The sequence below is a fragment of the Staurois parvus genome, unplaced genomic scaffold (genome assembly GCF_062004578.1).
Source record: "Staurois parvus isolate SC_StPar_1 unplaced genomic scaffold, SC_StPar_1.0 ptg000874l, whole genome shotgun sequence".
Classification (NCBI taxonomy): Eukaryota; Metazoa; Chordata; class Amphibia; order Anura; family Ranidae; genus Staurois; species Staurois parvus.
The window spans coordinates 756704-828591 of record NW_028318670.1 but is presented as its reverse complement, the minus strand read 5'-3'; the positions used below and the strand labels follow the sequence as shown (position 1 = coordinate 828591).

General features: G+C 46.7%; 3 protein-coding genes and 1 pseudogene across 4 annotated transcripts; all 4 read left to right on the top strand.

Annotated features, from left to right (window-relative positions):
• The first annotated feature begins 1171 nt into the window (after positions 1 to 1171).
• LOC149443140 (uncharacterized) lies at positions 1172 to 10461 on the top strand. Its single transcript, XM_089655883.1, has 6 exons — positions 1172 to 1244; positions 2999 to 3171; positions 3288 to 3487; positions 3568 to 3771; positions 3888 to 4029; positions 4974 to 10461. Exons 2-6 carry the CDS (start codon positions 3138 to 3140, stop codon positions 5882 to 5884), a joined length of 1491 nt encoding a protein of 496 aa, XP_089512009.1. The 5' UTR covers positions 1172 to 1244; positions 2999 to 3137; the 3' UTR covers positions 5885 to 10461.
• Positions 10462 to 12751: 2290 nt separating this feature from the next.
• On the top strand, positions 12752 to 47696 carry LOC149443139 (uncharacterized). The gene is given in 15 exon segments (XM_089655801.1): positions 12752 to 12841; positions 18641 to 18813; positions 18930 to 19231; positions 19312 to 19518; positions 19642 to 19780; positions 20695 to 22178; positions 33107 to 33523; positions 35639 to 35848; positions 36227 to 36313; positions 36714 to 36881; positions 36968 to 37091; positions 37208 to 37407; positions 37531 to 37672; positions 41882 to 42660; positions 42662 to 47696. Coding segments are annotated over 14 exon segments (4701 nt in total). The 5' UTR covers positions 12752 to 12841; positions 18641 to 18779; the 3' UTR covers positions 43070 to 47696.
• Positions 47697 to 51796: 4100 nt separating this feature from the next.
• On the top strand, positions 51797 to 52778 carry LOC149443138 (uncharacterized). Its single transcript, XM_089655897.1, has 3 exons — positions 51797 to 51850; positions 51994 to 52098; positions 52215 to 52778. Exons 2-3 carry the CDS (start codon positions 52014 to 52016, stop codon positions 52742 to 52744), a joined length of 615 nt encoding a protein of 204 aa, XP_089512023.1. The 5' UTR covers positions 51797 to 51850; positions 51994 to 52013; the 3' UTR covers positions 52745 to 52778.
• Positions 52779 to 52783: 5 nt separating this feature from the next.
• LOC149443137 (uncharacterized) lies at positions 52784 to 54886 on the top strand (annotated as a pseudogene). Its single transcript, XR_016306698.1, has 2 exons — positions 52784 to 52946; positions 53132 to 54886. The product of XR_016306698.1 is annotated as an uncharacterized LOC149443137 (transcript).
• The last annotated feature ends 17002 nt before the right edge of the window (positions 54887 to 71888 follow it).

The following is a 71888-nucleotide window of genomic DNA, read 5'->3' as shown; positions in this document are numbered from 1 at the left end:
CATGTGACGTGGCCTACCACTTGGTGGCTGAGTTGCTGTTGTTCCCATTTGCTTCCACTTTGTTATAATCCCACTAACAGTTGAGTGTGGAATATTTAGTAGCCAGGAAATGTCACAGATGGACTTATTGCACAGGTGGCCACCTATCACGGGACCATGCTTGGAGTCACTGAGCTTCTGAGAGTGACCCATTCTTTCACCAATGTTGGTAGAAGCAGTCTGGATGCTTAGGGGCATGATTGTATGCACCTGTGTCCATGGAGGGGATTGGAACACCTGAATCACATGATATGGAGGGGATTGGAACACCTAAATCACATGATTGGGAGAGGATTGGAACACCTGAATCACATGATTGGGAGGGGATTGGAGCACCTGAATCACATGATATGGGGGGGGATTGGAACACCTGAATCATATGAGTGGGAGGGCGGGGCAATACTTTTGGTAATATAGCGTATGTCTGAACCCAGAGTGTCAGAGGTGTCAGGAGGCTTGCAAGGTTGGGGCAACCATTGGGGACAAGCATTATCAAGTGGCCCCTGTGGGGGTAATGCTACAGTAATAGAGGAGTATTTTGCTGGAGTGCAGTTGTCCATTCAAGTTTTTTTTTCATGCCTCAGTGATGAGCTGGACTTGCATCGGTTGCATGTGCAGGATAATGTGGACCAACCTAGAACGGCATATATTTGTGGTTTATGGTCTCTAGTTTATTATTTATCTCCTGATTCTCCAATCAGCCTTCACTTTCTTCTACTGTCTACACAGAAGCAGTGTATGCGGATCGGTGTAACCTCGGTAAAACCTTGGGAGTCGTACCCAGAACCCCTCGCTCTGAGAATTCCCTGTAATGTTGCTTCAGGCATTGGATCCTGCAGGCGGCGCTCACATTGGCACTTGGTGCAAGGTGTTCATAATGTTATACCAGCTAATTATAAGGACTAACAAGACAGTACATATATATACCTGAAGTAGAGGAGATCCAAAAACCTCTCTCCATTTATTTCACATACAGTCCATACACACCCAGCACAAGGCCGGGGTCACACTACCAGACGGTTCCCGGGGCTGCAGTTCCCCTGAGCTCCACAAGGTGGGGATCTCACTTCTACCCAGACAGGAAGTCTCTATGGAAGACAGAAAGTCATGTCAGGTACAGACAGGAAGTGATGTAAACTGCAGACAAGAAGTTCCATGTGGCACGAAGAAGAGAGGAGACATTGCTGGAAGTGACAGCAGAGGAGGTCATATCTTATTTTCTATTTACACCCAGTAACCCCCCGTCATGTCCGTCCTCTTCCTCCACTGTCATGTCAGTCCTCTTCCTCCATTATCATGTCTGTCCTCTTCCTCCATCGCCACGCCCTTCCTCCACCGTCGCGTCCGTCCTTTTCCCCCACCGTCGCGCCCGCCCTCTTTCCCCACCATCGCGTCCGTCCTCTTCCCCCACCGCCGCGTCCGTCCTCTTCCCCCACCGCCGCGTCCGTCCTCTTCCCCCACCGCCGCGCCCGTCCTCTTCCCCCACCGCCACGTCCGTCCTCTTCCCCCACCGCCACGTCCGTCCTCTTCCCCCACCGCCACGTCCGTCCTCTTCCCCCACCGCCACGTCCCTTCTCTCCCCACCGCCACGTCCGTCCTCTTCCCCCACCGTCACACCAGTCCTCTTCCCCCACCGTCGCGCCCGTCCTCTTCCCCCACCGTCGCGCCCGTCCTCTTCCTCCATTGTCACGTTCATCCTCTTCCTCCATAGTCACTGTGATGTCTTTTATCTCCAGCAGATGATGATACACACATATATAGTGTGGGAACCCAGATTAACCCCTTCAGGGGCAGAACATTCCCCCACTTCTGGGGTCGGAACATTCTCCTCATTGTGGAGATGTCACCTTTCCCACCAATCACCTTCTCTCCTCCTCAGTCTATACTGACCCATTATATGACTTGTATTAGTGGCGGGGGATGGGGGGGTTGGAATATAAATTGATGATTATTGTATCTGGTGTATAAAGCTGGCCATACATGGTTCAGTTTTATTGTTCAACCAGCAGGCCGAACAAATGAAACCAATTCTCCCATCCACACGGTTGAGATGGATTGGGGAATCCTTCCGCTGTGCTATTTTATTGGAACATTGGAGGGACTCCTGTGCCTCAGAATACACAGATCACTGATGGAGCCATTGATGGAGTGGCTTTTATCCAACAGTGACCACATAGGGATCACAATTCGGCTGATTCCTGCCACACCCGCTATATTGTGATGTATCTATGGACACATGAAGTGTCTTCCTTCCCGACCCTCACACCCTTCATTGTTTAGTCCTGCTGAGATCATCTCCCATTGCTCCTCCCAATGTACCTCCAACCAGAGTCAGAGAATCCTATGACATCACACTGACCTCACAGCTCCACCTTCTAATGTCCCTCCAACCAGAGTCAGAGAATCCTATGACATCACTCTGATCTCACAGCTCCTCCTTCTAATGTCCCTCCAACCAGAGTCCAAGAATCCAATGACATCACACTGACCTCACAGCCCCTCCCCCCAATGTCCTTCTAACCAGAGTCAGAGAATCCTATGACATCACACTGACCTCACAGCTCCTCCTTCCAATGTCCATCCAACCGGAGTCCGAGAATCCTATGATATCACAGTGACCTCACAGCTCCTCCTACCAATATCTCTCCAACCAGAGTCAGAATCCTATGACATCACACTGACCTTACAGTTCCTCCTCCCAATGTCCCTCCAATCAGCTTTTTTCTTCTGATGCCCTTGGAATGTTGGTGGATCCTTGCCGTCCTCCCTAGCAAGGCAGGACTTGTGTTGTATGTAAGGAAGCCAGAATTGCCTACAACCATGTAATCTATGGATTGGGGGGTCCTGTGGGGGTAAATTATACCTCAGCCTGAAGTGGGGCTTTTACTAAACGGATACCTGACTGGGGAGGTGAGGAGGATTCTGGGAATTTCATTAGAATGTAATATTTGTTTTTCAGACTAGAATTTTCCTCCTGTGAAGTCTGGAGATCGTATGACATCACATTGCCTCCACCTCCCTCCCTGATAGAAGAGAGAAAGAAGAAGATTCTAGAGTGGGAGTATTTAGAAGGACACAAGGACCTTTACAAGGACGTCATGATGGACAATCAGCTGCCCCTCACATCACCGGGTAAGAGGAGACTTTATTGGAAAGGAGAGAGCAGTACGGAGGCTCCACCTAGATCCCCCATCATCTGATAAACACATAGAAACAATGGATTCAGTCAGTGTGTGTGTTTCCTACAGATGGATCCAGTCATGGGAACCCACCAGAGAGATGTCCCCGTCCTCTGTATTCCCGGGATTCCACACAGGAAGGTCACACTATCCTTCACCATCATCAGGTAGATGGATCCAGTCATGGGAACCCACCAGAGAGATGTCCCCGTCCTCTGTATTCCCGGAATTCCACACAGGAAGATCACACCATCCCTCACCATCATCAGGTAGATGAGGAACAATCATTGATAGCTAAAATGTATAGACAAGAATGTTTTTTACATTGAATATCTTTTTGAATGTTTAGAGTGGAATCCTCGGGGATGATAATATTGTTAAAGAAGAGTATAAAGAGGAGGATGAGGAGTATGGAGTGATGGAGGAGCTTTCAGAAGGACACAAGGATATGATGGAGCCACCTAATACCAGGAACCCACCAGAGAGATGTACCCGTCCTCTGTATTCCCGGGATTCCACACATGAAGGTCACACCATCCCTCACTATTACAAGGTTGGTGGGACGGAGAATCTAGAACATGGACTCATGGAGACAGATTTTCTATGTGATGTCACAATAATAAATCTTCTATCTTACAGATGATATTTTCTCTCCTTCTCTTGATGTAGAGTGGAGATCCAATCGATATAGAATTTGAGGTAAAATCAGAAGAAGAAGAGGCGTATGTGAGGGATGATCAGCAGTCTATGAAGGAGGATGGAATAACAGGGACATTTATAGAGGAGGAGACTCCTACAGAGATCAGCACAGGTGGGTCATGAACACTAAATCCATTCCTCCACCCATACTGCTCACTGATTGGTCCAGAGTAGGGCAGGGGCGGAGTGATATCAGCCTGTAATACCCTGGTCACTTTCCTGAGCTGTACATTACATACTCCTGACCCCTGCACTATATACTCCATGTTGTACATTACATACCCCTGACCCCTGCACTATATACTACATGGTGTACATTACATACTCCTGACCCCTGCACTATATACTCCGTGTTGTACATTCCATACCCCTTCACTATATACTCCGTGCTGTACATTACATACTCCTGACCCCTGCTCTATATACTCTGTGTTGTACATTCCATAGTCCTGACCCCTGCACTATATACTCTATGTTGTACATTACATACTCCTGACCCCCGCAATATATACTCTTTTGTACATTACATACTCCTGATCCCTACACTATATACTCCATGTTGTACATTACATACCCCTGACCCCTGCACCATATACTCTATGTTGTACATTACATACCCCTGACCCCTGCACTATATACTCCATGTTGTACATTCCATACTCCTGACTTCTGCTCTCCCCCCACTGCTATATATACACATAATATGTCTTCTCCTCTGTTCCCCCCATTTCCTACCAACTGGACATTTTATATCGGATGATGTGATTGGAGCACAGACTGTTACATGGTGATAATAATGTGATCATATCCTCCAACCAGAAAGTTATAATGAGGGAGGAGCCAATACACCAATGATGGTGGTCTTCAGGATGGGGGAGGAGCCAATACACCAATGATGGTGGTCTTCAGGGTCAGGATGGGGGAGGAGCCAATACCCCAATGATGGTCATCTTTAGGATGAGTCTAGTCTTCCTCTTGGTCCCCCTCCCCCCATCCTCAATCTCTGACCTCTGGTGGGGCTCCTGTCTATTAATCCTCTTTGTCTTTGTATTTTAGTCCATGGCCGGGAGATGAGGAAAACCTCCGAGGATTGTCTCACTTTGTCTCCAGACTGGAAAGTAGAAGATGAGGACATCACACAGTATAGTCCAGGAGAAAACCCAGCTCCCTCCAATGTCCATCTGGCACCACCCAGTGTAGATGGACCATCGGATTCCTCGTCTCCTGAGGAACCTCAGACTGTGCGGGACCGGGCCGGCCTTCCAATAGACAAGAGGTTCTCCTGCACTGAGTGCGGGAAGAGGTTCCATTATAAATCCCGTCTTAATGTACATAAAATAACTCACACGGAGGAGAAGCCACATTCTTGTCCTGAGTGCGGGAAATGTTTCCATTTTGAAAACAAACTTAATGAGCATAAAAGAACTCACACAGGTGAAAGGCCATATGCCTGTCCTGAGTGTGGGAAACGTTTTTCACAGAAGTCCATTCTTTCCACACATCAGAGATCCCACACAGGAGTGAAGCCGTATCCCTGTGCTGAGTGCGGGAAATATTTTTTACTAAAGTCTCAACTTGTTAATCATCAGAGATTGCACACTGGTGAGAAGCCGTATTCCTGTCTTGAGTGCAGGAAATGTTTTTCAGATATGTCCAGTCTTTACAGACATAAGAGATTGCACACAGGGGAGAAACCGTATTCTTGTTCTGAGTGCGTAAAATGTTTTTCAGATATTTCTAGTCTTTACAAACATCATAAACTGCACACAGAGGAGAAGCCGTACTCTTGTCTTGAGTGTGGGAAATCTTTTTCACAGAAATCCAATCTTTACAGACATCAGAGATCTCACACGGGGGAGAAGCCATATTGCTGTCCTGAGTGCGGGAAATGTTTTTCACTGAAGTCCCATCTTTCCAGACATCAGAGATCACATATGAGGGAGAAGCCACTTCCCTGTCCGAAGTGAGGGAAATGTTCCTCACTGTCTTCCTGGGGTCCCACACAACCCTGGAGGTGTATTAGTGCCTTGAGTGCGGGAGATGTCTTCTAGATGAATGTTGCTGGACAACCCAGCTCTCATGTGGGGAAGAAGCACCCCGTGATACACACCTCAGATATACTCCACGACTGATCTTCATCATGGAAGAAACAGTTCATAATGAGGTCAGAGGTCACCAAAGACGTGGATGATGTGTGGCACCGGGTTGGGCATTGATGGGAGGAGAAGAATAAAAATTGCATCCTCACCTGTCATTGGCTGGAAGATTTCCCAAACTCTTAGAGTTTGAAATGTGGCCGGCCGTGACGAATTTTGGTAGTATTTTATACGATGATTCCATATAATGCACTATTCTTCCTGATTGAGGTATTTTAGGAAAAATGCTGCCCTATGGCCAGTAGATGGAGCTGGTGATCATAGGAAATCGCTGTCATTATTAAAATGGGGCCAGAATTTGTCACGGCTGGGTGAATACTTCTCTATGGTGCAGCTGATTATTTATAAATCGAACTCTTACTTTCCTTGGTCAGGCATGGTCTCCTACAAATCACTGAGCTCATCTTCATACACCTTCAGTACCGCAGACATTGAAGGAAAAACATTAATTGAACCAATAGTAAACAACCAACCAATGATCTAAAATGGAAAATCCCGCCTTTGGCTGTGCTCCTCCCCCTGGTGCAGTTCATTAGATCGAAACGTTTCAGTATTCTTAGTTGTGAGCTCCTGGGCAGTCTGAGGTGCAACCTGGGGGCGTCGGATAGACCAAAACATGACGTCCCAGAGGGGTTCTATTGGATTTAGGTCAGGGGAGCATGGGGGCCATTCAATGGTATCAATTCCTTCATCCTCCAGGAACTGCTGGCATACTCTCACCACATGAGGCTGGGCATTGTCCTGCACCAGGAGTAACCCAAGACCCACCGCGCTCGGAGGAACCCAGGACCCACCGCACCAGGAGGAACCCAGGACCCACCGCACTAGGAGGAACCTAGGACCCACCACACCAGGAGGAACCCGGGACCCCCTGCACCAGGAGGAACCCGGGACCCACCGCACCAGGAGGAACCCAGGACCCACCACACCAGGAGGAACCCAGGAACCCCTGCACCTGGAGGAACCCAGGATCCACTGCACTGGTGTAGGGTCTGACAATGGGTCCAAGGATTTCATCCCCATACCTAAAGGCAGTCAGGGTGCCATTGTCTAGCCTGTAGATGTCTGTACGTCCCTCCATGGATATGCCTCCCCAGACCATCACTGACCCACCACCAAAACTGTCATGCTGAACCATATTACAGGCAGCAGAATGTTCTCCACGGCTTCTCCAGACCCTTTCACGTCTGTCACGTGCTCAGGGGGAACCTGCTCTCATCTGTGAAAAGCACAGGGCGCCAGTGGTGGACCTGCCAATTCTGGGGTTCAATGGCAAATGCCAATCCAGCTCTATGGTGCCGGGCAGTGAGCACAGGGCCCACTAGAGGACGTCGGGCCCTAAGGCCACCCTCATGAAGTCTGTTTCTGATTGGTCAGAGACATTCACACCAGTGGCCTGCTGGAGGTTATTTTGTAGGGCTCTGGCAGTGCTCATCCTGTTCCTCCTTGTACAAAGGAACAGATACCGGTCCTGCTGATGGGTTAAGGACCTTCTAAGGCCCTGTCCAGCTCTCCTTGAGGAACTGCCTGTCTCCTGGAATCTCCTCCATGCTCTTGTCTCCTGGAATCTCCTTCATGCTCTTGAGACTGTACTGGGAGACACAGCAAACCTTCTGGAAATGACATGTATTGATGTGCCATCCTGGAGGAGTTGGACTGCCTGTGTAACCTCTGTAGGGTCCAGGTATGGCCTCATGCTACCAGTAGTGACACCGACCCTGGCCAAATGCAAAACGAGTGAAAAACAGTCAGAAAAGATGAGTAGGGAAAAAATGTCACCTGTAAAACCATTCCTGTTTTGGGGGTCGTCTCATTGTTGCCCATCTAGTGCACCTGCTGGTAATTTCAATAACAACAAAGCAGCTGAAACTGATGAACAACCCCCTCTGCTACTTACCTGACCAGATCCATATCCCGGGAGTGTCATGGACTCGATTCCAGACTTGGATTACAAAGTCGTCCTTTCATGTTTGGAGCCGTGCATCTTTGTATTATAATGTAGCCAGGAGCCGGCTTTGTCATTCTACAATCCAAAGACATCTACAGATGAGACTATGATTCATCCCTTTCCCCCTAGTGCCCAGTACTGGGACCACTACATCACTTCCTGTTAGAGTGAACTCCATTCTTCTGACAGCACAGGATCATGGGACTTGCAGTCCTATAGCCATTCTCTGGAGACGAACAAACAGTCTAGACCAGGGGTGTCAAACTGGCGGCTTTCCAGCTGTTGCCAAACTACAGGTCCCATCATGCCTCTGCCTTTGGAACACATCCTGCAATGCCTCATGGGACTTGTAGTTTGGCAACAGCTGGAGGCCCACCAGTTTGACACCCGTGGGCTAGAGCCTCAGCAAGGACTGTGTTCCATGGGGGGCTGTGCTATCTATAGGATTGATGAGCAGGCAAATGCCCAACCTCTTTCGGTCATCACTCTACTGCATGCAGACTCCTTTAGACTCTGTTCACACTTGAGCATTTTTCAGCTCGCAGTACAAGTAAATTCCCATTAATTCCAACGGCCCCTGCTCGCACTTCTGTCGCCTGTGGCGAAACGTCTGTCACTCAAAAAAGTGCTTGCCCTGCTTTTCAGGTGGGTCTCAGCGTTTTGTCCCTATAGACTTGAATAGAAAATGCCTGAACAGTGGCAGTCAGCATTTTTTTCAATCGTATTTTCAGGTCAAAGAGCAGCTATTTTTGTTGGCCACAGCAAAAACACATGAATAAAAAACGCCAGAAAAAAAGTCTATAATATCTGAAAATTTACTCAAAAAAACACCTGAAAAATGCTCAGCTCAGTGTGAATGTAGCCTTAAACCTCAGTAGCAGATCTTTGCTTTGAGCAGTACCACGGCTATCAATTACATTGAATTGCCAGTATTCATCAATGTTTATGGGCCCCACCATTGCTAGCAGAAGACAACAGATACCACCATATCAGGAACTTTAGACTATTGTAACTCCCTCCTCATTGGCCGACCTCATCGCAGGCTATCCCCTCTTCAGTCTATCATGAATGTTGCTGCCAGACTCTTCCACCTTACTAACCGTTCCGTATCTGCCACCCCTCTCTGCCAATCCCTCCACTGGCCTCCATTCAGTGTCCTCCACCCCTCTTTGCCAATCCCTCCACTGGCCTCCGCTCAGTGTCCTCCACCCCTCTCTGCCAATCCCTTTACTGGCCTCCATTCAGTGTCCTCCACCCCTCTCTGCCAATCCTTCCACTGGCCTCCATTCAGTGTTCTCCACCCCTCTCTACCAATCCCTCCAATGGCTTCCATTCATCATCCTCCACCCCTCTCTGCCAATCCCTCCACTGGCTTCCATTCAGTGTCCTCCACCCCTCTCTGCTAATCCCTCCACTGGCTTCCATTCATTGTCCTCCACCCCTCTCTGCCAATCCCTCCACTGGCCTCCATTCAGTGTCCTCCACCCTTCTCTGCCAATACCTCCACTGGCTTCCCGTTGCCCAACGGATAAAATTCAAAACATTAACAATAACATATAAAGCCATTTATAACTCCGCCCCAAATTACATCACCAATCTTGTCTCCAAATATCACCCAAACCGTACTCTCCGCTCCTTGCAGGACCTCCTGCTCTCTAGCTCCCTTGTCTCCTCCCATGCTTGTCTCCAGGACTTCTCCAGAGCTTCCCCCATCCTCTCTACCCCAATTTATCAGACTATCGCCTACTCTGCTTACATTTAGGCAATCTCTGAAAACATCTCTCTTCAGTGAAGCCTATCCTGCCCTCAGCTATTAATGGAATCTTCTTTTCCTCCTACTAGTCCATCCCCCACAGTTACTACCTTTTGTACCACTAGCCCCTCCCTCTTAGATTGTAAGCTCCTAGGAGCAGGGCCCTCCTAACCCTCTTTAATTGTTGCTGTATTGTCTCCTGTTCTTATGTAAAGCGCTGAGCAAACTGTTGATGCCATAAATCCTATATAATAATAATGTTTATGGGCCCCACCATTGCTAGCAGAAGACAACGGATACCAACATATCAGGAACTTAAGACGTCACAGGACTCAAGTTGCCATATTTAGTTAAAGGAATCTCTTCTCTTTTAAGGCCATTGCCATTGAGATCAGAGTGCTTATATCTAATCATTCCAGAGTATACCTTTTATATAATGCTCTGCATCCCCCATTACAGTGAGTTGGAAAGTCAACAAACCTTTTCTGCCGCCTCTCACTGCTGGTGCTGCAATTAAATGGTTGAAGCTTACTATTCATGACTGTATAATCTGTTAAACATTGCTAATTGATTATTTCTACTTTACCAGTGTTCTGCTTTCTGTTAATCGGGGTTGTATATCCTGAATCCATTGTTTCTGTGGTCTACTCTTCTGCACAAGTCTAATATAGAGGTGTCACTAAAGAATTATGTCTCTCGCATTATTATTCTATACTGTTGAAATACACTATATTGCCCAAAGTATTGGGCCGCTGGCCTTTCCACGCACATGACCTTTAATGACCTCCCAGTCTTAGTCCGTAGGGTTCAATATTGAGTTGGCCCCGCCCTTTGCAGCTATAACAGCTTCAACTCTTCTGGGAAGGCCGTCCACAAGGTTTAGGAGGGTGTCTATGGGAAGGTTGGACCATTCTTCCAGAAGCACATTTTGTCAGGTCAGGCACTGATGATGGGGAGGAGGCCTGGCTCACAGTCTCCGCTCTAATTCATCCCAACGGTGTTCTATGGGGTTGAGGTCAGGACTCTGTGCAGGCCAGTCAAGTTCCTCCACCTTAAACTGGCTCCTCCATGTCTTTATGGACCTTGCTTTGTGCACTGGTGGGCAGTCATATTGGAAAAGGAAGGGGCCATCCCCAAACTCTTCCCACAAAGTTGGGAGCATGAAATTGTCCAAAATGTCTCCTTAAGAGTTCCCTTCACTGGAACTAGGGGGCCAAGCCCAACCCCTGAAAAACACCCCCACACCATAATCCCCCCTCCACCAAACTTTACACTTGGTACAGTGCAGTCAGGCAAGTACCGTTCTGCAAACCACCAAATCCAGACACGTCCATGGGATTGCCAGACAGAGAAGCATGATTGGTCACTCCAGAGAACACGTTTCCTCTGCTCTAGAGTCCAGTGTTGGCGTGCTTTACACCACAGCTTGCAACGCTTTGCATTGCACTTGGTGATGGAAGGCTTGGATGCAGCTGCTCGGCCATGGAAAACCATTCCATGAAGCTCTCTACACACTGTTGTTGGGCTCATCAGAAGCCACACCAAGTTTGGAGGTCTTTAGTTATTGGCTCTGCAGATAGTTGGCGACTTCTGCACACTGTGCGCTTCAGCATGCGCTGACCCCGCACTATCATGTAACGTCGCCTACCACTTGGTGGCTGAGTTGCTGTTGTTCCCAGTTGCTTCTACTTTGTTATAATCCCTCTAAAAGTTGAGCATGGAACATTTAGTAGCCAGGAAATGTCACGGATGGACTTATTGCACAGGTGGCCACCTATCACGTGACCACGCTTGGAGTCACTGAGCTGAGAGCGACCCATTCTTTCACCAATGTTTGTAGAAGCAGTCTGCATGCCTAGGGGTGTGATTGTATACACCTGTGTCCATGGAGGGGATTGGATCACCTGAACCACATGATATGGAGGGGATTGGAACACCTGAATCACATGATAAGGAGGGGATTGGAACACATTAATCACATGATATGGAGGGGATTGGAACACATTAATCACATGATATGGAGGGAATTGGAACACCTGAAACACATGATTGGGAGGGCGGGGCAATACTTTTGGCAATATAGCATGATTGGGAGGGGGCGGGGACATCTGAATCACATGATTGGAGGGGATTGGAACACCTGAATCACATGATTAGGAGGGGATTGGAACACCTGAATCACATAATTGGAGGGGACTGGAACACCTGAATCACATGATATGGAGGGGATTGGAACACTGGAATCACATGATATGGAGGGGATTGGAACACCTGAATCACATGATTGGGAGGGCGGGGCAATACTTCTGGCAATATAGCATATGTCTGAACCCAGAGTGTTGGGAGGCTTGCAAGGTTGGGGCAACCATTGGGGACAAGCATTATCAAGTGGCCCCTGTGGGGGTAGTGCTATAGTAATAGAGTATTTTGCTGGAGTGCAGTTGTCCATTCAAGTTTTTTTTTTCATGCCTCAGTGATGAGCTGGACTTGCATCGATTGCATGTGCAGGATAATGTGGACCAACCTAGAACGGCATATATTTGTGGTTTATGGTCTCTAGTTTATTATTTATCTCCTGATTCTCCAATCAGCCTTCACTTTCTTCTACTGTCTACACAGAAGCAGTGTATGCGGATCGGTGTAACCTCGGTAAAACCTTGGGAGTCGTACCCAGAACCCCTCGCTCTGAGAATTCCCTGTAATGTTGCTTCAGGCATTGGATCCTGCAGGCGGCGCTCACATTGGCACTTGGTGCAAGGTGTTCATAATGTTATACCAGCTAATTATAAGGACTAACAAGATAGTACATATACCTGAAGTAGAGGAGATCCAAAACCACATACAGTCCATACACACCCAGCACAAGGCCGGGGTCACACTACAAGACGGTTCTCGGGGCTGCAGTTCCTCTGAGCTCCACAAGGTGGGGATCTCACTTCTACCCAGACAGGAAGTCTCTATGCAAGACAGGAAGTGATGTCAGGGACAGAAAGCGATGTAGGCTGCAGACAGTAAGTTCCATGTGGCACAAACGAGAGAGATATTGCTGGAAGTGACAGCAGAGGAGGTAATATCTTATTTTCTATTTACACCCAATAACCCCCCCCCCGTCATGTCCGTCCTCTTCCTCCATCATCACATCTGTCCTCTTCCTCCACCGTCATGTCCGTCCTCTTCCTCTATCGTCACATCTGTCCTCTTCCTTCACCGTCATGTCTGTCCTCTTCCTCTATCGTCACATCTGTCCTCTTCCTTCACCGTCATGCCCGTCCTCTTCCTCCACCGACACGCCCGTCCTCTTCCTCCACCGACACGCCCGTCCTCTTCCTCCACCGTCACGCCCGTCCTCTTCCTCCACCGTCACGCCCGTCCTCTTCCTCCACCGTCACGCCCGTCCTCTTCCTCCACCGTCACGCCCGTCCTCTTCCTCCACCGTCACGCCCGTCCTCTTCCTCCACCGTCACGCCCGTCCTCTTCCTCCACCATCACGCCCGTCCTCTTTCCCCGCCGTCTTGTCTGTCCTCTTCCCCCACCGCCACGTCCGTCCTCTTCCCCCACCGCCACGTCCGTCCTTTTTCCCCAAACGCCACGTCCGTCCTCTTCCGCCACGTCCGTCCTCTTCCGCCACGTCCGTCCTCTTCCGCCACGTCCGTCCTCTTCCGCCACGTCCGTCCTCTTCCGCCACGTCCGTCCTCTTCCGCCACGTCCGTCCTCTTCCCCCACCGTCACGTCCGTCCTCTTCCCCCACCGTCACGTCCGTCCTCTTCCCCCACCGTCACGTCCGTCCTCTTCCCCCACCGTCACGTCCGTCCTCTTCCCCCACCGTCACGCCAGTCCTCTCCCTCCATCCTTATGCCCGTCCTCTCCCTCCATCCTTATGCCCGTCCTCTCCCTCCACCGTCACGCCCGTCCTCTCCCTCCATCCTCACTCCCGTCCTCTCCCTCCACCGTCGCGTCCGTTCTCTTCCCCCACCGTCGCGTCCGACCTCTTCCCCCACCGTCGCGTCCGTCCTCTTCCCCCACCGTCGCGTCCGTCCTTTTCCCCACCGTCGCGTCGGTCCTCTTCCCCCACCGTCGCGTCGGTCCTCTTCCCCCACCGTCGCGTCGGTCCTCTTCCCCCACCGTCGCGTCGGTCCTCTTCCCCCACCGTCGCGTCGGTCCTCTTCCCCCACCGTCGCGTCGGTCCTCTTCCCCCACCGTCGCCTCCGTCCTCTTCCTCCACCGTCACATCCGTCCTCTTCCTCCACCGTCACATCCGTCCTCTTCCTCCATATTCACTGTGACGTCTTTTATCTCCAGCAGATGATGATACACACATATATAGTGTGGGAACACAGATTAACCCCTTCAGGGGCAGAACATTCTCCTCATTGTGGAGATGTCACCTTTCCCACCAATCACCTTCTCACCTCCTCAGTCTATACTGACCCATTATATGACTTATATTAGTGGCGGGGGATTGTGGGGTATTTAGGGGGGTTGGGGGGTATTTAGGGGGAATGGGGGGTATTTAGGATTGATGGGTGGAATTATTTAGGGGGGATGGGAATATAAATTGATGATTATTGTATCTGGTGTATAAAGCTGGCCATACATGGTTCAGTTTTATTGTTCAACCAGCAGGCCGAACAAATGAAACCAATTCCCCCATCCACACGGTTGAGATGGATTGGGGAATCCTTCCGCTGTGCTATTTTATTGGAACATTGGAGGGACTCCTGTGCCTCAGAATACACAGATCACTGATGGAGCCATTGATGGAGTAGCTTTTATCCAACAGGGACCACATAGGGATCACAATTCGGCTGATCCCTGCCACACCCGCTATATTGTGATGTATCTATGGACACATGAAGTGTCTTCCTTCCCGACCCTCACACCCTTCATTGTTTAGTCCTGCTGAGATCATCTCCCATTGCTCCTCCCAATGTACCTCCAACCAGAGTCAGAGAATCCTATGACATCAGACTGACCTCACAGCTCCACCTTCTAATGTCCCTCCAACCAGAGTCAGAGAATCCTATGACATCACACTGACCTCACAGCTCCTCCTCCTAATGTCCCTCCAACCAGAGTCAGAGAATCCTATGAGATCACACTGACCTCACAGCTGCTCCTTCTAAAGTCCCTCCAACCAGTGTCAGAGAATCCTATGACATCACACTGACCTCACAGCTCCTCCTCCCAATGTCCCTCCATCAAGAGTCAGAGAAATCTTTGACATCACACTGCCCTCACAGCTCCTCCTCCCAATGTCCCTCCATCCAGAGTCAGCGAATCCTATGACATCACACTGACCTCACAGCTCCTCCTCCCAATGTCCTCCAACAAGAGTCAGAGAATCCAATGACATCACACTGACTTCACAGCTCCTCCTTCTAATGTCCCTCCAACCAGAGTCAGAATCCTGTGACATCCCACTGACCTCACAGCTCCTCCTCCTAATGTCCCTCCAACCAGAGTCAGAGAATCCTATGAGATCACACTGACCTCACAGCTGCTCCTTCTAATGTCCCTCCAACCAGAGTCAGAGAATCCTATGACATCACACTGACCTCACAGCTCCTCCTCCCAATGTCCCTCCATCAAGAGTCAGAGAAATCTTTGACATCACACTGCCCTCACAGCTCCTCCTCCCAATGTCCCTCCATCCAGAGTCAGCGAATCCTATGACATCACACTGACCTCACAGCTCCTCCTCCCAATGTCCTCCAACAAGAGTCAGAGAATCCAATGACATCACACTGACTTCACAGCTCCACCTTCTAATGTCCCTCCAACCAGAGTCAGAGAATCCTATGACATCACACTGACTTCACAGCTCCTCCTCCTAATGTCCCTCCAACCAGAGTCAGAGAATCCTATGAGATCACACTGACCTCACAGCTGCTCCTTCTAATGTCCCTCCAACCAGAGTCAGAGAATCCTATGACATCACACTGACCTCACAGCTCCTCCTCCCAATGTCCCTCCATCAAGAGTCAGAGAAATCTTTGACATCACACTGCCCTCACAGCTCCTCCTCCCAATGTCCCTCCATCCAGAGTCAGCGAATCCTATGACATCACACTGACCTCACAGCTCCTCCTCCCAATGTCCTCCAACAAGAGTCAGAGAATCCAATGACATCACACTGACTTCACAGCTCCTCCTTCTAATGTCCCTCCAACCAGAGTCAGAATCCTATGACATCACACTGACTTCACAGCTCCTCCTCCCAATGTCCCTCTAACCCAGTGGTTCTCAACCTTTCTAATGTCGCGACCCCTTAATACAGTTCCTCATGTTGTGGTGACATCCAACCATAAAATTATTTTCGTTGCTACTTCATAACTGTAATTTTGCAGTGGGAGGAATAGTGCCACATCATTGGTGTCAGTGGAAGGAGTAGTGCCCCATCACTGATGTCAGTGGGATGAATAGTGCCCCATCGTTGGTGTCAGTGGGAGGAATAGTGCCCCATCGTTGGTGTCAGTGGGAGGAATAGTGCCCCATCGTTGGTGTCAGTGGGAGGAATAGTGCCCCATCATTGGTGTCAGTGGGAGGAATAGTGCCCCATCGTTGGTGTCAGTGGGAGGAATAGTGCCCCATCGTTGGTGTCAGTGGGGGGAATAGTGCCCCATCGTTGGTGTCAGTGGGGGGAATAGTGCCCCATCGTTGGTGTCAGTGGGGGGAATAGTGCCCCATCGTTGGTGTCAGTGGGGGGAATAGTGCCCCATCGTTGGTGTCAGTGGGAGGAATAGTGCCCCATCGTTGGTGTCAGTGGGGGGAATAGTGCCCCATCGTTGGTGTCAGTGGGGGGAATAGTGCCCCATCGTTGGTGTCAGTGGGGGGAATAGTGCCCCATCGTTGGTGTCAGTGGGGGGAATAGTGCCCCATCGTTGGTGTCAGTGGGGGGAATAGTGCCCCATCGTTGGTGTCAGTGGGGGGAATAGTGCCCCATCGTTGGTGTCAGTGGGGGGAATAGTGCCCCATCGTTGGTGTCAGTGGGGGGAATAGTGCCCCATCGTTGGTGTCAGTGGGGGGAATAGTGCCCCATCGTTGGTGTCAGTGGGGGGAATAGTGCCCCATCATTGGTGTCAGTGGGGGGAATAGTGCCCCATCATTGGTGTCAGTGGGGGGAATAGTGCCCCATCATTGGTGTCAGTGGGAGGAATAGTGCCCCATCATTGGTGTCAGTGGGAGGAATAGTGCCCCATCATTGATGTCAGTGTGGTGGAGGGGGAAATAGTGCCCCATCTTTGGGGTCAGGGGGGGGAATAGTGCCCCATCGTTGGTGTCGGTGGGGGGAGGAATAGTGCCCCATTCTTGGTGTCAGTGGGGGGAGGAATAGTGCCCCATCGTTGGTGTCTGTGGGGGGGAGGAATAGTGCCCCATCGTTGGTGTCAGTGGGGGGGAGGAATAGTGCCCCATCGTTGGTGTCAGTGGGGGGGAGGAATAGTGCCCCATCGTTGGTGTCAGTGGGAGAAATAGTGCCCCATTGTTGGTATTAGTCACACAAATGATGGGGCACTATTCCTCCCACTGACACCAATGATACTTACCTTGCTGACCCCTGCTCCAGCCTGGGCTCGCTCTCTCACTTACCTGTCAGCTGTCTTCCTTCTCTGGCCGCTCTCCTCTTCACTTACTCCGGCAGTTCCCTCGATCTTCTTAGATCTACGCGCGCTGCCGCTCGGCTCCTCCTCTCCAAGCTCCACCTCCTCGCCGGTGATTGGCCGCCTGTGTGCCTCTCCTGAGCTACAGTTCCGGTGGCCAATCAGCGGCGAGGAGGCGGAGTTGTTGAGGGATCCCGGAGGTGTGGCCAGGTGACAGGGCAGCGTGTCATCCCGCCCACACATCGACTGAGTCAGAGGAGCGGTGTCTCGGTTCCTAAGACCATCGGAAATATGTGTTTTCCGATGGTCTTAGGCGACCCCTGGGAAATGGTCGTTCGACCCCCAAAGGGGTCGCGACCCCCAGGTTGAAAACCGCTGCTCTAACCGGAGTCAGAGAATCCTATGACATCACACTGACCTCACAGCTCCTCCCCCCAATGTCCCTCCAACCGGAGTCAGAGAATCCTATGACATCACACTGACCTCACAGCTCCTCCCCCCAATGTCCCTCCAACCGGAGTCAGAGAATCCTATGACATCACACTGACCTCACAGCTCCTCCTCCCAATGTCCCTCCAACCGGAGTCAGAGAATCCTATGACATCACACTGACCTCACAGCTCCTCCTCCCAATGTCCCTCCAACCAGAGTCAGAGAATCCTATGACATCAGGGGCGGACTGACAACTCATGGGGCCCCTGGGCAATAGGGGATCATGGGGCCCCTGTGTCCTTGCCCAAACTCAAAAAAGCCTATGAAAAAGGTACCAAGGGCATCTCATGGGGCCCCCTACTGACCCCGGGCCTTCGGGCAGCGCCCGAGTTTCCTAATGGTCAGTCCGCCCCTGTATGATATCACACTGGCCTCACAACTCCTCCTCCCAATGTCACTCTAACCGGAGTCCGAGAATCCTATGACATCACACTGACCTCACAGCTCCTCCTCCCAATGTCCTCCAACTGGAGTCAGGATCCTATGACATCACACTGACCTTACAGCTCCTCCTCCCAATGTCCCTCCAATCAGCTTTTTTCTTCTGATGCCCTTGGAATGTTGGTGGATCCTTGCCGTCCTCCCTAGCAAGGCAGGACTTGTGTTGTAAGTAAGAAAGCCAGAATTGCCTACAACCATGTAATCTATGGATTGGGGGGTCCTGTGGGGGTAAATTATACCTCAGCCTGAAGTGGGGCTTTTACTAAACGGATACCTGACTGGGGAGGTGAGGAGGATTCTGGGAATTTCATTAGAATGTAATATTTGTTTTTCAGACTAGAATTTTCCTCCTGTGAAGTCTGGAGATCGTATGACATCACATTGCCTCCACCTCCCTCCCTGATAGAAGAGAGAAAGAAGAAGATTCTAGAGTGGGAGTATTTAGAAGGACACAAGGACCTCTACAAGGACGTCATGATGGACAATCAGCCGCCCCTCACATCACCGGGTAAGAGGAGACTTTATTGGAAAGGAGAGATCAGTACGGAGGATCCACCTAGATCCCCCATCATCTGATAAACACATAGAAAGAATGGATTTAGTCAGTGTGTGTGTTTCCTACAGATGGATCCAGTCATGGGAACCCACCAGAGAGATGTCCCCATCCTCTGTATTCCCGGGATTCCACACAGGAAGGTCACACCATCCCTCACCATCATCAGGTAGGTGGATCCAGTCATGAGAACCCACCAAAGAGATGTCCCCGTCCTCTGTATTCCCGGGATTCCACACAGAAAGATCACACCATCCCTCAGCATCATCAGGTAGATGGATCCAGTCATTGGAACCCACCAGAGAGATGTCCCCGTCCTCTGTATTCCCGGGATTCTACACAGGAAGGTCACACCAGCCCTCACCATCATCAGGTAGATGAGGAACAATCACTGATGGCTAAAATGTATAGACAAGAATGTTTGTTATATTGAATATATTTTTGAATGTTTAGAGTGGAATCCTCGGGGATGATAATATTGTTGTTAAAGAAGAGTATAAAGAGGAGGATGAGGAGTATGGAGTGATGGAGGAGTTTTCAGAAGGACACAAGGATATGATGGAGCCACCTAATACCAGGAACCCACCAGAGAGATGTCCCCGTCCCCTGTATTCCTGGGATTCCACACAGGAAAGTCACACCATCCCTCACTATTACAAGGTTGGTGGGATGGAGAATCTAGAACATGGACTCATGGAGACGATGTGCGGATTTTCTATTTAATGTCACAATAATAAATCTTCTATCTTACAGATGATATTTTCTCTCCTTCTCTTGATGTAGAGTGGAGATCCAATCGATATAGAATTTGAGGTGAAATCAGAAGAAGAGGCGTATGTGAGGGATGATCAGCAGTCTATGGAGGAGGATGGAATAACGGGGACATTTATAGAGGAGGACACTCCTACAGAGATCAGCACAGGTGGGTCATGAACACTAAATCCATTCCTCCACCCATACTGCTCACTGATTGGTTCAGGGTGGGGTGGGGTGATATCAGCCTGTAATACCCTGGTCACTTACCTGAGCTGTACATGACATACTCCTGACCCCTGCACTATATACGCCATGTTGTATATTACATACTCCTGACCCCTGCACTATATACTCCATGTTGTATATTACATACTCCTGACCCCTGCACTATATACTCCATGTTGTACATTACATACTCCTGACCCCTGCACTATATACTCCATGTTGTACATTACATACTCCTGACCCCTGCACTATATACTCTGTTTTACATTATATACTCCTGACCCCTGCACTATATACTCTGTTTTACATTACATTTTCCTGACCCCTGCACTGTATACTTTATGTTGTACATTCCATAGTCCTGACTTTTGCTCTCCCTCGTCTCCCACTGCTATATATACACATAATATGTCTTCTCCTCTGTTTCCCCCATTTCCTACCAGCTGGACATTTTATATCGGATGATGTGATTGGAGCACAGACTGTTACATGGTGATAATAATGTGATCACATCCTCCAACCAGAAAGTAATAATGAGGGAGGAGCCAATACCCCAATGATGGTGGTCTTCAGGGTCAGGATGGGGGAGGAGTCAATACCCCAATGATGGTGGTCTTCAGGGTCAGGATGGGGGAGGAGTCAATACTCCAATGATGGTGGTCTTCAGGGTCAGGATGGGGGTGGAGCCAATACCCCAATGATGGTGGTCTTCAGGATGGGGGAGGAGCCGATACCCCAATGATGGTGGTCTTCAGGATGAGTCCAGTCTTCCTCTTGGTCCCCCTCCCCCCATCCTCACTCTCTGACCTCTGGTGGGGCTCCTGTCTATTAATCCTCTTTGTCTTTGTATTTTAGTCCATGGCCGGGAGATGAGGAAAACCTCCGAGGATTGTCTCACTTTGTCTCCAGACTGGAAAGTAGAAGATGAGGACATCACACAGTATAGTCCAAGAGAAAATCCGACTCCCTCCAATGTCCATCCGGCACCACCCAGTGTAGATGGACCATCAGATTCCTCGTATCCTGAGGAACCTCAGGCTGTGCGGGACCGGGCCGACCTTCACACAGGGAAGAGCTTCACCTGTACTGAGTGTGGGAAATGTTTCCGTTACAAATCCGGTCTTAATGACCATAAAAGATCTCACACTGGGGAGAAGCCATATTCCTGCCCTGAGTGCGGGAAATGTTTCCGTTTTAAATACAAACTTAATATGCATAATAGATCTCACACTGGTGAGAAGCCACACTCCTGTCCTGAGTGCGGGAAATGTTTTTCACAGAAGTCCCATCTTTACAGACATCAGAGATCTCACACCGGTGAGAATCCATATTTCTGTCCTGAGTGCGGGAAATGTTTTTCACATAAGTGTCATCTTTACAGACATCAGAGATCACACACGGGGGAGAAGCCATATTCCTGTCTTGAATGTGGAAAATGTTTTTCACGAAAGTTTATTCTTCACAGACATCAGAGATCACACACAGGTGAAAAGCCATATTCCTGTCCTGAGTGCGGGAAATGTTTTGTACAAAAATCAGAACTTGTTGCACATCAGAGATTGCACACGGGGGAGAAGCCATTTTCCTGTCTTGAGTGCGGAAAATGTTTTTCAGGGAAGTCCAATCTTTATAAACACCAGAGATTACACACAGGAGAGAAGCCGTATTCCTGTTCTGTTTGCGGGAAATGTTTTGTAACAAAATCAGAACTTGTCATACATCATAGGTCTCACACTGGGGAAAGGCCGTATGGTTGTCCTGAGTGCGGGAAATGTTTTTCAGATAAGTACAGTCTTTCCAAACATCAGAGACTGCACACAGGTGATAAGCCATATTCCTGTTCTGAGTGCGGGAAATGTTTTTCATTGACGTCCGCTTTTTACAGACACAAGAGATCTCACAGGGGAGAGAAACCTCATTCCTGTCCGGAGTGCGGGAAATGTTTTTCACAGAAGTCCAACCTTTATAAACATCAGAGATCTCACACGGGAGAGAAGCCGTATTCCTGTCCTGAGTGCGGGAAATGTTTTGCACAGAAGTCACATCTTTCCAGACATCAGATATCTCACACGGGGGAGCAGCCGTATTCCTGTCCAGAGTGTGGGAAATGTTTTACACAGAAGTCCAGTCTTTACATACATCAGAGATCACACAGGGGGGAGAAGCCTTATTGCTGTCCTGAGTGCGGGAAATGTTTTTCACTGATGTCCCAACTTTCCGGACATCAGAGATCTCACACGGGGGAGAAGCCACATTCCTGTCCTGAGTGAGGGAAATGTTCCTCACTGATGTCTTGTCTTCCTGTACATCAGGGGTCCCACACAACCCTGGAGGTGTATTAGTGCCTTGAGTGCGGGAAATGTCTTCTGTTGCTGTGAATGTTGCTGGACATCCCACCTCTCATGTGGGGAAGAAGCACCCCCTGATATACACCTCAGATATACTCCTTGGCTGATCATCATGGAAGAAAGGGTTCATAAGGAGGTCAGAGTTCACCAAAGACGTGGATGAAGTGTGGGTCCAGTTTGATCATTGATGGCAGCAGAAGAATAAAAATGGCGTCCTCACCTGCCATTGGCTGAGGACGTTTTGTGGTGGGATATTTCACAGACACTTAGAGGATCTATAATAATTAAACAAAAAAGGAAGAAGCCACCTAACATGACACGTATACCTGTGTCATGTTCATACCTCCGTCTCACTTATAATAAGTGGATTTATAAACCCAAAATACTCCACATAAAAAATAGCAGTATGACAGGTGCAATACTGCTCACACAGAGTGGTTAATTGAAAATCCAAGCGGAGTAATATAACAACATTTGTTAATAATTACAAAAATGCTTTATTTGATCTCATGGATCATAAAGAGGTTAGACATAGACATGGTAAACAAGTCATAATAAAATCACAAAATTAAAAACATTTGGCGTCTCCAAGTCTAGTTATTATTTGGCAATCAGGAATCCACATAAGGCAATGAAGTTCCTAACTACATGATCAAAGATTTCCATATCTTTTCCACACGATATCTGAATAGGGAGATCATTCTTCAAAAAAATATTTTTGGTAACCACCACAATAGACGGAATGACTTCCTAAAATGGAAAACCAAAAAGGAGATCATAGTAGAGGAAACATGAACAGGATATGTGCACTTATCATGTGCAGTAACAGAATAACCACATTAATAGGTACATTGATTGTTCCATTACCTTCTCATGAGCTTGACCATCAGGAAAGGATGGATATGTGACCTTCCTGGGTAGCCACCCCAGATGGAAGTGAATCCACAATAACAAGTGATTCTAAAGATGTATAAATATAAAACGTGAATAGCAAGCAGCATACCTGAATGAAACTAAATAAGGGTAAAAAATATAAATATATTACCATACACAAGATCACGGAGACTCCACCTCACTTGAAGTAAGATCAGGTCTTGATAAAGAATGGTGAATATGGGGGTGCGGAATCGGGTGGTTTATGTATAAAGTCCAGGCTAGTTGTTACAGTCCGTGTATACTTCAATGTATATACCCAAATCTGGGTTTCCAAAAATTGCTCAATGCTGAGAAAGTAATGCGGTTCCTTCAAAATATATATGAGACTAATATCACATGCCACAGCACATGTACAGCGTGTTATATATGTGTTCCTCCAATAGGAGTTCAAAAACATTCCCCCAGAGAGGGGCTGATAAACACATGGTTTCCAAAATGCGGGGTATGCTCCCCGTATACAAATAGCACTAAAGCCTATTTAAGCCAAAAAGCTTCCACCGGTGGAAGTAGGCTGTGACTCAAAATCGCCATGTGCTGCTTAAGATGATGGCCTTATCGTGATTTAAGTGTCTCCTGCCTTTCCAGTGTGGAGCTGAAGCAAACCGCTCCTTCCTTCCTCGTGGGCACCGCGCCCTATGGAGACGCCGAGCGTAATGATGTCATCACGTTGACGCGTTTCGTCCGCCAATCACCGCGGACTTCGTCAGAACTGGGAGGGGACTACTTTTCCATTGCTTTATATAGTGCCTTAATTGCATACAAGGTTGTTTATTTCACCCTCTTGTGTTGAAAAACCATCACTACATTAAAATCCAAGATCACATAGAAAGACATATACTGAATAGTGACATTACAGAGAAAGCCTTATTTTAAGGAAAAGCCACCTTAAAGAAAGAAAATATAATTCTTTTGACTCTGATGGCAGTGTGGATAAGTCTTAGGCCGTGGACTAAATCTTATATTCAATTCAAAAAGACTTTAAAGTTCTGTATTTAGTCCATATGGGATTAACGTACCAAGGGTATATATCCAAAATTTTTCTTTTTGAAGAAGAACTTTATCAAAGTCACCTCGTCTAGCTGAAATATTTAACAGGAAAATTCCCTTAACTTTCAGACCTTCAGTTCTTCCCCCATGTACCTCCTTAAAATGTTGAGCTAGCGGGTTTTCCCTCTCTTTTTCATTTCTATATTTGTTCTCATTTTTAATATCTCTCAGATGTTCACCTATCCTAGTTCTAAGGGTTCTTTTTGTTTTCCCTATGTACTTCTTTTTACATGGGCATTCTATCATATAGATTACCTTATTACTAGAACAGTTGATGAAATTTCTTATTTTAAATCCCTGAGATTCATCTGCATTGAGAAACTGGTTGGTCTTATGTACATACGGACAAATTTGGCAATGGCCACAGGGGAACATACCAGTTATACGAGTTTGCTTAGTTAACCAATTGATTTGAGGGGCTCTTTGAAATTCTGATTGTGCTAAAATATCATTCAGATTTTGGGCTCTTTTTGCAACCATGTGTGGGCTATCACCCACTATCTGTGCTATTCCTGAATTTTAAATTAATAAATGCCAATGTGAATCCAGGACCTTTTTAACTTCATTCCATTTTTGTCCAAATTTAGTTATAAACCTTACTGGTTGATTTAAAGCTTTATCCCCCACTTTAGGTTTAGATTTACTGATTAATTCATCCCTTGTTTTATAGGAGGCTCTTCGTTTAGCTCTTCTCAAAGTCCTATGTGAATACCCCCTTTCCCTAAACCTTTTAAAAAGCTGGATAGATTCAGCTTTATATTGAACATCATTAGTGCAGTTCCTTTTGATTCTCTGAAATTGGCCAATGGGTATACCCTGTTTTAAACTTTCCGGGTGATAACTGGTAGCGTGTAAAAGAGTATTCGCTGCTGTTTCTTTTCTAAATGTTTTAGTAGTTAATCTATTCTCACAAATTGAAATAGAGAGATCTAAGAATGAAATTACTTCACTATCAGCCGTATATGTTAGTCTAATATTCCTATCATTCTCATTCAAGAATTCAAGAAAACATTCCAGTTGTCCCGTATCTCCATCCCATATCATCAGGACGTCATCAATGTACCTCAGCCATTTCACTACATGTTGGTTAAAGGGAATAGATGGATATACCAAATCTTCTTCCCATAGGCCCAGATGAAGACATGCATAGGCCGGAGCCCAAGGTGCTCCCATGGAAGTACCACATACCTGTTGATAACAGGCCCCCAGAAATTGAAAGCAATTATGTATCAACATAAATTCCATGAGGTCCAGGATGAATTCATTCTGAGCCTCCATTTCTGGGAATTGTGCTTCCAGAAAAAAAGCTATAGCTCTCAATCCCCAAACGTGGGATCGAGGTATATAACGATTCAACATCTATACCCACTAGAAGTGCTCCCTCTGGTACTTTAAAATTTCCAATTTTTTCCAGTACATCTCCGGTATCTCTTACATAAGACCTGAGTTCGATGACCATATCTTTAATAAGGTCATCAACAAATTTACCAACTGTTTTAAGTGGGCCTTTTATAGCTGATACTATTGGACGTCCCGGTGGTTGGGTGGGATTCTTGTGTATTTTAGGAATAACATAAAACGTAGGGATGTTATAAATATCAACTGTCAGCATATCACATTCCTGTTTTGTTAAAAGGTTTACTTCAAATGCACATTTTATCTTTCTATTTAAAGCCTCAGCTATTTTAGGGAAGGGATTCATATGTAGTTTACGGTATGTATTAGGGTCCCTCAGTTGTCTCAAAATTTCCTTCTCATAGTCATCACTCTGTAGTAACACTACATTCCCCCCTTTATCACTTTTCTTTATTACGATATCTTTCACATTTTTTAACTCCAAAAGTGCTCTTTTTTTGTCTCTAGTGAGATTATCCAAATTCCTCATAGACCAGTTAATTTTACACAGATCATTATGCACCAGATCTAAAAAGGTACTAAGCCATTTATTTTCTCTAATATTGGGCATTCTCCTAGACAGAGTTATTAATTTAGTATGTCTTTTCCATCTATCAGACGTACACCCTTCAACAGGTTCCTTCATAGTAGATGCCTCATCTAGGAAACTTAAAAGATCTTTAACTGCCTGTTGTTCCCTTTCTGAATCTAAACCAAACGCATTTTTTTCAATTTCGGAAATATATGGGATTCTTAACATAATTTTCCTCAAAAATAGATTCAAGTCTTTATAGACTTCAAACAGGTTTATTTTATCAGTAGGAGAAAAAGTTAGTCTCTTACGCAGTAAATCATAATGTCTCTCTTCTAAAACAAATTTAGATAGATTTATTACCTTCAAATCTTCAACATTTTCCTGGAATTTTAGTTCTATCTCTTGTGGCTCCGAGTACAATTTTGATTGGAGGATTTGGGAGTAGCCATGGCACTTCTTTTGTCTTTTGTCACATTTATTTGTTTGTTTACCTGTTTTAAGATGCCTTGGCTCTCCCCAATGTTTTTTTCCTCCTCTAAAAAACTAACCGATCTTCTATTATAGTCATCATCTTCCTCACTCATGGATGAATATTGTCTACTATTTCTGGAGAAATGTCTCTTACGCCTAGATTGACTTCTTCCTCTATTATTAGATAGATCAAAGATCTTTCCTAGTCCTCCAGATCCCTTTTAAATTTTTGTTGTTTAGTAAATTTCAAATTCTTTTGTATTTTTTCTGTCTCTTTTTTAAGGAAGTCATTATATTTTTCAAAATCAGGGTTATCCTTCAGAGGGTCCAAGGATTTAATACTAGCATCAATTTGTTTAGATAGTTCATTTAATTGAACCCTCTCTTCCTCCACTATTATTCACATAACTTCAATGCCATGTTCAATGCAGACATCCTTCCATCTTTCCAAAAACCTAGGAGTATGGAGATGTTCAGCCAGAATTACTCTCTCCCATAACCCTCTGGGGATAATCCCCTTTTCTATATATGATTCCAAGGATGTAATATCCCATTTCCTATTCAGATATTTGGTAGTAAGTTTCTTATGTATTTTAAACTTAGTTTTAATGTCCACATTGCCATCATTTGTCTGGTGGTTGAAGTTCTTTGTAAATGCAGATTTAATTTCCGCATCCATTTCCTCATCAATCTGATAGGCCATTTTTTTCTCTCTAGTCACCCAGTATTGTTTACCATGAAAATGTCAAGAAAAATTAAAGAATATCAAAAAAACCTCAAAAAAGGTGGCAGAACAGGTTATAATAACCTTTAAGAATATACATCAAACAAAAAAGGAAGAAGCCACCTAACATGACACGTATACCTGTGTCATGTTCATATCTTCGTCTCACTTATAATAAGTGTGGATTTATAAACCCAAAATACTTAACATAAAAAACAGCAGTATGACAGGTGCAATACTGCTCACACAGAGTGGTTAATTGAAAATCCAAGCGGAGTAATATAACAACATTTGTTAATAATTACAAAAAAGCTTTATTTGATCTCATGGATCATAAAGAGGTTAGACATAGACATGGTGAACAAGTCATAATAAAATCACAAAATTAAAAACATTTGGCGTCTCCAAGTCTAGTTATTATTCGGCAATCAGGAATCCACATAAGGTAATGAAGTTCCTAACTACATGATCAAAGATTTCCATATGTTTTCCACACGATATCTGAATAGGGAGATCATTCTTCAAAAAAATATTTTTGGTAACCACCACAATAGACGGAATGACTTCCTAAAATGGAAAACCAAAAAGGAGATCATAGTAGAGGAAACATGAACAGGATATGTGCACTTATCATGTGCAGTAACAGAATAACCACATTAATAGGTACATTGATTGTTCCATTACCTTCTCATGAGCTTGACCATCATGAAAGGATGGATATGTGACCTTCCTGGGTAGCCACCCCAGATGGAAGTGAATCCACAATAACAAGTGATTCTAAAGATGTATAAATATAAAACGTGAATAGCAAGCAGCATACTTGAATGAAACTAAATAAGGGTAAAAAATATATATATATTACCATACGCAAGATCAAGGAGACTCCACCCCACTTGAAGTAAGATCAGGTCTTGATATAGAATAGTGAATATGGGTGTGCGGAATCAGGTGGTTTATGTATAACGTCCAGGCTAGTTGTTACAGTCCATGTATACTTCAATGTATATACCCAAATCTGGGTTTCCAAAAATTGCTCAATGCTGAGAAAGTAATGCGGTTCCTTCAAAATATATATGAGACTAATATCACATGCCACAGCACATGTACAGCGTGTTATATATGTGTTCCTCCAATAGGAGTTCAAAAAAATTCCCCCAGAGAGGGGCTTATAAACCCAAATCTGGGTTTCCAAAAATTGCTCAATGCTGAGAAAGTGGAGGACGAAACGCGTCAACGTAATGACATCATTACGCTCGGCGTCTCCATAGGGCGCGGTGCCCACGATGAAGGAAGAAGCGGTTTGCTTCAGCTCCACACTGGAAAGGCAGGAGACACTTAAATCACGATGAGGCCATAATCTTAACCATTAGCTGCCCGGCCTATAGCCGTTTGGCGGCCGCAAAAATGCTTTAGCTTTCCGGGGTGTACGCCATTTGGCATCCTCCCGCACATGCGCAGTTCGCGCGGTTGCAGAGCCGCGCAGCGGCGCGATCTGTCACCGGCCGTGTACTTTGGACACGGCTGATGACAGATCTGAGTACCGGCCCCCGTTGTCGGTACCATGTGACCTGCTGTGACCAATCACAGCAGGTCACATGACAGTTGTATACAATGGATGGTTTCATTCATGCCATCCATTGTATACTAGTGCTTAGCTGTGAATGGTCACAGCAGGTCACATGCACATGTCATGTGATTAGCTGTGGCCAAATCACAGCTAAGCACAAAAAAAAACCTGAATGAATCAATGTCATTCAGGTAAATGCTTACTTATAGCAAAGTAATTCTTTGCTATAAGCAAATTGTGTAAAAAAAAAAGAAAATACTGATCACTTCCCCAAAGTAGTACAATGTTACTATGGTAACATTGTACTACTTTGGTCATAGTAAAATATGAAAACAAAATCTTAAAAAAAATTTAATAAAAAATTACAAATAAAAAAAAAAATATATATATATTTTTTTTTTCATACTGTCACCAGTCAGTGTCCCTGTTCACCGCCATGCCAGTTATATGATGACGCTGTACTGCACTGGTGACAGTATGTAAAAAAAAAATAGTGAAAATAATTTTTTTCATTTTTTCATTTTCCGATAAAATTATGACAAAAAAAATACAACTTCAAAAAACTCGCCATTCCTCTTATGAAGTACGTCCGACTGTCTACTTTGCAAAAATGGGTCATTTGGGGATATCTGTACTATTCTGACATTCTTGGACCTCAAGAAATTAGATTGGCTGTCAGTACTTCAGGATTGATCAATATTCAGATCTATACCATAGTTTGTGAACTCTATAACTTTCCTACAAACTAAATAATACATCCTAATTTGGGTCATTTTCACCAAAGACATGCAGCAGAATACATCTCGGCCTAAATTTATGAAGAACAATTATTTATTTGTAAACTTTTATAACAGAAACAAAGAAAAACGTGTTTTTTTTGTTCAAAATGTTTGGTCTTTTTTTGTTAATTTAGCAAAAAATAAAAACCCCAGCGGTGATTAAATACCACCAAAAGAAAGCTCTAGTTGTGTGAAGAAAATGATAAAATTTTAGTTTGGGTACAATGTTGTATGACCGCACAATTGTCATTCAAAGTGTAATAGCGCTGAAATGTGAAAAATGGCCTGGGCAGGAAGGTGTAAAATTACCCGATATTGAAATGGTTAAGCAGCCCGCACATGGCGATTTTGAGTCACAGCCTACTTCCACCGGTGGAAGCTTTTTGGCTTAAATAGGCTTTAGTGCTATTTGTATACGGGGAGCATACCCCGCATTTTGGAAACCATGTGTTTATAAGCCCCTCTCTGGGGGAATTTTTTTGAACTCCTATTGGAGGAACACATATATAACACGCTGTACATGTGCTGTGGCATGTGATATTAGTCTCATATATATTTTTAAGGAACCGCATTACTTTCTCAGCATTGAGCAATTTTTGGAAACCCAGATTTGGGTATATACATTGAAGTATACACGGACTGTAACAACTAGCCTGGACTTTATACATAAACCACCTGATTCCGCACCCCCATATTCACCATTCTTTATCAAGACCTGATCTTACTTCAAGTGAGGTGGAGTCTCCTTGATCTTGCGTATGGTAATATATTTATATTTTTTACCCTTATTTAGTTTCATTCAGGTATGCTGCTTGCTATTCACGTTTTATATTTATACATCTTTAGAATCACTTGTTATTGTGGATTCACTTCCATCTGGGGTGGCTACCCAGGAAGGTCACATATCCATCCTTTCCTGATGGTCAAGCTCATGAGAAGGTAATGGAACAATCAATGTACCTATTAATGTGGTTATTCTGTTACTGCACATGATAAGTGCACATATCCTGTTCATGTTTCCTCTACTATGATCTCCTTTTTGGTTTTCCATTTTAGGAAGTCATTCCGTCTATTGTGGTGGTTACCAAAAATATTTTTTTGAAGAATGATTTCCCTATTCAGATATCGTGTGGAAAACATATGGAAATCTTTGATCATGTAGTTAGGAACTTCATTGCCTTATGTGGATTCCTGATTGCCAAATAATAACTAGACTTGGAGACGCCGAATGTTTTTAATTTTGTGATTTTATTATGACTTGTTTACCATGTCTATGTCTAACCTCTTTATGATCCATGAGATCAAATAAAGCATTTTTGTAATTATTAACAAATGTTGTTATATTACTCCGCTTGGATTTTCAATTAACCACTCTGTGTGAGCAGTATTGCACCTGTCATACTGCTATTTTTTATGTGATCTATAATAATTAGTTGGATGAATGTGACTCTCATCTGCTCACCTATTTCGAGTCTCATTTCACTTCATACAGAGATTTCCTGTGATCACCAGCTCTTTCTAGTGGCCGTATCTTGACATTGCAAATTATTTGAAGGGACCGGTGCCCGACCCCCTGCTCAGGAAAATCCTCCAGATTTGGCGGGTGAAGAGAAGTTCTATCTAGGGTCTGGGGAGACACATGAGGGAGATGCTGGCTCGCTCTCTACGAGAGGCTGTGTGGTAGAAGAGAAGCTCGTGAAGAGTTCCGAGAAGTTGTCCTCGGTGATTCGGTTCCCTCGGGAATCCTGTACCCCCCGAACCCCGTCCCTGTTCCAATCCCCTCAATAAACAACAAAACCAAACCTCAAGAACTGATTTCTGACTCCGAATGCAAGCTTGTGTGGGGAATATGGATTGCCTAGCTGTGCAGGACTATAGGGGGACCCAATTCATCAGCAACCCCTAAAGGGGTAGACCTAACATACACGCTATGAGTGCATATAATGGTGAATTTCACTGTTATAATCAACCATTTTTTTTCTGAACGGAATCGATGTATTTAGTGTTTACTACCGTGATTGCCCACAGCTAATCACATGGTACAGATGGGCTGTGATTGGCCCTGTCTGTACCGTTTGATCGCTGCAGCCAATCACGGAGATCAACACAATAAGACACAAAGAATGGAAGCCATCCATTGTGTACAATGGTCATGTGATCTGCTGTGATTGGTCCTGTCTGTACCGTTTGATCGCTGCAGCCAATCTCGGAGATCAACACAATAAGACACAAGGAATGGAAGCCATTCATTGTGTACGACGGTCATGTGATCTGCTGTGATTGACCACAGCGATCACATGTGTCCAGTGGATACAGCGAGTGACAAATTGCACTACCGTGGGGTGCCTACAAGGTGCTTTCTGTGGAGGACGTCCAACCAGAACGGGAAAGCTCCTGCCCGGCCATCATTTTACTATTGGCCGGGCTGGAAGCAGTTCAAGGTGGGAAGTATGGAGCAGCTCAATGAGTAGACCTCCCAGCAATGTTATTACCTGGATGCAGCTAGGGGGAGCTCTAATGTGTAGAGTGTGACCATGGAGAGTGATTCCTTCTAGCCCACTTTCATGTTTTAAAATGCACATTTATGACACCACTGGTCACACCCTTTAAGGCCACTTCCACCTAGAGCCCTTATAAGTTGTTGCCGTTCCACAAGAACTTATTGCAGGACGGTCTACACCGGGGTTACTGCACACTCCTTCCAGACACACTTTCCGTATCTCCCGCATCCTATGAGTACCCCACAGGGGAATACCCTCACTTGTAGGTTTGCTGGACCCCACAGGGAAATACCCCTCATTTGTAGCTTTGGTGGAGACCAGGTACAAGGGAACCAATTCTAAATTACAGGAGAACATCCTGAGAAGGTCCGCTCTACACTCAGCCTCAGAGTGACAATGTGTCCAGGAGCAGGACCCAGTTTTACCACCAATGTCTGAATCCGGTTCTATCTCTATCTCGGGCACTCAACATGTCGCCTACCTGACCAAAGCAGAATTTTCTATCACTGTCCCTTGGACAGGTTACGGCCTTAAAACAGCCATCTTTGTCCAGAGCTCTAGCTCTATCTTGGGCACCCAACATGTGGCCTACCTGTCCAAAGCAGAATTTTCTGTCTTCATCCTTGGACAGATTACGACCTTAATACAACCATCTTTGTCCAGTGTTCTAGCTCTATCTTGGGCACCCAACATGTGGCCTACCTGACCAAAGCAGAATTTTCCATCACTGCTCCTTGGACAGATTACGACCTTAATACAGCCATCTTTGCCCAGAGCTCTAGCTCTATCTTGGGCACCCAACATGTGGCCTACCTGACCAAAGCAGAATTTTCTATCACTGTTCCTTGGACAGATTACGACCTTAATACAGCGATCTTTGTCCAGAGTTCTAGCTCTATCTCGGGCACCCAACATGTGGCCTACCTGACCAAAGCAGAATTTTCTGGCACCGTTCCTTGGACAGATTAAGGCCTTAATACAGCCATCTTTGTCCAGAGCTCTAGCTCTATCTCAGGCACCCAACATGTGCCCTACCTACCTGACCAAAGCAGAATTTTCCGTCACTGTTCCTTGGACAGATTACGACCTTAATACAGCCATCTTTGTCCAGGGCTCCAGCTCTGTCTTGGGCACCCAACATGTGGCCTACCCGACCAAAGCAGAATTTTCTATCACTGTTCCTTGGACAGATTACGACCTTAATACAGCCATCTTTGTCCAGAGTTCTAGCTCTATCTCGGGCACCCAACATGTGGCCTACCTGACCAAAGTAGAATTTGCTGGCACCGTTCCTTGGACAGATTACGGCCTTAATACAGCCATCTTTGTCCAGAGCTCTAGAACGCCCCACCTCTTCTCCAACTCCAGGTTCCCAACTGGAGTCAGATCCCGATATGCCGGTCCTAGAGGATAGTAGGCCATACTGGAGGAAGGTGCGGAGGATTTCTCTCCCCCACATTGTCATCATGATGAAGAAGGAGTTTCACACAACATGCTTGCTAACATTGAAAAGCTCATCACCTCTATCCCCAAAATCCTCGGCGTTATTCCACTTGGCTCTCCCCAATTCACCGTCACCCTTTGGGCACCAAGAGACCAGCAATGACTTACAAACATTCCCTGTCCATGAACAGATAGACTGCACCGTCTGTGAGGATTGGGTCTCACCTGAAAGGGTTGGCTTCACATCCTTTTGTTTGCATTCAGCCGTGGGCTGGGAATGACTGGCTAAATGGGATGGGTGGGGATGGGTCACTGGCTACCAGGATGCCTGTGGCCACTGATTCTCCAATAGGGATGAGCTGACCTGCCCAGGGTTTGGTTTGAGCGGGGTCCAGCATACTTCAAGGAACCTCAATATGGGCACTGCCCAGGGGCCCCGTTTGCATGGGGGCCCCATGATAATCTTGCATCTTGCCAACTGTCCCGGATTTGCCGGGACAGTCACGCTGTATACTAAGCCATCCCGGAACGGCCCGGGCAGCCTCCCAGAACTTGTACTGTGCCCTCCTGACTCCCCCTCTACTGCACCCTTTGTGTTGATTAGTCCTTGATTTATGTTTTCTTAGTGTTCATAATCAATTTTATTGAAAGCATGACTTTGCCCCAGGGGCCCATGATGCTGTGAAGAACTTCAGATTGCCAAACCTGAACTACATTGAACTGAGTCCGACAAATTAAAAATGCTAATTTTTCTGGGCTAATAGGCAAAGGGGTGTAAAAGAAAACATGGAGGGGGGGAGGGGGCGACATTTCCAAAGGAAAAAAGTGTTGAAAGTTGCTGAAAAATGGCATTTCACTGCCAACCTCTTAAAAAAACAAAAACAAAAAAAAAAGCCCCTAGATATCTCACATGGTCTGCTATTTATTTTGCGGGGGTTTGTGTGCAAAGAAATGTAATTTCCCAGCAATTAAATTTGTATCATTTTTATCTTTGTAAATATGACCTTTCCTGTAGCGCCCCCTACAGCAAAAATGAAAAAAAAAACAAACATTTGCACCCCAAAATTACGTATCAGATCTTTCCAGTCCGCTGTGGATTTTAAGGGGGAGCCTCACAAAAAAAAATTTATGAAGCCCCCCCAGGAAATCCAGGAGACCCTAAATTTAAATATGTAGTCTGCATGTCCAAGAGGAGATGGGGGGGGGGGATAGTAATTAGCAGTGATAGTACGAGGTTCCGGCCAGATCAGACAAAACTTGGGGCCCATTCCTAGAGTCCAGTGTAATGGTCCCAATGGGAGAAAGACCCTCTTATATCAGTGGTCAGTGTAGTGGTCCCTTAGATTGGTGACCAATGGGAGAAGGACCCCCTTAAATCAGTGGTCAGTGTAGTGGTCCCTTACATTGGTGACCGATGGGAGAAGGACCCCCTTATGTCAGTGATCAGCGTAGTGGTCCCTTACATTGGTGACCAAAGGGAGAAGGACCCCCTTATATCAGTGGTCAGTGTAGTGGCCCCTTACATTGGTGACCGATGGAAGAAGGACCCCCTTATATCAGTGGTCAGTGTAGTGGTCCCTTACATTGGTGACCAATGGGAGAAGGACATTCTTATATGGTCATCAGTGGGAAGACTGCCCCCCTTACAGATCATTGATGTCAGTTGTTACTGAGAGACAGAAATTGTTCATTGCTGGAGGAACCCCTAGAATCCTTTGGAGGAACACGTAGAACCCTTTGGAGGAGCCCTGGCTGAGAAAGGCTGGACTAGGCAGTCATCTATTTCTGTCCCCCTTGGTGGGAGTGGAGGTGACCCCTCTATGAGGACATACAGTCCATACACACCCAGCACAAGGCCGGGGTCACACTACCAGACCGTTCTCGGGGCTGCATTTCCTCTTAGCTCCACAAGGTGGGGATCTCACTTCTACCCAGACAAGAAGTCTCTATGGAAGACAGGAAGTGATGTCAGATAAAGACAGGAGGTTCTATAAGGTAAGACGACATAGAGAGGAGACATTGCTGGAAGTGGCAGCAGAGGAGGTAATAAGATCCTATTTTATATTTACACCCAGTAACCCCCGTCATGTCTGTCCTCTTCCTCCACCGTCACGTCCGTCCTCTTCCTCCACCGTCACGTCCCTCCTCTTCCTCCACCGTCACGTCCCTCCTCTTCCTCCACCGTCAGGTCCGTCCTCTCCCTCCACCGTCAGGTCCATCCTCTCCCTCCACCGTCAGGTCCGTCCTCTCCCTCCACCATCAGGTCCGTCCTCTCCCTCCACCGTCACATCCGTCCTCTCCCTCCACCGTCACGTCCGTCCTCTCCCTGTTTGGCGCTCACTATGCCCTCTACTACACTCAGCAGCGCTCCCTGAGAAGTCCGACCTTGGTGTTCCATGACAAGCAGAGGGCTGACCTGAACGTTCTCCTAGGGGAGGGTATTTGAACCATTGCTGAAAAATAAAAAGAAGAACAACCTGAATGTATTCCTAATGAAGGATGATTTCTGTAGGCTTTGAAAAAAACGAAGGGGGGAGGGGTTAGGTGGTTGTGAAGGGATGCAGTGTAAGTGGGGGTTATCCCCCATTCATCCCCATCCTCATATTGTCCAACCAGATCATCCTACCTTCTCCTTTTACAGAGACCAGCGATGGAAGAGGACCGGAGTCACATGACCGAGAACCTTCTAAATCTCACCCTGGCGATCATCTGCCTGCTGACTGGGGAGGTGAGGAGGATTCTGGGATGTCACATGACATCACTCTTATCTCTATTTATAAAACACAGACCTGACCGGAGAGGTGAGAAGGATTCTGGGAGGTCACATGACATCACTCTCTTCTCAATTAGTAAAACACAGACCTGACTGGAGAGGTGAGGAGGATTCTGGGAGGTCACATGACATCACTCTCATCTCAATTAGTAAAACACAGACCTGACTGGAGAGGTGAGGAGGATTCTAGAAGGTCACATGACATCACACAGACCTGACCGGAGAGGTGAGGAGGATTCTGGGAGGTCACATGACATCACTCTGGTCTAGTCTGGCCAATAGACTATGTTCTTCTTGTAGACATGTAGATGATGTCAGATGATTGATATCGGTTTCTCTTTCTCCTGATCTTTAGGATTATGTTGTAGTAAAGAAGTCTAGTGGGGAGCCAATCTCAGGAGGATGGAGCAGGACCCAGATCCCCACCATGGTGCCTCCCCCTCGTTCTCCCATACCTGAGAGGAACAAAGAGCAGAAGATCCTGGAACTGGCCACCATGATAGTCCATCTGCTGACAGGAGAGGTGAGCGGTGCCGGGAATTCTGGGACATTCTCCAGTAACAGACAAGGGATGTGTCTGGATGGTGATTGTATCATTGTGTGTGTCAGGTTCCTATAAGGTGTCAGGGTGTCACTGTCTATTTCTCCATGGAGGAGTGGGAGTATTTAGAAGGACACAAGGACCTCTACAAGGACGTCATGATGGACAATCAGCCGCCCCTCACATCACCGGGTAAGAGGAGACTTTATTGTACAGGAGAGAGCAGTACGGAGGATCCACCTAGATCCCCCATCATCTGATAAACACATAGAAACAATGGATTCAGTCAGTGTGTGTGTTTCCTACAGATGGATCCAGTCATGGGAACCCAGCAGAGAGGTTTCCCCGTCCTCTGTATTCCCGGGATTCCACACAGGAAGGTCACACCATCCCTCACCATCATCAGGTAGATGGATCCAGTCATGGGAACCCACCAGAGAGATGTCCCCGTCCTCTGTATTCCCGGGATTCCACACAGGAAGGTCACACCATCCCTCACTATTATAAGGTTGGTGGGACGGAGAATCTAGAACATGGACTCATGGAGACGATGTGCGGATTCTCTATGTGATGTCACAATAATAAATCTTCTATCTTACAGATGATATTTTCTCTCCTTCTCTTGGTTTAGGGTGAAGATCTGATAGATATAAAAGTTGAGGTGAAATCAGAAGAAGAAGAGGCGTATGTGAGGGATGATCAGCAGTCTATGGAGGAGGATGGAATAACGGGGACATTTATAGAGGAGGACACTCCTACAGAGACCAGCACAGGTGGGTCATTATTATTATTATACAGTATTTATAAAGCGCCAATAGTTCGCTCCGCGCTGTACATTACAAAAGGGGACAGAACATGTGACAGAATAATACCAATACAATGCAAAACATGAGGGGATTGAGGGCCCTGCTCTTTCGAGTTTACAATCTAGGAGGGAGGGGATAGTGGTACAGGAGGAGATAGCTGTGGGGGATGGAGTGGTAGGAAGAGTGGAGGAGGTCGGCAGGTTAGCAGGGGGTGGGGTAGGCTTCCCTGAAGAGATGGGTTTTCAGGGTGCGCCTAAAGGAGAGGAGAGTAGGTGATAATCTGATGGGTTGGGGCAGGGAGTTCCAGAGGATGGGTGACACCCTGGAGAAGTCCTGAAGGCGGGCATGAGAGGAGGAGACCAGGGAACTAGAGAGAAGGAGGTCTTGTGAGGAGCGGAGTGTGCGTGCTGGGTGGTACTTGGATATTAGGTCAGTGATGTAGTTCGGGGCAGTATGGTGGACAGCTTTCTATGTCAGTGTTAGGATTTTGAATTTGATCCGTTGCGCAATCGGAAGCCAGTGGAGGGATTGGCAGAGGGGAGTGGCGGAGATGGAGCGGTTGGAAAGGTGAATGAGTCTGGCAGCCGTATTCAGGATCGACTGAAGCGGGGATAGCCAGCGGCGAGGCAGGCCAGTGAGGAGGGAGTTGCAGTAGTCTAGTCGTGATATGATGAGGGAGTGGATGAGCTGTTTAGTGGTTTCTGGGGTTAGGAACGTGCGGATTTTGGTGATGTTGCGGAGGTGGAGTCTGCACGAGTTTGTTAAAGATTGGACTTGGGGCTGGAAGGATAGGTTGGAGTCCAGAATGACACCAAGTACTCTGGCCTGCGGGCCGGTTTGATGGTGGCGTTGTTGGATGTGATGGAGAAGTCAATGGGGGGTGGTGTCCGGGCTGGGGGGAAGACAAGAAACTCGGTTTTGGAGAGGTTCAGTTTAAGGAAGTGGAGCGACATCCAGTCTGATATGTCGCTCAGTAGGTGTGTGATTCGGGCAGAGACCGAGGGGGTGAGGTGGGGGGTTGAGAGATAGATTTGTGTGTCGTCAGCATAGAGGTGGTAGTTGAAGCCGTGAGAGTGTATGAGTTGGCCAAGGGAGGAGGTGTAGATGGAGAAGAGAAGGGGCCCGAGGACAGAGCCTTGAGGGACCCCAACAGAGAGGGGGAGTGAGGGGGAGGTGGTAGCATTATAGGTAACGCTGAAAGAGCGTTGTGACAGGAAGGATTAGAGCCAGGAGAGAGCAGAATCACTGAGGCCGAGGGAGTGTAGTTTTTTGAGGAGGAGGGGGTGGTCGACTGTGTCGAAGGCCACAGAGAGGTCAAGGAGTAGGAGCACTGAATAGTGGCCATTAGCTTTGGCGGTTAACAGGTCGTTGGAGAGTTTGAGTAAGGCAGTTTCGGTGGAGTGTAGGGGACAGAAGCTGGACTGTAGGGGGTCGAGGAGGTTGTTGTTGTTGAGGTGAGAGCATAGGCGGGTGTAGACTAGGCGCTCGAGGAGTTTGGATGTAAATGGGAGCAGGGAGATGGGTCTGAGGTTGTTCGGGTCATTGGGGTCCAGGGAGGGCTTTTTAAGTATGGGGGTGATGTGTGCATGTTTCAGAGGGGAGGGGAAAGTGCCGGAGGAGAGGGAGAAATTAAAGATGTGGGTGATGGAGCGTAGGATGGAGGGGGAGGGAGGTCGTAGGAGTTGTGAGGGGATAGGGTCGAGGGGGCAGGTGGTGAGGCGGGCATCAGAGAGGATCTTGGAGACTTCCTCGATGGTAGTAAGGTCAAAGGTGTGAAGTGGTGGGGGGGCTTCAGTATGAGGAATGAAGGGTGGGGTGGAAGTGGAGGTCAGAGCAGTGGTGGGGCCATGGGAGAGGGGTGATGAGGGGGTAGCTGAGTGAGGGGGAACAGGGTTGGAGGAAGTTTGAGCAGCGACGAAGTCCCTGCGGGTTATGTCGAGGGGGAGGGGGGATGAGGGTGTAGCTGTGTGAGAGGGGACGGGTTGAGAGGGCGTGTGAGTTGCAACGATGTCCTTGCGAATTGTGTCAATCTTGTTTTTTGAAGTGATTGACAATCTCAAGGGCAGTGAGTGAGGTGCTGGGTGGAGGTGGGGGTGGTGAGAGTTGAGAGTTGAAGGTGGAGAAGAGTCGGCGAGGATTGGAGGAGAGGGCCTTGATGAGGGTCAGGAAGTAGGCATGTTTGGCTGCGTGGAGGGAGCAGGTGTAGGTGTGGAAGGCAGATTTGTAGCGGGTGAAGGCTTGTTGGGATTTGTTTTTACGCCATAGTCGCTCCAGGGCACGACTGTGTCATTTGAGGGTTTTGGTGTGATCAGTCTGCCAGGGCTGGAGCAGGGGGGTCTGATGTTGCGTGTGGTTAAAGGCGCTAGTGAGTCAAGGGCTGTTGACAGCGCGTTGTTGTAGGCAGTCATAGCCAAGTCGGGGCAGGACAGGGGGAGGATGCTGTCGTGGAGTTGATCAGCTGCAGAGTGGAGGGGGGCAGGGTTAAGGTTGCGGAGGTTACGGCTGGTAGTAGTGTGACATTTGGAGGGGTAGGCGTTGGAGGACAAGGAGATAGAGAAGGTAATCAGGTTGTGGTCAGAGAGAGGGAAGGGGGTGTTAGTGAGGTTGTGGGGAGCGCAGCGGTTGGAGAAGACGAGATCAAGGATATTACCGTTGGAGTGGGTGGTGGATTGTATGCACTGTGCAAGTGCAAAGGAGGAGGTTAAGTGGAGGAGATGGGATGTGTCTGGGTTGTCGAGGTTGACTGGGATGTTGAAATCCCCAAGGATGATGGGTCATGAACACTAAATCCATTCCTCCACCCATACTGCTCACTGATTGGTCCAGAGTAGGGCGGGGGCGGGGTGATATCAGCCTGTAATACCTTGGTCACTTTCCTGAGCTGTACATTACATACTCCTGACCCCTGCACTATATACTCCATGTTGTACATTACATACTCCTGACCCCTGCACTATATACTCCATGTTGTACATTCCATACTCCTGACCCCTGCACTATATACTCCATGTTGTACATTCCATACTCCTGACCCCTGCACTATATACTCCATGTTGCACATTCCATACTCCTGACCCCTGCACTATATACTGCAGTATGTACATTCCATACTCCTGACCCCTGCACTATGTACTGTGTTGTACATTACATACTCTTGACCCCTGCATTATATACTCTATGTTGCACCTTACATACTCCTGACCCCCGCACTATATACTCTATGTTGTACATTACATACTCCTGACCCCTGCATTATATACTCCATGTTGTACATTACATACTCCTGACCCCTGCACTATATACTCCATGTTGTACATTCCATACTCCTGACCCCTGCACTATATACTCCATGTTGTACATTCCATACTCCTGACCCCTGCACTATATACTCCATGTTGCACATTCCATACTCCTGACCCCTGCACTATATACTGCAGTATGTACATTCCATACTCCTGACCCCTGCACTATGTACTGTGTAGTACATTACATAATCTTGACCCCTGCATTATATACTCTATGTTGTACCTTACATACTCCTGACCCCCACACTATATACTCTATGTTGTACATTACATACTCCTGACCCCTGCACTATATACTCCATGTTGTACATTACATACTCCTGACCCCCACTGCTATATATACACATTATATGTCTTCTCCTCTGTTCCCCCCATTTCCTACCAGCTGGACATTTTATATTGGATGACGTGGTTGGAGCTCAGACTGTTACATGGTGATAATAATGTGATCACATCCTCCAAACAGAAAGTGATAATGGGGGAGGAGCCAATACCCTAATGATGGTGGTCTTCAGGATGGGAGAGGAGCCAATACCCCAATGAGGGTGGTCTTCAGGATGGGGGAGGAGCCAATAACCCAATGATGGTGGTGTTCAGGATGGGGGAGGAGCCAATACCCCAATGATGGTGATCTTCAGGGTCGGGATGGGGGGGAGGAGCCAATACCCCAATGATGGTGATCTTCAGGATGGGGGAGGAGCCAATACCCCAATGAGGGTGGTCTTCAGGATGGGGGAGATGCCAATACCCCAATGATGGTGGTCTTCAGGATCACTCCAGTCTTCCTCTTGGTTGTCCTCCCCCCATCCTCACTCTATGACCTCTGGTGGGGCTCCTGTCTAGTAATCCTCTTTTTGTCTTTGTATTTTAGTCCATGGCCGGGAGATGAGGAAAACCTCAGAGGATTGTCTCACTTTGTCTCCAGACTGGAAAGTAGAAGATGAGAACATCACACAGTATAGTCCAGGAGAAAGCCCGGCTCCCTCCAATGTCCATCCGGCACCACCCAGTGTAGATGGACCATCGGATTCACAGACTGTGCAGGACCGGGCCGGCCTTCACACAGGGAAGAGCTTCTCCTGTACTGAGTGCGGAAAAGGTTTCCGTTATAAATCTGGTCTTAATGACCATAAAAGATCTCACACAGGGGAGAAGCCGTATTCCTGCCCTGAGTGCGGGAAATGTTTCCGTTTTAAATACAAACTAGCTATGCATAATAGATCTCACACAGGTGAGAAGCCACACTCCTGTCCTGAGTGCGGGAAATGTTTTTCACAGAAGTCCCATCTTTACAGACATCAGAGATCACACACGGGGGAGAAGCCATATTCCTGCCTTGAGTGTGGAAAATGTTTTTCGCGAAAGTTTATTCTTTACAGACATCAGAGATCACACACAGGTGAAAAGCCATATTCCTGTTCTGAGTGCGGGAAATGTTTTGTGCAAAAATCAGAACTTGTTGCACATCAGAGGTCTCACACGGGGGAGAAGCCTTTTTCCTGTCCTGAGTGCGGAAAATGTTTTTCCGGGAAGTCCAATCTTTATACACACCAGAGATTACACACAGGAGAGAAGCCGTATTCCTGTTCTGATTGCGGGAAATGTTTTGTATCAAAGTCAGAACTTGTCATACATCATAGGTCTCACACGGGGGGAAAGCCCATATGGTTGTCCTGAGTTCGGGAAATTTTTTTCAGGTAAGTACAGTCTTTCCAAACATCAGAGATTGCACACAGGTGATGAGCCATATTCCTGTTCTGAGTGCGGGAAATGTTTTTCATTGACATCTGCTTTTTAGAGACACAAGAGATCTCACACAGGAGAGAAGCCTCATTCCTGTCCGGAGTGCGGGAAATGTTTTTCACAGAAGTCCAACCTTTACAAACATCAGAGATCTCACACGGGAGAGAAGCCATATTCCTGTCCTGAGTGCGGGAAATGTTTTGCACAGAAGTCACATCTTTCCAGACATCAGAGATCTCACATGGGGGAGCAGCCGTATTCCTGTCCTGAGTGTGGGAAATGTTTTACACAGAAGTCCAGTGTAACGTACATGTGAATGATGTAACGTGCATGTGACATAAATGTACAGATTTGAGTAGGTAAGATGTGATCAGTAGCAATATGTAATCGTAACTGGAGGGACATTCCATTGTCATTAAGGATGTATATTCTGTAGGGACATTCCATTGTCATTAAGGATGTATATTCTGTAGGGACATTCCATTGACATTAAGGATGTATATTCTGTAGGGACATTCCATTGTCATTAAGGATGTATATTCTGTAGGGACATTCCATTGTCATCAAGGATGTATATTCTGTAGGGACATTCCATTGTCATCAAGGATGTATATACTGTAGGGACATTCCATTGTCATTAAGGATGTATATTCTGTAGGGACATTCCATTGTCATTAAGGATGTATATTCTGTAGGGACATTCCATTGTCATTAAGGATGTATATTCTGTAGGGACATTCCATTGTCATTAAGGATGTATATTCTGTAGGGACATTCCATTGTCATTAAGGATAAGTATTCAGTCCTTGTCATTGGGGAAATGAGATACAATTAGCATCAATTAGGCTGAAAAGCCTGGCTTCTGAGATGTGACACTTTTGAGTTAATAAGGTTGTCACCTTCTGGTGAAACCAGTTTAAAGGAAGTGGCCCCCAGACATTCCGGCTTCATCCATCCATCAAAAGGGGTATGTTTAATCTCTCATAAGAGCTAAAATATTAGTTGCAGAGAGATGAACATACTCCCTTCTTGTAGGGCATTCTGTGCGCTACATCTGCACTAAAAATCATATTTGTGGCTTAGGTAGAAGGCCAGGAAAGTGCAGGGAATGGTTAGGTGGCGCTGGATGGCAACAGTCGAATGGTGTTTGGTACTGTCGTGATCGGGCCGATGTGCTGGTGTCGGAAATCCAATCCCCGACTTGGTATTTCAAGCCGGTCTTAGTCCGATTGAACTTGGGCAGGTCAACACCCAAAACATCCTGGGGGCAGGTACAGGAACACCCCCCCCCCCCATGGTCAATTGGCCAAGGACTAATGTCCTGCCTATGTCCATATCCCCATATACCCGGGGCGTTGGGACATTTGCTATTCGTACGGAGCTGGTTCGATCGACCAATAGATTGCTGATTCTCTGACTTGCTCCAGTCGCAGGGTAAATGCTGGTAAAGTTTTATTTCTGTCTTTTATTCCCTTTTATTGTATAGTGAATAGTCATTTGTGTGTCTTCTTGTATTTTTTGTATTTCTGTAACTTTTTATATTTTGTACATATTTTATGCCCCGTCCACTTTCGGGAAATTAAATCTTAACATTAATTAGTGACTTCTGTGTATTTAAGCACGTGCTCATATCTTTGGAGAGATTAGATTGGAGAGATTAGATTGGATTGTATTTTAGTGCCTTTAAACACTCGGTCAAGCTCATTGCCAATCTGTATGCATTTGCACTGTGTGTGGGCAGATTGTAAAAGGTAACAAATCGGCCAGACAGAGATCTGTGTGTGTTCTGTGGATAAACTGTTGGGTGGTGGCAGGCTACCTTTTGTGGTGTTATTTTAAATGAACAGAATTATGTAAAAGAGGTGAAGCGCCTACTAGGTGACTCATATACATTCCGTAAATTAACTGCTAACCCTTTTCCTATTGTGGTTAAAAAGCTAAATTCTATTTTAATGCTGGGCAAAGAGGCTGGCCTTCTCACTAAAAAGGAGTTTGAATATCTGAGGATAGAAGAGTTCAACTACCCTACCTTCTATATTATTTCTAAAATACATAAGGATTTGATAAATCCCCCAGGAATGCCCATTGTCTCTGCTATACAGGGCCCCCTTGAGAAAACGGGAAAATATGTCGACCTGTTTCTCAAGGATATGGTTCCTAACCTTTCTTCCTATGTTAGAGATACTAAAGATGTATTAGCTAAAATAGAAAATCTGAAGATAGATGAGAATTCCATTTTGGTTGGAATAGATGTCGAGTCATTATATACATCTATTCCACACGAATGTGGACTAAGATCGGCTTCATTTTTCCTCAATAAATCATATCCCAATATGGGGGGACAAAATGAGTTTATAAGTGAGCTACTGGAATTTGGTTTGCAACACAATTTTTTTCAATTTAATAATACTTTTTACCAACAGATTAGAGGCACGAGTGTGGGGCACCATGGGCCCTGGCCTATGCCTGTCTGCATTTGGGTTTCTGGGAGGAGCAGGTTGTCTATAGATCACCAAGGTTTCTTGCACATGCTCAGATTTGGTTGAGATACATTGACGAGGTTTTCCTTGTGTGGAGGGGATCATTGGAGGAATTAAAACTTTTTCTGGAGGAGTTAAATCAAAACTCCTTCAATATTATATTTACGTATGTCTTTTATGAAAGGCGTATTTCTTTCCTTGACCTTGAACTTAGACTTGAAGGTGACAGGTTCCTCACCAAAACGTTCAGAAAACCAACTGCAGCTAAAACCTTACTAGAGGCCAGGAGTTATCATCCACGTTCATTGATCAATGGAATTCCAGTTGGACAGTTTCTGAGGTGCCGCAGAAACTGTTCAAATTTAATGACTTTAGGATAGAGGCACAGGACCTCTATAAAAGGTTTAGGGAACGGGATATTTTCACTCTCAGATTAGAAAAGCTAGAAAACGGGCATATCAAACTGACTGTAAGACGTTGTTGTCCCCGAAAAAGGAACAGAAGGAGAAACAAGTTAGACAACCAGTTAGGATGATAACCCAGTTTGGAGCACAATGGGGGGATGTTAAACAAATATTAGAAAAACATTGGAAGATCCTTACTCAGTGCCCTAATCTTGGTAAAATTGTAGGTGAACGTCCTCAAATGGTAGCAAGAAGAGCACCAAATTTCGGTGATCTTCTTATTCACTCTGACTATCAGCCATTAAAACAACTAACATGGCTGAAGTCACGTACAAAAGGGATGTATAGGTGTGGAAAATGTCAAATTTGTCAATTTGTGGATCATACAGATTTTTTCTCCGATTCCAATAATAGAGCGCACTTTAAAATTCAAAGTCTTATAAATTGTTCCACAGCCAGAGTACTTTATATGTTGACTTGCCCATGTAAAAAAAATGTATATTGGTAAAACTAAAAGGCAGCTTAAGATACGAATAGGTGAACACTTTAGAGATATTAGGTCCAATGACCCCGAAAGCAGTTTAGCTCAGCATTATGCTAAATGCCATGGAGGCAAATTAGAGGGTACTAAAGTGAAAGGTATTTATGCACTAAATTTCCCTCAGGAGAGGTGATTTTGATAAAGAACTATTAAAACGTGAGAAATATTGGATTTATAAACTTGATACTCTATTCCCAAAAGGGTTAAATATTGAATGTGATCTCCAAGTATTTTTAGAAAAATAGTCAAGTGTGTAGAATTATAAATTGGTAGCGCCACCTTGTGGGAGGTTTGGTGGCAAACATTTGATCCCTCTTAATGACATAAGAAAGTAGGAAATTTTTCCTCCCTCTTGGTGTGCCCAGGTGTCCACTCTTTTAATTGTGTTATATGACCAGCTGTTTTGCTAAGTAATTAGCTCTTTTTCCCCATTGAGAATGATTGCCAGCAACCGATTTGCATATATGGGCGGCATTGAGCCCAGCATAAATAGGAAGCTGAAAGGCAGATGTCTCATTGGTCCTGACGAAGCCGAGTGAGATATGCCCATCGGCGAAACGCGTTGACGTCATACGTCAGATACGTCACTTCCAGTAATGCGCATTGGCGCCCTACACGCTGACCACCAGGGAAGCGGCCATATTTGTGTGCTGCGAGCTGTGCAAGGCTGCACCAGCACCAAGGGGAGAACGGAGCCCGCCAGTCATAGGCTCGATGTTAGCGGCTGCTCCCGGGATTATACCTGGTAATCTAGACGGAGGAAACTTCCAGAAAGTATCACCTATGGCTCAGGTGGTGAGTGAACTGTCATACAGCTAAATGAAAAGGCGTTTTTTGCCACTGTACACATACATCAGCAGAAATATATTGATTGACTGTCCATTTGTCATCAATTTATTGCAGGATGGGGACAATATGATTCACAATCTAGGTGCAAGGCACCAATTATATATTACAAGAGACAGAGGACTCGGCAAGCTTCATACTTTATCATCTTTACCTCACTAAGGATACCAACAGTGATTCTTTCATGAATAATTCTGCATTTTTACATATGGGCATGTCCATTGTGAATCTGTACATGTTCACCATTCACTCGTGCCTTACATAGGGGCTGCATTGCTATTATTCTATCATCCTGTTATTATAGGAGCATCCATACCCTCCCTTTATATTTACAATTTTTCACCCATATTGCCTTGATAGGGTTATGGGTAATTTTATTAATATATGGTGCCTGTTATCAGCCAATATTGCATAGCGCTGTACAGTACATACCTGATGGTACAATTTTTGACACACCCCCTGCTGGTGGTGTAACCAATGTGTTGGTGCTGCAAATGCGCTAGACAGGTTTCTGTCATTGCCTTTGCAGCACATTTATATTAAGACTGGTCTTGATGTTGTTTTTATGTGATTTTAGGTCCTTGTGTATTATCTCATACTGAGGTGATGGTGAACCAGGGTATTTACCCTATTGTCTATAACTATTGTGTAATAAAGCATATTTTTGGGGAATTATTCTGAGTATCGCATTCTGTCCATGATGTAACCACTTTTCTGTGAATTCATTTTTACAACCCCTCTTTTTTGCATACCTTTTGTGGTGTGTCTGGTGTGGGGGGTGTGTTGACAGTGGAAGGGTGATTAACACTGGGGTTCAAGCTGTAGGTAGCTGGAGGGACCCTAGAAGGGTGTAATTACTAAGCTGGTCTTCAACTCTAATCAGTGCATCAGATTGTATGTAAGATTTGTATCTGCCAGTGTGTGGTTGACCAGCTGGATTGGAGTGGAGTCTCCATCTGGTGGTGGCCAAAGGTAGTGCGGGCTGTGAAAGTACATCACAGCTGATCTTATATACGGTTTTATATATTCAAAGTGTAAGTCCCCTTTATTCCCTCATACCTCCCTGTCATGGCCACACGTGCGCGCCTTGGTTAGCTAGTAGCTGTGGGTGTGGCGTGTGGGGGATCCGTGACAACCAGTCTTTACATACATCAGAGATCACACAGGGGGGAGAAGCCGTATTGCTGTCCTGAATGCGCAAAATGTTTTTCACTGAAGTCCCAACTTTCCGGACATCAGAGATCTAACACGGGGAGAAGCCACATTCCTGTCCTGAGTGAGGGAAATGTTCCTCACTGAAGTCCTGTCTTCCTGTACATCGGGGTCCCACACAACCCTGGAGGTGCATTAGTGCCTTAAGTGCAGGAAATGTCTTCTGCCGTGCGGCCCGTGGGGTGCCTACAAGGTACTTTCTGTGGAGGACGTCCAACCAGAATGGGAGAGCTCCTGCCCGGCCATCATTTTGCTATTGGCCAGGCGGGAAGCAGTTCATGGTGGGAAGTATGGAGCAGCTCTATGAGTAGACCTCCCAGCAATGTTATTACCTGGATGCAGCTAGGGGGAGCTCTAATGTGTAGAGTGTGACCATGGAGAGTGATTCCTTCTAGCCCTCTAACATGTTTTAAAATGCACATTTATGACACCACTGGTCACACCCTTTAAGGCCACTTCCACCTAGAGCCCTTATAAGTTGTTGCCGTTCCACAAGGACTTATTGCGGGACAGTCTACACCTGGGTTACCGCACACTCCTTCCAGACACACTTTCCCTGTCTCCCACATCCTATGAGTCCCCCACAGGGGAATACCCTGCTTGTAGCTTTGGTGGACCCCACAGGGGAATACCCTCACTTGTAGCTTTGGTGGACCCCACAGGGAAATACCCCTCATTTGTAGCTTTGGTGGAGACCAGGTACAAGGGAACCAATTCTAAATCACAGGAGAACATCTTGGGAAGGTCCACTCTACACTCAGCCCCAGAGTGACAATGTGTTCCTTGTACTGGAGCAGGACTCCATTTTTCCACTGTATCTGGTTCTAGCTCTATCTCGGGCACCCAATGTGGCCTACCTGACCAAGGCAGAATTTTCTGTCACCGTTCCTTTAAGGCTACTGTTCCTGTCACCCTTTAAGGCCACTTCCACCTAAAGCCCTTATAAGTTGCTGCCATTCCACAAGGACTTATTGCGGGATGGTCTACACTGGGGTTACTGCACACTCCTTCAAGACACACTTTCCGTATCTCCCTCATCCTATGAATACCCCACAGGGGAATACCCTCACTTGTAGCTTTGGTGGAGACCAAGTACAAGGGAACCAATTCTAAATCACAGGAGAACATCCTGAGAAGGTCCGCTCTACACTCAGTGCAGAGTGACAATGTGTCCAGGAGCAGGACCCGGTTTTACCATCAATGTCCATATCCAGTTCTAGCTCTATCTCGGGCACCCACCATGTCGCCTACCTGACCAAAGCAGAATTTTCTATCATCGTTCCTTGGACAGATTACAACCTTAATACAGCTATCTTTTTCCAGAGCTCTAGCTCTATGTCAGGCACCCAACATGTGGCCTACCTGACCAAAGCAGAATTTTCTATCACCGTTCCTTGGACAGATTACAGCCTTAATACATCCATCTTTATCCAGAGCTCTAGAATGCCCCGCATCTTCCCCCACTCCAGGTTCCCAACTGGAGTCAGATCCCGATATGCCGGTCCTAGAGGATAGGAGGCCATACTGGAGGAAGGTGTGGAGGATTTCTCTCCTCCACATTGTCATTATGATGAAGAAGGAGCTTCACACAACATGCTTGCTAACACTGAAAAGTTCATCGCCTCTGTCCCCAAAATCCTCAGCATTATTCCACTTGGCTCTCCTCCATTTCACCGTCACCCTTTGGGCACCAAGAGATCGGCAAAGCCTTACCAAACATTCCCTGTTCATGAACAGATAGACTGTGCCGTCTGTGAGGATTGGGTCACTCCTGAAAAGATTGGCTTCACGTCTCTTTGTTTACATTCAGCTGTGGGCCCGGAATGACCGGCTGCATGGGACGGGTGGGGATGGGTTACTAGCTCCGAGGATGCCTGTGGCCACTGATTCTCCAAAAGGGATGAGCTGACCTGCCCAGGGTTTGGTTTGAGCAGGGTCCAGCATACTTCAAGGAACCTCAACATGGGCACTACCCAGGGGCCCCGCGTGCATCTAATCTTGCATCTTGCCAACTGTCCCGCATTTGCCGGGACAGTCGCGCTTTATAATAAGCCATCTCGGAAAGGCCTGGGCAAATCCGGGACAGTCACGCTTTATAATAAGCTGTCTTGGAACGGCCCGGGCAACCTCCCAGAACCTGTACTGTGCCCTCCTGACTCCCCCTCTACTGCACCCTTTGTGTTGATTAGTCCTTGATTTATGTTTTCTTATTGTTTAAAATTGATTTTATTGAAAGTTCCCAGAAATATATTTCTTCCAACGATTTATACATTAGTTCTTAAGAGGAGGTGTGTCAATTGGACCAGGTTGGTAGGGGCCCCAGTGCATGACTTTGCCCCAGGGGCCCATGATGCTGTTAAGAACTTCAGATTGCCAAACCCGAACTCCATTGAATTGAGTCCGTCAAATTAAAAATGCTTATTTTTCTGGGCTAATAGGCAAAGGGGTGTAAAAGAAAACATGGAGAGGGGGGGAGGGGTGACATTTCCAAAGGAAAAAAGTGTTGAAAGTTGCTGAAAAATGACATTTCACTGCCAACCTCTTAAAAAAACAAAAAAGCCCACAGATATCTCACATGGTCTGCTATTTATTTTGCGGGGAGTTTGTGTGCAAATAAATGTCATTTCCCGGCAATCAAATTTGTATAATTTTTATCTTTGTAAATATGACCTTTCCTGTAGCGCCCCCTACAGCAAAAATGGGAAAAAAAACAAACATTTGCACCCCAAAATTACGTATCAGATCTTTCCAGTCCACTGTGGATTATAAGGGGGATCCTCACACAAGAAAAAAAATTTATGAGGCCCCCCCAGGAAATCCGGGAGACCCTAAATCTAAATATGTAGTCTGCATGTCCAAGAGGAGATGGGGGGGGGATAGTAATTAGCAGTGATAGTACGAGGTTCAACTCAGATGATTGCCTATTTAGTTCAGCCAGATCAGACACAAGTTGGGGCCCATTCCTGGTGGCCAGTGTAATGGTCCCAATGGGAGAAGGACCTCCTTATATCAGTGGTCAGTGTAGTGGTCCCTACATTGGTGACCGATGGGAGAAGGACCCCCTTATATCCGTGGTCACTGTAGTGGTCCCTTACATTGGTGACTGATGGGAGAAGGACCCCCTTATATCAGTGGTCAGTGGGGGAAGGGCATTCCTACATGGTCATCAGTGGGAAGACTGCCCTCCTTACAGATCATTGATGTGAGTTGTTACTGAGAGACAGAAATTGTTCATTGCTGGAGGAACCTCTAGAACCCTTTGGAGGAACACCTAAAACCCTTTGGAGGACCTCTGGCTGAGAAAGGCTGGACTAGGCAGTCATCTATTTCTGTCCCCCTTGGTGGGAGTGGAGGTGACACCTCTATGAGGACATACAGTCCATACACACCCAGCACAAGGCCGGGGTCACACTACCAGATGGTTCTCGGGACTGCAGTTCCTCTGAACTCCACAAGATGGGGATCTCACTTCTACCCAGACAGGAAGTCCCTATGGAAGACAGGAAGTGATGTCAGGGACAGACAGGAAGTGATGTCAGATATAAATAGGAAGTTCTGGGCGAGAGGTGAGTCCGGAGGAAGTAGAGGAGACATTGGACGTGGTAGCAGAGGAGGTAATAAGATCTGATTTTATATTTACACCCAGTAACCCCCGCCGTCACGCCCGTCCTCTTCCTCCACCGTCACGCCCGTCCTCTTCCTCCACCGTCACGCCCATCCTCTTCCTTCATAGTAATGTCTGTTCTCTTCCTATAAGGTGTCACTGTCTATTTCTCCATGGAGGAGAGGGAGTATTTAGAAGGACACAAGGACCTCTACAAGGACGTCATGATAGACAATCAGCCGCCCCTCACATCATCGGGTAAGAGGAGACTTTATTGGAAAGGAGAGAGCAGTACGGAGGATCCACCTAGATCCCCCATCATCTGATAAACACATAGAAACAATGGATTCAGTCAGTGTGTGTGTTTCCTACAGATGGACCCAGTCATGGGAACCCACCAGAGAGATGTCCCCATCCTCTGTATTTCTGGGATTCCACACAGGAAGGTCACACCATCCCTCACCATCATCAGGTAGATGGATCCAGTCATGGGAACCCACCAGAGAGATGTCCCCATCCTCTGTATTCCCCGGACTCCACACAAGAAGGTCACACCATCCCTCACCATCATCAGGTGGGTGGATCCGGTCATGGGAACCCACCAGAGAGATGTCCCCGTCCTCTGTATTCCCGGGATTCCACAAAGGTCAATATTAAAGAAGAGCTAAAAGAGGAGCATGATGTGATGGAGGAGTCAGAGATTCCAGAAGGACGCAATGAACTGTACCAGGACACCATGGTGGAGTCATCCAGCTACAGGAACCCAGCAGAGAGATGTCCCCATCCTCTGTATTCCCAGGATTCCACACAGGAAGGTCACACCATCCCTCACTATTACAAGGTTGGTGGGACGGAGAGTCTAGAACATGGACTCATGGAGACGATGTGCGGATTTTCTATGTGATGTCACAATAATAAATCTTCTATCCTACAGATGATATTTTCTCTCCTTCTCTTGATGTAAAGTGGAGATCCAATCGATATAGAATTTGAGGTGAAATCAGAAGAAGAAGAGGCGTATGTGAGGGATGATCAGCAGTCTATGGAGGAGGATGGAATAACGGGGACATTTATAGAGGAGGACACTCCTACAGAGATCAGCACAGGTGGGTCATGAACACTAAATCCATTCCTCCACCCATACTGCTCACTGATTGGTCACTGACCCATTGCCTTGTTCCCTTGAGGGTGGAATTGGAAGCTCCTCAGAGACCAAGCTGCCTGATGTGGGCGGAGTCCTGGTTTGGGGGAACCAATCGGCTCCTGTCTAGTAATCCTCTTTGTTTTTTAGTCCATGGCCGGGAGATGAGGAAAACCTCTGAGGATTGTCTCACTTTGTCTCCAGACTGGAAAGTAGAAGATGAGGACATCACACAGTATAGTCCAGGAGAAAACCCGGCTCCCTCCAATGTCCATCCGGCACCACCCAGTGTAGATGGACCATCGGATTCCTCGTATCCCGAGGAACCTCAGACTGTGCGGGACCGGGCTGGCCTTCCAATAGGGAAGAGCTTCTCCTGTCCTGTGTGCGAGAAATGTTTCCGTTTTAAATCCATTTTCGATCTTCATAAGAGATCTCACACGGGGAAGAAGCCACATTCCTGCCCTGAGTGCGGGAAATGTTTTTCAGAGAAGTCCAGTCTTAACAGACATAAGAGAATGCACACAGGATAGAAGCCATATTCCTGCCCTGAGTGCGGGAAATGTTTTTCAGATAAGTCCAGTCTTAACAGACATAAGGGAATGCACACAGGAAAGAAGCCATATTCCTGTTCTGAGTGCGGGAAATGTTTTACAGCTATGTCCAGTCTTTACAGACATAAGAGAATGCACACGGGAGAGAAGCCATATTCATGTTCTGAGTGCGGGAAATGTTTTTCAGTGAAGTCCAGTCTTTACAAACATCAGAAATTGCACAAGGGAGAGAAGCTGTATTTCTGTCCAGAGTGTGGGAAGTGTTTCTATTTTGAAAATCAACTTAATGAGCATAAAAGATCTCATACAGGGGAGAAGCCGTATTCCTGTCCTGAGTGCGGGAAATGTTTTTCATTTAAGTCCAATCTTAACACACACCGGAGACTGCACACGGGGGAGCAGTTGTATTCCTGTCCTGAGTGCGGGAAATGTTTCTCACAGAAGTCCAATCTTTCCATACATCAGAGATCTCACACGGGAGAGAAGCCGTATCCCTGTGCTGAGTGTGGGAAATATTTTTTACTAAAATCACAACTTGTTACACATCAGAGATTGCACAAGGGGCAGAAGCCGTATTCCTGCCCTGAGTGCGGGAAATGTTTTTCCGATATGTCCAGTCTTAACAGACATAAGAGAGTGCACACGGGGGAGAAGCCGTATTTCTGTTCTGAGTGCGGGAAATGTTTTTCAGAGAAATTCAGTGTTTACAAACATCAGAGATTACACACAGAAGAAAAGCCGTATTCCTGTTCTGAGTGCGGGAAATGTTTTTCAAAGAAGCCCCATCTTTACAAACATCAGAGATTGCACACGGGGAAGAAGCCGTATTCCTGTCCTAAATGCGATAAATCTTTTCAAACTAAGTCCGATCTTAACACACATCTGAGATGGCACACGGAGGGAGATCCGCTTTCCTGTTCTGATTGGCGGAAGTGTAACCCCCAGAAGTCTTCTGCTTACAGTCATCTGCGATTGGACACGGAGGAGAACGAACTTTCCTGGTCTGACTGAGGGAAATCTTCCTCACTGAAGTCCTGGACATCAGAGGTCCCACACAACCCTGGAGGTGTATTAGTGCCTTGAGTGCAGGAAATGTCTTGTAGATGAATGTTGGTGGACATCCCAGCTCTCGTGTGAAGAAGAAGCACCCCCTGATATACACCTCAGATATACTGAAAATCAACACAAAGGTGCAGCGCTAAATGAATGTATACATAAGCATATGATAGCTGATTAAAGTGACAAGATGCAATACACACATCTATTAAGGGACCGTGCATGTGACATAACAAGATGATAAATATATCACAAAGCTCCCCTAAGTAGAGGGCAAATAAAAGTTCAAAATAGATATTAGTGACTGATGTGATCAAAAACAGTCTCTTGTGGGTAATCCGTGCGTTCCCAGATGATCATACAGGTGATGTGTCAAAGGGATGTTAAAAATGCACACTCACCAGATGACAGATCATAATGCGCATGGTATATGAAATAAGACCGGAGGTCCCCCTTAAAAGGTAGTCAGCTTGGTCAGGTCCAAGAGATCTCCTTCCTCCCTGGTACTCTGCCCCACAGCTGTTGTCCTCCAGGTATGGGCTCTATGGTGGTATTGGCTCATATAGAGCCAGAAAGAAGAATGCCCATAGTGTAGTATTTCTCAGCCATAAATGTTTAATATAGGTAATGTGAAACAATAGAAACAGTATAAGAACTGTCACTGACCATGTACAGCAAAAAAGATGGCCGCCGGACCTCCTCGTGGTCTCAGCGGCGGCGTGATGTCACCGCGTATGGCTCCTCCTCTATGCGTTTTGTGCACGTATTCATGAGGGGTATTGTGCATACCCCTCATGAATACATGCACAAAACGTGTAAAGGAGGAGCCATACGCGGTGACGTAACGCCGCCGAGACCACGAGGAGGTCCGGCGGCCATCTTTTTTTGCTGTACATGGTCAGTGACAGTTCTTCTACTGTTTCTATTGTTTCACATTACCTATATTAAACATTTATGGCTGAGAAATACTACACTATGGGCATTCTTCTTTCTGGCTCTATATGAGCCAATACCACCATAGAGCCCATACCTGGAGGACGACAGCTGTGGGGCTGTGTATCCCATGGATGGACAACCCATGTGTAGACGACCCATGTGTAGACGACCCATGTATAGACGACCCATGTATGGACGACCCATGTATAGACGACCCATGGATGGACAATCCATGTATAGGCGACCCATGTATAGACGACCCATGTATGAACAATCCATGTATAGATGACCGATGTATGGACAATCCATTTATAGACAACCCATGTATAGATAACCCATGTATAGACGACCCATGTATGGACAATCCATGTATAGATGACCCATGTATGGACAATCCATGTATAGACGACCCATGTATGGACAACCCATGTATAGACGACCCATGTATGGACAACCCATGTATAGACGACCCATGTATAGACAACCCATGTATAGACGACCCATGTATGGACAATCCATATATAGACGACCCATGTATAGATGACCCATGTATGGACAATCCATGTATAGACAACCCATGCCCATCTTTTTCTGCATTCTGATTGGATTGCTTTGATGGAGGGTTGCTGGGTGATCCTTCCCTCCCTTTTATACCTCTTTGTGGAATATTGAGATTGTGGGCGTATACATTTGCCTGACTTCCCTTCCCTGGACCTTCCTCTCCATCCCCCTCCCATTACGGGGTCACAGTGCCATCTACTCTTTCCTTTGCCCTTGTGAGTATCATGTAAACTCCCTTATATGTAATGGCGGAATAGATTTCCATATAAAACCCGTGAAGTTCCGTGTTCTTAGTTTTTTTTCCTCCACCAACAGCCTGTTCGGATCCCTTGAAGAAGCGTAGTCAGCAAACCACATTGGGATTCGCCATCCTCCGGGCACATCATATCCATGCCTGGTTCTTGCTGTATGTCCTTTGATCTGTTCATCTGTGGGATGATACAATGTCACGGGAAGGATGCACAAGGTGATAAATACAAAGTCGTTTTCTAGAAATCGTTTTATGTTTTTAACGAGCCATGTCACTTCATACAAATCATAAATGTAGACCATGTTCTGTCCGTACGTCTCTCCGAGGGTGGAGGCATGTTCTGTCCGTACTCCCCCGAGGGTGGAGGCACGGTCTGTCCGCACTTCCCCCCGAGGACGGAGGCACGTTCTGTCCGCACTTCTCCTCGAGGGCGAAGGCACGCTCTGTCCGCAATTCTCCCCGAGGGCGGAGGCTCCTTCTGTCCGTACTTCTCCCCGAGGGCGGAGGCACGTTCTGTCCGTACTTCTCCCCGAGGGCGGAGGCACGTTCTGTCCGTACTTCTCCCCGAGGGCGGAGGCACGTTCTGTCCGTACTTCTCCCCGAGGGCGGAGGCACGTTCTGTCCGTACTTCTCCCCTAGGGCGGAGGCACTTTCTGTCCGTACTTCTCCCCGAGGGCGGAGGCACGTTCTGTCCGTACTTCTCTCCGAGGGCGGAGGCACATTCTGTCCGTACTTCTCCCCGAGGGTGGAGGGAGAGCCCCTTCTGCATCCCACATACGCTTCCATTGATTCCGTCATGGGGTGCGTTGCTGAGGTCACTCAGTCATGCCGAAATAAATGTGTTTTTAAAAATATATAATAAAAAAATGTATTGAACAAAAAAAAAAATGGCGTGCAATGATGACAAACTTTCATAGCCAGAAATTGCTCGTCTGTGACGATTTAAAAGCTTTCACCAGTTTAAAAGCTTTCACCAGGTCATTAGTTTGGAGTTAACTGTGAATAACGGACCAGAGTGCAGGGGTCAGGAGTATATCATATACAGCCCTGTGTATAGAGTGCAGGGCTCAGGAGTATATCATATACAGCCCAGAATAAGGAGTTCAGGGGTCAGGAGTATATCATATACAGCCCAGTGTACAGAGTGCAGGGGTCAGGAGTATATCATATACTGTTCTGTCCCCACATGAAGGCGAATGAAGGTATAACTGATAATGGCTGTGTAACTTCCTACCTTCGTATCCAAGCAGTGGAGCAGACCGGACCGGCAGATGTTCAGGTTAGATGGATCCAAACGTATACAAGAGAATGAAATCAGAGTGGGTTTATTTGGTCCAAAATACAGCGACAAACAGTGATACAATACTGTAAGGTAGTAGAGGTATTGATGCTGTCCTGTGATATCTTTCCTGAGGCTAACTGCTGGTCAAAAACTGATGCCTTCACAAGCCCAGGGTATTGAATGTCCTGTCACACAGCTATATAGCAGATAAAATGGCTGCAGGAAGTGACCAGAACCAAGGCTTGCCTAAAACCACGCCCATCAGAGGAAAAACTTACTAGCTATAACAGAGGCATGCAGCATACAAATTCTGGCCAGCAGATGGTAGCAACAGATCAAGACATAGAAACAAACATGGTGAAATAAGAATTGGTGATACAATGCACAGTTAAATAACAAATATGAGGGGAACAGCACACTCCCCGTCTGAAATTCCATAAGGGATTTCACTATGACGAATGTCCATAAAATATAAAACAACCTGTAACAAAGAACATGTTAGAATGCAATAAACATAACAATATAGTAGATTCCGAATTGGAATAGAGAAGAACCACAAAGTTCAAGTTCAGGAGAGTTCACCCAGCAGGAATGTTCTCGATGGGTAGTATCAAAATGAGTTTGTTAATTGGCCTTGCGAACATTTTAAGCTCACCCTTTCTGAAGATCTTCAACTCCACTTTACGGACCTTGCCATCCTTGCTAGGAAGAACCTTTGTATTAGTCCCATAGGCCAGTCAATCCGTACGGTATGTTGCTCCTTCATCAACACGAGGTCACCTTCTTTTAGGTTTGGTTTGTGGTGTTGCCACTTTCTTCTTCCTTGAAGAATATTGAGATACTCCTTTCGCAACCTGTTCCAGAAGTAATCAGCTAGGTATTGTACACGTTTCCAGTGTTTTTGGTAGATATTCGCATGAGTAAATTCTCCACTAGGTATTAGCGTAATCTCAGTTTTTTGGGTAAGTAGGATAGCTGGAGTCAGTACAGCTGGTGTTTCAGGATCCATAGATACTGGCACGAGGGGTCTAGAATTGATGATGGCTGAAACTTCAGCGAGAAGGGTGACTAGAGTCTCATGTGTGAGTCTTGAAGAGTTTACATCCATCAACATAGAATTCAAGATGTTGCGTGAGATCCCGATCATTCTCTCCCAGGAGCCCCCCATGTGGGAACTATGAGGAGGATTGAAAATCCAGGTGCAACCCTTTTCTGCCAAGTGATCTTGAATGGATTTGGTGTCTATGTTCAGTTCTCTACAGGCTCCAATGAAGTTGCTTCCACGGTCAGACCTCAACTGTTTCACTGGTCCTCTGATTGCGAAGAACCGTCTTAAGGCATTAATAAGGCTGGATGTGTCCATGGATTCTATGACCTCTAAGTGAACGGCTCGCACACTCATGCAAGTAAATAGTACAGCCCAACGCTTACTGTTTGCGTGACCGCCACGAGTCCTGCGTGCGGACACCATCCATGGCCCAAAAACGTCTAGGCCAATGTAGGTGAAAGGCGGCTCTGTACATAGTCTGTCCGCAGGCAAATCAGCCATTTGTTGGTGTAGTTGTTTTCCTCTAGCTTTGCGACAGTGAACACAGTCATGCAATACTTGGGCCACACGTCTTTTCATACCTATAATCCAAAGGCCAGCAGACCGTAACTTGCCCTCAGTGATTTGCCTGCCCTGGTGTTCAGTCTTTTTGTGGTAGTGTCGGATCAGCAAGACGGTGATATGGTGTTTGCTGGGAATGATGAGAGGATTTTGTTCTGCAACGCCTAGGTGGGCTTGATTCAAACGACCACCTACTCTGAGCAAGCCAAAACTGTCAATAACTGGATTTAAGTTGGCAAGAGGGCTTTTTATTGGAATCTGCTGTTTGTTATACAAGCACTTCCATTCTACATTGAATTCCCCTTGTTGGACGTGACGTATTATGAGGGACTCACTATGAGAGATGTTCTCCACAGAGAAGGGTTTATGGCAGACGTGCCAACCGTGACAATCCTTATCTTTGTGAGTATTGTGATAACATTTTGCAATGTGCACTAACCTTGCGATAGTCCTGACGAGTCTCATCCAACTGGAGAAACGTTCAAAGCGCTGGCTACCGAGGCTGGAGGTTTGCTTTGTTCCAGTGACCAATACACTGACTTCAGCGCGGATTTCTGGATCATTATCCGGATCCTGGATGCTGAAAACTTCCTGTACACATTCGTCCGCCTGTCTTAGCAGAAACTCCTGACCTGTAAGCCAAGTAGAGTTAGTAAAGGAACCTACAGACATAGGTCTAGTGGCATGATATACTCCGAATGAAGGCAAGTAGCAGCACTTGTCGTTCTTCCTTAAGGATGGAGCTGGTTCTGCATGATTGTTACGGAATATTTTATCCATAAAGGCAACGATGTGTTCTCTCATTTCAGGCTTGCTGTTCATGGTACGCTGAAGAGAGTTAAATCTAGACAGAGCTTGTTCCCGGTTGTTCGGGAGTCTTACCCTGGTAGCTCGGAAGGGTAATGGAGAAACCCAGTGATTGGTTTTGTCTTTAAAGAACTCACTGTCCATTATCTTGACAAATTCTCTGTCCTCTACTGACAAGGCTACTTTATCGTCGTCCTTGGTTGTATGGAAGACTGATCTCCCCAAGTTGTCGGCAAAGAGGGGAGTAATGACGTCAGGTAGTTGTACGAGGCCTGGAGACTTCTCTTTCACCTCATAGTGATGAGGACACAGCTTAATGCAAGTTGTGCGTCCATCTGCACGCACGTACGTTTTAAAGGAGTCGATTTCTGGTTGATCTAAGCATAAATTTCCTATGATTACCCATCCCAAGTCCAGTCTCTGGGCATATGGCGCATAGTCAGGAGCATTACACTGTTGACGCACCTTGTGTACCCTAAGATTGTCTCTGCCGAGCAGGAGTAGAATCTCGGCGTTGATATCCATAGGTGGGATAACGTTGGCTAGGTGCCTTAGGTGAGGTTGGTGAAATGCAGCTTCTGGGGTAGGAATCTCATCCCTATGGTTGGGTATTTGATCACATTCGATCAGCGTCGGTAAGGGTATTTCCGTATCCCCACTGACAGGAGAAGCGATGAATCCTTGTGCCCTTCTGCCGCTAGTCTCTATGCGGCCCGAGCAGGTGTTTAAGGTATAGGGTTCAGATAGTCCCTTTATTCCAAAGGCTTCAAAGAATTTAGGACCTGCTAGGGACCGGTTGCTTTGGTCGTCGATGATGGCATACATTTTTACTGCCTTTTCTGGTAGTCCCTCTGGGTAGACCTTGATTAGGCATATTCGGGCACAACATTTCTCACACTGGCCCTCCCCACATACATCCAAGCATGAGCAGGAAACAGCAGTCGCTGCATTAACGTAATTTTGGAGCTCCCCGCCATGACTTGGAGCAGGACTGGTGGTGATGGCAGTGGGTGAATCTCTGGAGAGTGGGATTGGGTGCATAGCTGAGGCATGTCTTTCACTATGACACTCCTCACACTTGATGACAGATTTACAGTCCTTAGCCATGTGTTCCAATGAAGCGCAGCATCTGAAACATACCCCGAGCTCGGTGAGGATTTCTTGCGCTCCTGTATGGTTTTGGATCTAAACCCTCTACATTTGTTCAGAGAGTGTGTTTTTTTATGAATGGGACATTCACGATTGAAGGTCTTATCCCCTGATGAGGTAGAGTACTGTTTACCCGTGGGTACTGCAGGAGATGGTAGGTTAGTCTTTCTACCACTCACGCTGCTCTTGAAGTCTCTGTGTTTATGCATGATGGTTTCATACCTTGATGATGATGTTGCTGAAGCTGTAGTATTGAACTCCAGGAAGTCGAGGCTGGGGTCATTCCTCATCTGGGACTGTTCATCGATAAACCTACAGAAGTGAATAAATGGGGGAAAGGTGATGTCATGCTCTCTTTTGTACCTTGAGACTGATGCCGCCCACTTTTCTTGCAGACTGTATGGTAGCTTCACGACAATTGGGTTCACTCCATGAGCTGTATCCAGGTAGCACAGCCCGGAAAGACGAGGGTCACCCTTGGCAAGCTCCAGTTCCATGAGCAGATCACTTAAATCCTGAAGCTTCTGGACATCCTTGAGATTGATCCTTGGAACGTTCTGCAGTCTCTTGAATAGGGCCTTCTCTATTGCTTCTGCACTGCCGAAGGTACGTTCGAGTCTCTGCCAGGCGACAGCTAGACCTGCTTCTGCTTGTCCCACGTAGACAGTTCTGAGGCTCTTGACACGATTTGTGGAGCCTGGGCCCAGCCATTTGATCAAGAGGTCAAGCTCCTGCTCTGCGGTTAGGTTGAGGTTAGCGATGGCGGCCTTGAAGGTTGCCTTCCAAGCTCTGTAGCTCTCTGCACGGTCATCAAATTTTGAGAGACTGGTGTTGATTAGCTCTCTGCTCACCATAAACCTGGCAAACTCAGACATATCTGATTTCTCACTGCTTGTTGCCATGACAACTTGTGATGCCCCTGGGGCGTATGGGCTGCCTGGCATGAAAGGGTGAGATGCTTCCGGGTAGAATGATGTAGCTGCAGGGTTAAGCTTTCGTTTAGCCTCTGTATATTGTGATGACTGCTGCTTGAGCTGTGGAGGTAGGCCAGAAAACGCCTGATAGCGATCTTTCTGTAACAACCGTCCTTGAGGGGGCACTTCCGGGTAACGGTTAAGAGGTTGCTCGGGTGCTGTGGGTGGCACTGGTACCGCAGGTAGAGCTGACTTGGAGGTTTCAGTGTTGTCGGCTTGGACGGTACTGCAAACTGGGGGTGGCGCAGATAACTGATTCAGTACATAGTCACTGGTGCGATCAACTGGATCATCTATCTCCTGTGGTAGCGAGCAGACTGGATCAAGACCTTGGCTCAATGCTTGCTCAAGTAGTCTTACTTTAGCTAATGCAATTTCCTCCTGCATCTCTGATTCAAAAATCTTTATTCGAGCCTCTGCTTCTGCCCTCTTGGCCTCTGCTTCTGCCTCTGCCCTCTGCCTCTTGGCCTCTGCTTCCGCCCTCTTGGCCTCTGCCTCTGCTTCCACTCTCTTGGCCTCTGCCTCTGCTCTTGCAAGAGCTTCTTTTTCTGTGAAGGAGCGTCTCGCTTTGGATTGCTCTGCGTTTATGCGGGCCTCTAGTAATCTGTCGCTCAAGGCTGAGCTTCTTGAGCACGATGATCTGTATGACCGAGAGGAATGTTTAGATGAATTTGATCTGTGTGATCTAGCTTCTTGCAAGTGCGAGATACAGAGTTCCGCTTTACTTTTAACATCCAGCACCATGACGTCTCTTTGTCTGTCTATTGATTCTGCCTTGCTTAGTTCTGATAGGGCTTCATCGATATTAGAGTCTTTTAGAAAGGTTATATACCTTGTGGACAGTCTCTTGTATCTTTCTTGAGCTGTGTCCAGCCGCCCGATGGCAACTTGTAAGCTTGTGGCATCACCTGAGGAGGATTTAAGTCCGGACATGAGGGAGGAAACTCGTTCCCATTGCTCCTCCAGATTATCACATAGCTCATCTTTCGTGGTGTGATAATTTTCAATGACCTTTACTGTCGGTTTGAGAGAGCGTCTTGGTCGCACGACTTGTTCTGCTGGAAGTGTGGATTCTGTTCCCTGCCCTTCATAATGATCAGCATCAGGTTGCATTTGCTTTAGTTCATCACTGGGGAACTGTGCAAAGTCCTTTTCGGCCATTTTGACTTAAGGTGCGCTGTCTCTTTAAGAAAATGAACTTTTGAATTGGGCGCTGAAAATCGCAGCACAGCTCCGATAGGGCACTTTGATAAAATTTCTAATATGCTTAGAGTGAATTGCGGGGTTTTGGCGCGGCCACAACAATGTAAGGAGCGTGCATAAACAGTACTTCTATTATGCGAGCAAAGGTTAATATAGGATGTAAAGAGTGGCTTGGCGAGTTGTGGAGGACTTCCAGGCGAGAGTATAGATACTGCGTATGTGCAGTGCTTCCGCATAGGCTTGTGGAACATGCACTGTAGCCGGGCAGATTTGCTGCAAGTGGGCCTGTTGCTAGGGAGATTCCTGAGTGTGGTACTGGACTCTGAGGGAATCTGTAGCGGGGTATGGACTTTAAGGCAGTTTTTGACTGTTCTGTCCCCACATGAAGGCGAATGAAGGTATAACTGATAATGGCTGTGTAACTTCCTACCTTCGTATCCAAGCAGTGGAGCAGACCGGACCGGCAGATGTTCAGGTTAGATGGATCCAAACGTATACACGAGAATGAAATCAGCGTGGGTTTATTTGGTCCAAAATACAGCGACAAACAGTGATACAATACTGTAAGGTAGTAGAGGTATTCATGCTGTCCTGTGATATCTTTCCTGAGGCTAACTGCTGGTCAAAAACTGTTGCCTTCACAAGCCCAGGGTATTGAATGTCCTGTCACACAGCTATATAGCAGATAAAATGGCTGCAGGAAGTGACCAGAACCAAGGCTTGCCTAAAACCACGCCCATCAGAGGAAAAACTTACTAGCTATAACAGAGGCATGCAGCATACAAATTCTGGCCAGCAGATGGTAGCAACAGATCAAGACATAGAAACAAACATGGTGAAATAAGAATTGGTGATACAATGCACAGTTAAATAACAAATATGAGGGGAACAGCACACTCCCCGTCTGAAATTCCATAAGGGATTTCACTATGACGAATGTCCATAAAATATAAAACAACCTGTAACAAAGAACATGTTAGAATGCAATAAACATAACAATATAGTAGATTCCGAATTGGAATAGAGAAGAACCACAAAGTTCAAGTTCAGGAGAGTTCACCCAGCAGGAATGTTCTCGATGGGTAGTATCAAAATGAGTTTGTTAATTGGCCTTGCGAACATTTTAAGCTCACCCTTTCTGAAGATCTTCAACTCCACTTTACGGACCTTGCCATCCTTGCTAGGAAGAACCTTTGTATTAGTCCCATAGGCCAGTCAATCCGTACGGTATGTTGCTCCTTCATCAACACGAGGTCACCTTCTTTTAGGTTTGGTTTGTGGTGTTGCCACTTTCTTCTTCCTTGAAGAATATTGAGATACTCCTTTCGCAACCTGTTCCAAAAGTAATCAGCTAGGTATTGTACACGTTTCCAGTGTTTTTGGTAGATATTCGCATGAGTAAATTCTCCACTAGGTATTAGCGTAATCTCAGTTTTTTGGGTAAGTAGGATAGCTGGAGTCAGTACAGCTGGTGTTTCAGGATCCATAGATACTGGCACGAGGGGTCTAGAATTGATGATGGCTGAAACTTCAGCGAGAAGGGTGACTAGAGTCTCATGTGTGAGTGGAGGGGTCAGGAGTATATCATATACTGTTCTGTCCCCACATGAAGGCGAATGAAGGTATAACTGATAATGGCTGTGTAACTTCCTACCTTCGTATCCAAGCAGTGGAGCAGACCGGACCGGCAGATGTTCAGGTTAGATGGATCCAAACGTATACACGAGAATGAAATCAGCGTGGGTTTATTTGGTCCAAAATACAGCGACAAACAGTGATACAATACTGTAAGGTAGTAGAGGTATTCATGCTGTCCTGTGATATCTTTCCTGAGGCTAACTGCTGGTCAACAACTGATGCCTTCACAAGCCCAGGGTATTGAATGTCCTGTCACACAGCTATATAGCAGATTAAATGGCTGCAGGAAGTGACCAGAACCAAGGCTTGCCTAAAACCACGCCCAGCAGAGGAAAAACTTACTAGCTATAACAGAGGCATGCAGCATACAAATTCTGGCCAGCAGATGGCAGCAACAGATCAAGACATAGAAACAAACATGGTGAAATAAGAATTGGTGATACAATGCACAATTAAATAACAAATATGAGGGGAACAGCACATATACAGCTCTGTGTACAGAGTACAGGGGTCAGGAGTATATCATATACAGCCCTGTGTACAGAGTTCAGGGGTCAGGAGTATATCATATACAGCCCTGTTTATAGAGTGCAGCGGTCAGGAGTATATCATATACAGCCCTGTGTATAGAGTGCAATGGTCAGGAGTATATCATATACAGCCCTGTTTATAGAGTGCAGCGGTCAGGAGTATATCATATACAGCCCTGTGTATAGAGTGCAATGGTCAGGAGTATATCATATACAGCCCTGTGTATAGAGTGCAGGGGTCAGGAGTATATAATATAAAGCCCTGTGTATAGAGTGCAGGGGTCAGGAGTATATCATATACAGCCCAGTGTACAGAGTGCAGTGGTCAGGAGTATATCATATACAGCCCTGTGTATAGAGTGCAGGGGTCAGGAGTATATCATATACAGCCCAGTGTACAGAGTGCAGTGGTCAGGAGTATATCATATACCGCCCTGTGTATAGAGTGCAGGGGTCAGGAGTATATCATATACAGCTCTGTGTATAGAGTGCCGGGGTCAGGAGTATATCATATACAGCTCTGTGTACAGAGTGCAGTGGTCAGGAGTATATCATATACAGCCCAGAATAAGGAGTTCAGGGGTCAGGAGTATATCATATACAGCCCAGTGTACAGAGTGCAGTGGTCAGGAGTATATCATATACAGCTCTGTGTACAGAGTACATGGGTCAGGAGTATATCATATACAGCCCTGTGTACAGAGTTCAGGGGTCAGGAGTATATCATATACAGCCCAGGTGCAGGGGTCAGGAGTATATCATATACAGACCTGTGTATAGAGTGCAGGGGTCAGGAGTATATCATACACAGCCCTGTGTACAGAGTGCAGTGATCAGGAATATATCATATACAGCCCAGTGTACAGAGTGCAGAGGTCAGGAGTATATTATATACAGCCCAGTGTACAGAGTGTACTGGTCAGGAGTATATCATATACTCAAATATGACATATTGGACAATAGAAGATTAGAAAAATGTTGCCTGGTCTGATGAGTCTGGATTTCAGCTGCGATATTCAGATGGTCGGGTCAGAATTTGGCGTAACCAACATGAAAGCAAGGATTCATCCTGCCTTGTATCAACGGTTCAGGCTGGAGGTGGTGGTGTCATGGTGTGGTGGATCCACCCTGCCTTAGCTGGACTTTGAGTTTATGGCCATCAGGCTGAGTTTATTTTCTTTGTTTATTATTTCTCCCACAGGGGTTGTTGGGACTTTTTCAGTTTCTTCGTTTAATTTTGTATTTATTTATTTATTTATTATATTTTTGTACTTTTATATATAAGTTAAGGATGGATATGTATGCTCATAATACATTTAAATAAAAAAATCTCCATCCTGCCTTGTATCAACGGTTCAGGATGGAAGTGGTGGTGTCATGGTGTGGGGGATCCATCCTGCCTTGTATCTACGGTTCAGGCTGGTAGTGTTGGTGTCATGGTGGGGGACATTTTCTTGGCACACTTTGGGCCCCTTAGTACCAAATGAGCATCGTTTGAACCCCACAGCCTACCTGAGTATTGTTGCTGACCATGTCTGTCTCTTAATGACTCCAGTGTCCCCATCTTCTGATGGCTCCTCCCAGCAGGATAATGCTCCATGTCACAAAGCTCAGATCATCTCCAACTGGTTCCTTGAACATGACAATAAGTCACTGGACCCCAATGGCCTCCACAGTCACCAGATCTCCATCCAATAGAGCACCTTTGGGATGTGGTAGAATGGGAGATTGGCATCATGGATGTGCAGCAGACAAATCTACCGCAACTGCGTGATGCTATCATGTCAATATGGAGCAAAATCTCTGAGGAACATTTCTAACACCTTGTTGGATCTATGGCACAAAGAATGGAGGCAAAAGGGGGTCCAACCCGGGACTAGCAAGGTGGACCTAATATAGTGGCTGGTGGGTATATTTCATGAGCTGTTGTACCTATTATTCCCAGCATCAGGTGTTGTGTTCTATATGTTTACTGACCTTCCCAGATCCAAAATCAACTGGGAAACAAGCAAAACAATTTTGCGGGATTTTTTCAATTTATAAAATCAAAAAACTTTACTACAAAATAGCATCATTAAAATACATTAAGATCAATTAAAGACTCCTCCCTCCCCCACCCCATTCATCAGGTTGGATTCATGATCACTCTTCTCATATTTTACAAATACAAACTGGTCCAACTTTATTTTCATAAACTGCCCACCAGATGCGTAATATTTCTCAACGCATTTCTTGGATGAACATCCACTTCTTTGGGAGCAAGCCATCGGGGAGAGTTAAGAGCAAATCCTCTAAACAGCACAAAGATAGAAATATAGAAAATGAAGTCGCATGATGCATGGCAAAAACATCCTTCTCACAATCATGTGTTGTCCAACAGTATCTGAACGCCTTTAGGGGAGATGTTAAGCATGGCCTAGAGCAGCCATTCTCAATCAGGGTTCCCTAGAACCCTACAGTTCCTCCAGAGGTTTCATGAGTTGTGGCTGATTGGCCTACCATTGGATGGTGACTACAGAGCCAACACCTCTTGGCAAAGCCAGCAGCATGACACCAGTGAGCTTTCTCGGTGTCAGTACAATTGGTATTCTAACCACCACTGTGTTTCATTCTTCCTACGGCCTACCAGTGTAAGGGGCATTCAGCTCGGTGTAGGATCTGGTGTAGGTTCTGGTGTAGGTGTAGGTTCCGGGGCAAAATGGCTTTTTACCAAGCTTTCTCTGCAAGATGTACATCACCTGTAAACCACCTCGGGGTGAGACTTCACATATTTACCAATTATTTCATCTGAGATTAACAAGGACCAACATTTCTTCAATACCTTAAATATTTTATGATGGTGATGTCTATATTTCGTGATAAATAGTGATGGTCTGAACACCCCCCCTCTCCTGTTGGGTTCACGGTAGAACATTGGAACTCAAAGAAACTTCCACTGCGAGCATCAAACCTAATGCAAGTCTATGGGACTCGAACTTGTCATTTCAAAAGTGCCCATTTTGAAGGCTTATAGGCAAGTTATTGGCCATAAAAGGGGTACAAAGACTCGGGGACTGCCCCGTGGAACATGAATCAGGAAAAAAAAAGCATTTAAAAAAGTACAATTTTTAAAGGGGCAGTCATTTTTAATTGCTTAAAATGAAAAAAAATGTATTTAACCACTTGGTAACCCGCTATAGTTGACTGACGTCTACAGTGCTGTTGTCCAGTTCTGGGAGGGCGTCATATGAGTGCCCCCGGCGATCTCCATGATCGCTGTGTCCTATGGACACAGCTGATCACGTGATGTGGTAAAAGGCCAATCACAGTGGCTTTTTTCCATGTGATCAGCCGTGTCCAATGACAGCGCGAGGAAAGTACTGCCGATAACCGGCAATTGTCACAGAACGGCACTGATCATCAGGGCACTGATGATTAGTGCCCATCAGTGATGCCTGTCTGTGCCCAGCAGTGCCGTCAGTCAGTGCTGCCTATCAATGCCGCCTCACCAGTGCCACCTATCCGTGCCAATCAGTGCCGTCTATTAGTGCCCATCAGTGCTGCCTATCCGTGCCCAAAATAAAACCCCAAGCGGGGAGTACTAACCACCAAAAGAAAGCTCTATTTGTGTGAAAAAAAATGATAAAAATTTCATATGGGTGCAGTGTCGCATGACCGCACAATTGTCATTCAAAGTGCGGCAGCGCTGCATGCTGAAAATTGGCCTGCGCAGGAAGGGGGTAGAAGTGCCCTGTAGGCAGGAAGGGGGTAGAAGTGTCCTGTAGGCAGGAAAGGGGTAGAAGTGCCCTTTAGGCAGGAAGAGGGTAGAAGTGCCCTGTAGGCAGGAAGGGGGTAGAAGTGCCCGGGAATGCAGGAAGGGGGTAGAAGTGCCCTGTAGGCAGGAAGGGGGTAGAAGTGCCCGGTAGGCAGGAAGGGGGTAGAAGTGTCCTGTGGGCAGGAAGGGGGTAGAAGTGCCCTGTAGGCAGGAAGAGAGTAGAAGTGTCCGGTAGGCAGGAAGGGGGTAGAAGTGCCCGGTAGGCAGGAAGGGGGTAGAAGTGCCCTGTAGGCAGGAAGGGGGTAGAAGTGCCCTGTAGGCAAGAAGGGGGTAGAAGTGCCCTGGAGGCAGGAAGGGGGTAGAAGTGCCCTGTAGGCAGGAAGGGGGTAGAAGTGTCCGGGAGGCAGGAAGGGGAAAGAAGTGTCCGGGAGGCAGGAAGGGGGTAGAAGTGCCCTGTAGTCAAGAAGGGGGTAGAAGTGCCCGGAAGGCAGGAAGGGTGTAGAAGTGTCCGGTGGGCAGGAAGGGGGTAGAAGTGCCCAGTAGGCAGGAAGGGGGTAGAAGTGCCCGGTAGACAGGAAAAAGGGGGTAGAAGTGCCCTGTAGGCAGGAAGGGGGTAGAAGTGCCCAGTGGGCAGGAAGGGGTAGAAGTGCCCGGTGGTCAGGAAGGGGGTAGAAGTGCCCGGTAGGCAGGAATGGGGTAGAAGTGTCCAGTAGGCAGGAAGGGGGTAGAAGTGCCCGGTAGGCAGGAAGGGGTAGAAGTGCCCGGTGGTCAGGAAGGGGGTAGAAGTGCCCGGTAGGCAGGAATGGGGTAGAAGTGTCCAGTAGGCAGGAAGGGGGTAGAAGTGCCCGGTGGGCAGGAAGGGGTAGAAGTGCCCGGTGGTCAGGAAGGGGGTAGAAGTGCCCGGTGGTCAGGAAGGGGGTAGAAGTGCCCGGTAGGCAGGAAGGGGGTAGAAGTGCCCAGTGGGCAGGAAGGGGTAGAAGTGCCCGGTGGTCAGGAAGGGGGTAGAAGTGCCCGGTAGGCAGGAATGGGGTAGAAGTGTCCAGTAGGCAGGAAGGGGGTAGAAGTGCCCAGTGGGCAGGAAGGGGTAGAAGTGCCCGGTGGTCAGGAAGGGGGTAGAAGTGCCCGGTAGGCAGGAATGGGGTAGAAGTGTCCAGTAGGCAGGAAGGGGGTAGAAGTGCCCGGTGGGCAGGAAGGGGGTAGAAGTACCCGGTATGCAAGGAGTTAAATATCATGCCTGGAGGGGGTGTCCCCTCAAACTCAATACAAAGTTGCACATCTGTACAATGTATAGAACCTGCTGCAGCAGGACTGACATTTTTATTGAAAAAAAAAAAAAAGTGGGGGGGTTCCCCCCCAAATCAATACCAGACCCTTTAAGTCTGGTAGGAAGGTTAGGAGGGACCCCACAGTAAAATATATATTTTTTTAAAGTGTGTGAGGTTCCCCCTATAAGTCCTACCAGTGCCAGATAGGCAGGAAGGGGGTGACAGTGCCCGGTAGGCAGGAAGGGGGTAGAAGTGTCCTGTAGGCAGGAAGGGGGTAGAAGTGTCCTGTAGGCAGGAAGGGGGTAGAAGTGCCCGGTAGGCAGGAAGGGGGTAGAAGTGTCCTGTAGGCAGGAAGGGGGTAGAATTGTCCTGTAGGCAGGAAGGGGGTAGAAGTGCCCAGTAGACAGGAAAAGGGGGACAGTGCCCTGTAGGCAGGAAGGGGGGGGAGGTTCCAGGAGGCAGGAAGGGGGTAGAATTGTCCTGTAGGCAGGAAGGGGGTAGAAGTGCCCAGTAGGCAGGAAAAGGGGGACAGTGCCCTGTAGGCAGGAAGGGGGGGGAGGTCCCAGGAGGCAGGAAGGGGGTAGAATTGTCCTGTAGGCAGGAAGGGGGTAGAAGTGCCCTGTAGGCAGGAAGGGCGTAGAAGTGCCCGGTAGGCGGGAAGGGGGTAGAAGTGTCCTGTAGGCAGGAAGGGGGTAGAGTTGTCCTGTAGGCAGGAAGGGGGTAGAAGTGCCTGGTAGACAGGAAAAGGGGGACAGTGCCCTGTAGGCAGGAAGGGGGTAGAAGTGCCCGGTAGGCAGGAAGGGGGTAGAAGTACCCGGTATGCAAGGGGTTAAATATTATGCCTGGAGGGGGGGTCCCCTCAAACTCCATCAATACCAGACCCTTTAAGTCTGGTAGGAAGGTTAGGACGGACCCCACAGTAAAATATATATTTTTTTAAAGTGTTTGAGGTTCCCCCTATAAGTCCTAGCAGGCCCTTTAGTTCTGGTAGGACTTTGTAAGGGGAGCTCCATCTCCCAAAACTGGGGGAAAAAAGTGCGTGGGGTTCCCCCTAAAAGCCATAGAAGGGGAAAATTGGGGAGGGAAGCATGGGTCCCCCCTAAATTCCTACCAGACCCTTGATCCGAGCACATGAAAAGAGGGGGGGGACAAACGAACGCCCCCCCTTCCTAGGTCTTGCCATGCCACATGCCCTCGGCATTGAGATGGTGTCCCCATACTGATGAGAAGAACCTCTTCCCCACAACCCTGGCCCAGTGTTTGTGGGGGTCTGCAGGTGGGGGGGGCTCATTAGCATCAGGGTACCCCTTTAAATAAATGAATAATGTTGTGAGGAAGA

What these genes read in the sequence shown, in the direction of transcription:
- LOC149443140 (XM_089655883.1), top strand. Translation starts at nt 3,138, where the DNA reads ATGATGGACAATCAGCTGCCCCTCACATCACCGG. An exon ending in CCATCCCTCACCATCATCAG is followed by an intron (nt 3,488 to 3,567) that starts GTAGATGAGGAA and finishes TTGAATGTTTAG; the next exon opens with AGTGGAATCCTCGGGGATGA. An exon ending in TCCTACAGAGATCAGCACAG is followed by an intron (nt 4,030 to 4,973) that starts GTGGGTCATGAA and finishes TTTGTATTTTAG; the next exon opens with TCCATGGCCGGGAGATGAGG.
- LOC149443138 (XM_089655897.1), top strand. Translation starts at nt 52,014, where the DNA reads ATGGAGGAGAGGGAGTATTTAGAAGGACACAAGGACCTCTACAAGGAC. An exon ending in GCCGCCCCTCACATCATCGG is followed by an intron (nt 52,099 to 52,214) that starts GTAAGAGGAGAC and finishes TGTTTCCTACAG; the next exon opens with ATGGACCCAGTCATGGGAAC.